General features: G+C 37.6%; 1 protein-coding gene and 1 non-coding gene across 2 annotated transcripts; both read right to left on the bottom strand.

Annotated features, from left to right (window-relative positions):
• Window positions 1-26,476: 26,476 nt before the first annotated feature.
• LOC118635481 (melanoma-associated antigen B16-like) lies at window positions 26,477-27,514 on the bottom strand. The gene is given in 1 exon segment (XM_036270146.1): window positions 26,477-27,514. A coding segment is annotated over 1 exon segment (1,038 nt).
• Window positions 27,515-50,089: 22,575 nt separating this feature from the next.
• Window positions 50,090-50,250, bottom strand: LOC118636879. Its single transcript, XR_004960837.1, has one exon. It is a non-coding gene; the product is annotated as a U1 spliceosomal RNA (small nuclear RNA).
• Window positions 50,251-72,089: the final 21,839 nt, after the last annotated feature.

Raw genomic sequence — 72,089 nt, 5'->3', positions numbered from 1 at the left:
TGAAAATTACTGATCTTGTCATATAAATCCTTAAGAAATTACTGCTGTGAAAATACAAGAAGCATCACTCAATCAGGGTGGAGTCACTTTCCATTTTATTTCCAGGGTGATAGGTAGTGAAGTCATTTTATAATTATCTATCCCAATGGATATGAGCAGATAAAAGTTCACAGAAAGAATTGGTGGCTCACAGAACAATAACAAAAAAGGACCTTGGGTTTAAGTATAATCTGGGTGATAAATATAGAAAACTAGACACATGTAAATAAAAGTAAAATATCAGCCCTGGCAGGTTTTGCTCAGTGATTAGAGCATCAGCCCATGGACCAAAGAGTCACAGGTTCGATTCCAGTCAAGGACACGTACCTCGGTTGTGGTTTGTCCCCGGCCTTGGTCAGGGTCGTGCATGAGGCAATCAATAAATGTGTCTCTCTCACATCGATGTTTCTCTCTCTTGCTCTCTCCCTTTCTCTCTCTCCTTTCCCTCCCTTCCTCCCATTCTATCTGAAAATCAATGGAAAAATATCCTCAGGTGAAGACTAAAAAAAAAGTAAAATATTGAAAGCACACAGTTAATCTCTAATGATCTATGAAATAAATAATGGAGACTGGCTATACATAATTTATATAATACATATTGTGCAATTATATCAATGTGCTGTTTAGGGACATTTATAGTTAAAAATTACCAGAATATTTTAAGCTCTTTGATAAAATGATTCACTACCTAGTAAACAATCTATTTCTGACATTACTCCTTGGTATTACTACTATAATCCAATATAGGCCAGATAAAGACCTCACATTTAATTTAATAATCAAGTAATTACCAAACAAATTGAATAAAGGGAAAATATCTACATCATCTATAACTTTCTGGACCATGAGCAGAAACTTCTGGGGGAAAAAAGACGTGCAAGAAATTTATATTTTTATGTTCTCACAGGCCTTGTTTTAAAAAGGTGAAAAATTTATATAATCTGAAGAGAAACCAGAGTATTCACAAGCCTTGTTTTCAATTGAAATTTTCTGCTTTAGATTTTTAATTTGGGAAAAAGAAAACAGTGTCTGAAGACAACACAAGCAATGTTACTGTTAAAATTCCAACAGAGTAATATCTAGGTTTTAATATAGCACTTTGATCAGATGACTTGGCAATATAAATTTTAAGCTTCATCTCTATGGAAACTATACAATCAATTATCTTCTAGAAATAAAAAAGAAATGTCTTGACATGTTTCTGAAACATCCTGAAAATAATTTAGTGGTTATAAAATATTTATATATGCTACATTTTTTTTTTTGAGATAAACCTGTTCAGAGATTTTATTCATTAATTAATAAGGGTAATAGTAATATGTTTGAACTGGTCCAGAGAGTATTTGAGAAGCAGTTATATACAAACAACCTAATAGAGTGCCCAGGTAGCTACAAAACTGGTTAATATCCAACAATGCCATAAACTCTAATCTCAGGGGATACTGATCACACTAGAAATAAATTATTTGCATCTCTACTCAACATAAATTTTCTTTTTTTTTAATTTATTTTTTATTGATTAATTTTTGTTACAGATGATTCTCCTTTTTTCCCCCACTGATCCCCCCTCCCCCTCCCCTCCCTGCCCCTTCCCCAGATTGTTGTCCATGTCCACTGTTCATGCATACATGCGTATAAGTTCTGTGATTCATCCCTCCCCCACCTCCCCACTCCTTCGGGGATTGTCAGTCTGTACCCCACTTCCGCGTCTCTGGGACTACCCCATTCCTCAAACTGTTATGTTCATTATATTCCACAAATCAGTGAGATCATATGAAATTTGTCTTTCTCTGTTTGGCTTGTTTCACTTAGGATGATACTTTCAAGGTCCCTCCATGTAGTCTCAAAGGATAAGAGATCTTTCTTTCTTACCGCTGCGTAGTACTCCATTGTGTATATGTACCACCGCTTTTTGATCCATTCGTCTACTGATGGGCACTTGGGCTGTTTCCAGATCTTAGCGATTGTAAATAGTGCTGCTACAAACATGGGGGTACATATATTCTTTCTTATTGGTGTTTTAAGCTTCTTAGGGTATATTCCTAGAAGTGGGATCGCTGGGTCAAATGGAAGTTCAATTTTTAATTTTTTGAGGTAACACCATATTGTTTTCCATAGTGGCTGCACCAGTCTGCATTCCCACCAGAAGTGCACTAGAGTCCCCTTTTCTCCACACCCTCGCCAACGCTTGTTTTTTGATGATTTGTTGATGGTGGCCATTCTGACAGGTGTGAGGTGATACCTCATTGTTGTTTTAATGTGCATCTCTCTGATGATTAGAGATGTTGAGCATTTTTTCATATGTCTCTTGGCCATTTGCATGTCCTGTTTGGAGAGGTGTCTCTTTAGGTCCTCTGCCCATTTTTAATTGGATTTTGTCTTCTTTTTGTTGAGTTGTATGAGTATTCCACATATTTTGGAAATTAACCCCTTATCTGATGTATTGTTGGCAATTATGCTCTCCCATATAGTGGGTTCCCTTTCCATTTTGATGGTTGTTTCTTTTGCTGTGCAGAAGCTTTTTAGTTTGATATAGTCCCATGTGTTTTTTTCCTTTGTTTCTCTTGCCTTAGGTGTTGTATCAATGAAAATTCTGCTGCGTGTAATGTCTGAAATTTTGTTGCCTACATTTTCTTCTAGGATTTTTATGGATTCATGAGTCACATTGAAGTCTTTTATCTATTTTGAGTTTATTCTTGTGTATGATGTAAGTTGGTGATCTAGCTTAATTTTTTTTTTTTTTTTTTTTTTGCATGTAGCTGTCCAATATTCCCAACACCATTTATTGAAGACACTGTCTTTACCTCACTGTATGCTGCCATCTTTGTTAAATATTAACTGAGCATAATGACATGGGTCAATTTCTGGGTTCTCTGTTCTGTTTCATTGATCTATTTGCCTGTTCTTGTGCCAGTACCAGACTGTTTTGATTACAATGGCTTTGTAGTATAACCTAATATCTGGTATTGTGATCCCTTCTACTTTCTTCTTCTTTTTCAAGATTGATGTGGCTATTCAGGGTCTTTTTTGGTTCCATATAAACTTTTGGATTATTTGTTCTAGTTCTGTGAAATAAGTTGTTGGTATTTTAATGGGGATTGCACTGAATCTATAGATTGCTTTGAATAGTATGGACATTTTAATGATGTTAATTCTTCCAATTCATGAACAAGGTATATACTTCCACTTTTTTATATCTTCCTCTATTTCTTTTTTCAATGACCTGTAGTTGTCTGCGAAGAGGCCCTTTACTTCTTTGGTTAAGTTTGTTCCCAGGTATCTTTTTTATTTTTTTCCACAATGGTAAATGGGATTTTTTTTGTTTCTCTTTCTGTGAGTTCACTGTTGATGTATAAGAATGCCATCAATTTCTTGATGTTAATTTTGTATCATGCTACTTTGCCAAATTTATTTATTAAATCTAATAGTTTTTTTTTTTTATCCTAACCCAAGGACATCTTTCCAGTTTTTGTTCAGATAGAGTGGGGGGGGAGAGAGAGAGAGAGAAAGAGAGAGAGACATCGACGTGAAAGGGACACATTGAGTGGTCACAACCCGCACAACCCAATCAGGGCTGGGAATAAACTGCAATCGAGGTATGTGCCCTTAGCGGGAACCAAACCCAGGTCTCTCTGGACTGTAGGCTGATGCTCTAACTGCTGAGTCAAACTGGCCAGGGCTAAATCTAGTAGATTTTTGATGTAGTCTTTAGGATTTTCTGTGTACAATATCATATCATCTGCAAATAATGACAGTTTCATTTCCTGACAGTCTAATGGGTGCTCCCTTGTAGGTAATTTTCTGTCTCTTGTTTCCTTTAAGATTCTTTCTTTGTCTTTAATGTTTGCCATTTTAATTATGATGTATCTAGCTGTGGGTCATTTTGGCTTCATCTTGCTGGGGACTCTCTGTGTTTCCTGGACTTGTGTGACTTTTTCCTTCAACAATTTACTAAAGTTTTCTGTCATTATTTCTTAAAACAGGTTCTCTATTCCTTTCTCTGATTCTTCTACCCCTATGATGTGAATGTTGTTACATTTTGTATTGTCCCTAAGCTCTCTTAAACTATCCAGCTTTTCAATTTTTTTTCCCATTTGCTGCTCTATTTGGGTGTTTTTCTCTACCTTGTCTTCTAACTTTCTGATTCGATCTTCAGCTTCTTCTCTTTTTTTTTTTTATCCTCACCCGAGGACATTTTTCCATTTTTTTGTCAGGTAGAGTGGGAGGGGGAGAGAGGAACAGAGAGAGAGAGAGAAACATCGATATGAAAGGAACACATCGAGTGGCTGCCACCCGCACAACCGACCAGGGCCGGGGACAAACTGCAAACGAGGTACATGCCCTTAGCAGGAACCGAACCCAGGTCTCTCAGGACCGCAGGCCGACGCTCTAACCGCTGAGCCAAACCAGCCAGGGCATTCAGCTTCTTCTAATCTACTATTGAATCCTTCTAAAGTATTTTGCATAACAGCTATGTCATTCATTATTTTCTCTTGATTTATATTCATAGCTTCTACCTCTTTTTTTAAGCTGATGTAGTTTCCATTGAGCTCTTCATAATTCTTGTTAAGTTGCTTGTAGTTCTCACTAAATTGTTTGAGCACCTTTAAAATCATTATATTGAATTCTTTATCTGACAAATTGCTTTCTTCCATTTCATGTAGTTCCTTTTCTGGTGATTCCTCCTTTTCTTTCATTTGGATATTTGTTTGTTTTTTTTGTCTCACCATTTTAGCAGTCTGGTAGTTCTAGGCCCAGTGAGGGATGTTGGAATGTGTAGACAGGTTGGTGTGTATCAAATAAGGCTGCGGTGCCTCCCAGACTGCTTTGATGTATGGCGCCTCTTGCCTGCTGTGGGTCCTGAAGGATTGACAACTGGTAGCTGCTATTGGTCTGTCATGTTAGGTGCTCTTGGGGTGCATGGGTCCAGCTGGTGCACTGCTAAAGTGCATGGGTCACACTGATGTTCTGCTGGGGTACATTGCTGCTTGGTGGGGCTCAGCTCCTGATCAGTAGTAGCTCCTGGGGGCAAGTGTCAGCTCCAGGTTGGTGCTGCTACTGCTGTTACTGTTGCCAGGGGGTGCTCTCAGCTCCCAATGCTCTGCTGCTATTGGGGGCTGAGAATGCTCAGCTCCCAGGACTTTGCTGCTGCTGGGGGAAGGGCTCCACTCAAAATCTGCTGCTGCAGTTTTCAGGGGCAGGTCTTGGCTGCCCGAGTCTTGCTGCTGCTTGGGCTGGGGCACCACTTCTGATCAGCCTCTACTGATGCTGCTGGGGATGTTTCTCAGCTACCTATCTGTTTTGCTGCTGCCTGGGGATGGATGTCCGCTACAGAACCTCTGCTGCTGGGGGTGTGTCTCAGCTCCCAAGCCTCAGCTGCTGTTGGGGATGGAGTTCCACTCCCACCTTGTCACTGCTGCTGTGGGGGAAGGTGCTGGGCTCAGATCAGGCTTCTGCTCTGGGGGATGGTGCTCAGCTCCTGGCCTGTTGCAGCTCCTGCAGCAGGCACCTTGATAGTGCTGCTACTGTGCACTGGTCTGTGTTGACACAGTGGGGTCCCCTGGTCCAGTGGTGCAAGGCACCCTGGTGGACTCAGGTCACTCAGCCCTAGCCACTTCCTGTTGCCTCCTCCCAGAGAAGTCCAGGGATCTTCCACAATAGTGGGGCCTCCCAGCCACACAGGAAGAAGCACCCTGACAAGCTGCTTACCTCGGTAGCCGGCTGCACCCTGTCCACAGCACAGGAACCCTCTGTCCCACGTTTCTGCACTGCTCAAAGTTGCTCATCCACACTCACGTCCACTCACACTCTTTCTCACACTTGCTCACACTCTCACACACTGACCCTCTTCCTGGTTCTGCCTGCCGCCATCTTCTCAGGTACTGCATATTTTTATTCTCTATTCTTATTGATATGCATCTCTCTCAAGAAACATCTGAGGAAATAGTTAACATTCAATTGTGTCCTGTATTCATGGATCATTGTTGTGGGTTTCTCTTCACCTATTTAATTATCTCCATGGGGGTATGGGTCAAAGAGAAGGCTCATCGATTCTCTAATTATCCCCATTTTATAATTGGAAAAATTGAGAAAGCACGATTAAAACACTTGCATGAAGTACTGAATCATGTAAGTTATAGTAAAAAGAGAATTTCTTAGAGATTATAAATAAAAGAGTATGAGGTTAACTAGAATATCTATATATTAGGCTTTTATCTTCCAATTTGTCTTCATAAGCTCTACATTTCCCATGAATCATTGCATACAATTAATAAAAAAGAACATATTTTCTAAAAAATAATACAACAGAAAATATTCTGTCTTTGATGAATTATATACATGCACTGAAATCTTGGTATAGACTTATAAGGCCCATTTGACTCTAAAACTATTCTTTCCACTTTTATGAACATTTTACTTGATTCTTGATTATTCATAGCAGAATAAGTAAGATTTTATGTTACTAATTTAAAGTCTATGAATTTTCTTGCAGAATTATGAAAGATTAATATAGCTGACTTCACATTTCAAAGGTCACAAGTACAAATCTGATTAAGTATATAGTTTATGAAAATTATCTTCTTGTTCTTTGTTATACTACAATAACAGATTGGTTTATTAAAACATTTTTTAACACAATACAGCAAGAGCTGATGCAAGTAAACCATGCATCTCAAAATAATCACGTTTAGGAAGTATCATTTAAACTCACAAAAGTTATTTTATCACTAAAACCATACTTTGAAACTTATGTAATCTAAGGAGACAAGATGTGTGTGTGTGTGTGTGTGTGTGTGTGTGTGTGTGTGTGAAGGTTATCCATTATTTTTACACCATGATTGTTTGTAATAGTAATGAGATAATCTAAAATATAAGTATAGATAGAGAAGATAAGATATGTAAAGATTGTGTCCTGGTATACTCCAACATTTCGAGGATATAAGAAGAGGAGGAATAAGGAAAAATACTAAAACTGTGGGAAGTGAGGCATAGTTTTAAAAACTAGGACAGTATTGTGTCTTGGAAAACAAGTGAAAAACTTCCTCAGAGTGGAAGAGGTGGTCAATCATCTGTAATGTGAGGTTAGATGGGAAGTATGATACAATAACTGAATTTGTCAACACAAGGATAGTAATGACCTTGACAATAGTAATTTTGATGAAATGTAATAATAAATCTTGAAATGAATTGGCTCAACAGGAAATAAGAAGTGAGAAATTGGAACTCTTGAGGCTGTGAATGAAGGGGGTAGGAAATGGGGAGTTATCTTGAAAGAGATGATGTGGGAATAAAAGTTTCTTTTTAAGATAAGAGAAGTCATAGCATTTTATATGAAAATAAGAATTGCTTAGAAGGAGAAAAAGATAAAGTTAGTGATAAAGAATTGCTGGAGCCAGTAGGAATGGTATCTAGTGAACAGGTAGAGAGAATGACCTGAACAAAAGTTCTGACAATTCCTCCACAACAAAAGAAGGAAACTAAGACCATATGGTTACAGGTACATGTGTCCAAGTTATTGAGATGGTAAAGGCTTTTGGAAGTTCTCATTTGTTTGCCTCTGTATTCTCAGTAAATTAGAATTATCAATCGTCACTTGAGATTGAGGATGTGGGAGGTGGTTTTGGCTGTATGAGAAGAGAGGAAAATATATGAAATGGGCAGATTGAGAAAGCTCAGGAATTGTGATATGATTTCAAGTTGTAATTTGGGATCCATTTAAGATTAATAGTCATGAATTTAAAGTGAGACCTTTCAGCATAATTGTATGCTTTTTTCTAGCCACTTTTATGTGAACAGAGAATTAGGCTTGGACGAACTCCCCATTTATAAGTACACCAAGTAAGTTGGGAGCAGAGAGGCAAGTAAGGAAGATGAGAGTTATTGTAATTATGGATCATAGAACTGATTACGTGAAGTGAGGACATCAGGAGGGAAAAATTTTGAAGAGTTTCTGGAACTGGAATATTAGAACGTAGTAGTAAAAAAATAAGATACTTGATATTGAGATCATAGAGGGATTTCAGCTACTGAGAATGAGTTGAACTAGGGCATAAAACCAGGAGTGAATAGCTGCGGTTGGGTCAAGAGCAAGATGATTGGGAACAATTACAGACAAGATATTGAAATCTCCAAGAATTGTACAAGAGTTGGAGTTGAGCCCTGGCCGGTTTGGTTCAGCGGTTAGAGTGTCCGCCTGCGGTCCTGAGAGACCCGGGTTCAGTTCCCGCTAAGGGCACGTACCTCGGTTGCAGTTTGTCCCTGGCCCTGGTCGGTTGTGCGGGTGGCAGCCACTTGATGTGTTCCTTTCACATCGATGTTTCTCTCTCTCTCTCTGTTCCTCTCTCTCCCTCCCACTCTACCTGAACAAAAAATGGAAAAATGTCCTCGGGTGAGGATAAAAAAAAAAAAGAGTTGGAGTTGAAACTAAGAAAACTTTCAAGGAAGGAGAGACTGAAGTAGAGTTGATAATTAGTTCATTTTAATAGGAGATTTTGTTTGATGGCCTAAGTTTCAAAGCTAAAGATTTTTAGGAGAGCCCTGGCCAGTCTTGCTCAGTGGTTAGAGTGTGGGTCCGCGGACCGGAGAGCCCTGGGTTCAGTTCCTGCTAAGGGAATGTACCTTGGTTGTGGTTTGTCCCAACCCCGGTTGGGGTCGTGTGGGTGGTAGCCACTTGATGTGTCTCTCTCACATCGATGTTTCTCTCTTTCTTCCTCCCTCTCTCCCTCCTGCTCTATCTAAAGATAAATGCAAAAAAATGTCTTCAGGTGAGGATAAAGAAAACAACAACAACAAAAAAGATTTTTAGGAGAAAAGGAAGGTATAGGAGAGAAAAGAACCACCACATGAAACAGCTGGGCAGGGGAAGCATTGTCCTCAAAGGGAAGAGCCAGGTTTCAAGTAGGGCAAGAGAGTACAGAGAACATTAGAGAAGTTGCTAAAAGGGACATAAATGGTTTTCCTGATGACAGATTAGAATTTCTAGAAGATGGTGTGATATGGTTTTAGAATTTGGAAATGGATGAGAATTATAGTCAGAAAAGTAGATATATACTGCCCTTGGTGATAACAGTTCAGAGAATGATCTGGTTTTCTTGTGGTGACAGAAAATGGGGATAAATGCATAATAAGATAGTTCCTGGTGGTAAAAAGATAGATGGTGATAGTAAGATCTTATACCCCCACTATATGGAGGGAGGTGAATCTTTGAGGTTGGGAAATACTGGAGAGCTTCGTAAATATAAATCACATATAAGGAACTAACAATGGTTAGAATGTAATCCAGCCATTATTTAATACACTTCAACTACCTAAACGTGTGTATGATATATATATAGATAGATACATTATATATCTTACACTATAATTATTATATGTTATATATAATTTCCTATATATGAGCTTATCAGTCTCAAAACTGAATCCTCACAAATAAATCAATGTCATATGGGGAGAGTTTGCGAATGTCCTAGAAATTAATTGCTTGGGTACAAGATGAATGTCTCACCATTTGTCCTCTTTCTCCTACCAGTTTCTCTTGTGATAGAATTTGTATTAAATATCAAAGCACCATTTACATGTGATAAAAAGATAAATTTAACTCAATAATGACTCTGTCTACTTCTATCAAGAAGGCAGGGGTCCCAATACCTGCCCAGTTGCTGTAGAAAATGTAACCATTTAGCTACAATCCAGGAAGAATAAACAACAAAAACTCAGGATTTGTGTGTCCAGCCAAATGAGGAAAGTCTGAGAATGATGGGTTGTTTTTTTTTACATAAAATGCATTTATCATTTCCCTTATAGAATATAACTGGAAAAATGTGAAACTAATTCATGCTGTTAAGATTAAATGTTGACTTACTCACAGAGCTGTTGATTACAAAGTTTATTATTTGTGTGGGGACTTAGATATGACACAAAAAGCTCAACCTCAACTATCTAAACCCAGCTAATGCACATATATGGGTTAGTGTAAAGTCATGTTCTAAATTACAGAATTTTAGGGTGGGTTTGTTTTTCAGCATATTTATAATAGCCAATGGAGACACTGGACCTGATCTTACAATTGGTATAACTACACTATTCTACACACAGTGCTTTTCTCTAGAGGTCTAATGACTAATTAAAAAGCAAAAGTTAGTTTTCACATTTAACTAACACCAATTATGATTCTGGGAATTACATTTCTAACACAAATAATGCCCTTAAATTGTACCCTGGCTACAGTGTTCCTTAATTAAACACTATTCATGTCCACTACATAAATATCTGAGAAATGTTACTCTTTTTATCTGATAATTTCATACATACATTACTGGCTGTATTTTTTGTTTTATTTAATAAACATTTATACTGACCTCATACGTTAGTGTTCTAAGCATCATAAAAATATTGATTTCATCCTCATAGAATTGTTTATAGTAGGTATTATTATTATTTTAATTTTAAAGATAATGAAACTGAGGATCCTAAGTTTAATCAGTTTGTCTAAAGTATTTGCACATTAAGTAGTGAGGCTTGGTTTGAATGCAGGCAGCCTGGCTTCAGGGTCTGGGCTCTTAACCCAATAAATAATACTGCTTTAAATAAACCATAACTGTGAAACATTGATAAATAATAAAATAAAATTTAAAACGTTTACCTGTATATCACTCAGAATTATCTTAAGTAATACAGTTCAATGTCAGAGAGCAGAGCATACATGAAAACAATTAGTTTCCAGGGATTTTATCAAGGAGTGCATTCAGGAGCAACGACTGTGGGGGAAGAGAATGGAGCAGGAGGAAGCAGAGGGTGGGCTGTGATTCAATCACAAAAAGGTCTTAGCTGACTCCATGTGAAGCTCTGAATCTAGAAAGGCTCTTCAAATCAGTCCTAACTTGAGGTGTCAGAATGCAGATTTTGTATCCCTTCAACAACCAGTCATTGAATGCAGTCTGCCTATGGAAAAAAGTCCTGACCTTGGCTCTCTTCTCTTCAGTGAAGGACAATTTTCCAAAAGGGCCAACAGATGCAAGCTCTCAATAGGTAGTATTTCCATTAGCTGGGCTTCAGTTTTGAAGGGATATCTGGGTAGCATATAATGGTCTCCACTATGACTTGCAAAAAAAAAAAAAAAATAGGAACTAGCCCTAGCTGGTTTGGCTTAGCAGTTAGAGCGTCAACCCACAGACCTGAGTCCCAGTTCAGTTCCTGCTAAGGGCATGCACCTCCGTTGCAGTTTGTCCCCGGCCCTGGTTGGGGTTGTGTGGGTGATAACTACTCAATGTCTCTCTCTCACATCGATGTTTCTCTCTCTCTCTCTTCCTCCCACTCTATCTGAAGATAAATGCAAAAATGTCCTGGGGTGAGGATAAAAAAAAAATAGGAACCATACTTTTGCTCCTTTACCCTCTATGGAAACACTGCTGAGCAATTTCAAATCTTAATGAGAACAGGTGAATGATTATTACTTAATAAAAACAATTTGTTTGAAAGCCAGCTCTTTCAGAACAAACACTAGGTGAGTGGAAGGAAAAAATCGAGATGAAGGAAGGTAGACTTGGTAGAAAAGGGCTTGTGAAATGCTACACTAAATTGTGCAGCATTTACATGTTTTATTTGAACTGTCATAATGTATATATGACATAAAGTTTGCCATTTTACTCATTTTAATATACAGTTCAGTGGCATTAAGTATATTCAGAATGTTGCATATCTATCAATATTATTTCCAAAGCATTTTCTTCACCTCAAATATAAATTATGTAATCATTAATCAATTATTTTGATTCTCCCCTTCACCCAGCCCTGGTAACCTCTAATCTATACTCTGATTTTATTATTTTGTTTTTCCATTTAAGATATTGTATATAAGTGGAATCATATAATATTTATCCTTTTGCATCTAGCTTATTTCACCTAGCAAAATATTTTCAATATTTATCCATGTTATAGCATGTATCAGAAATTCATTTATTTTAAGGCTGAATAATGTTCCATTGTATGTATATACCACATTTATTTATCCTTTAATCTGTAGATGGATACTTGGTGTTTTTCTATTGTTGGCTATTGTGGCTAATGTTACAGTGAACAATGACACACCACACGGTATCTGAGTGTTTTCAGTTATTTTCTGTACATACCTAAAAGTGGAATTTAGGAGTCATATAGTAATACTATATTTAACTTTTAAGTACTCAAGTTCTTCTTTAGTTAGGTTGTCTTTTTGTTTCTTAGTTGTAAGAATATGTATAAGCACACACATATATAAGTTCTAGATAGTAATCTTTATCCAATGCACGATTTACAAAAAATTTTCTCTCATTTTTTGGGTGGTAGATTTCACATCCATGATAATATCAACTTGAGGGACAGAGTTTTAAATTTAAGTGAAGTCCACTTATCACCTTTATCTTATTCATCATGAAAATTTCAAAAATAATTTAGCAGATGCAATGACTTTAGTTACCAATGCTGGTGGAATTCTGAAGTTGCACAGAACTAATAATGCTATGTTGTGCTTTTAATTAATGTTGAAATGATGACTCTTCCAATGCCAGCTTATTTTTATGGGCTCTAAGGACCTATGTCACTGTGAATCAGCATGATTGGTATACCATAATTAAGCACAAAACATGACAAATAACTGTCATTCATCTTTACAAGAATGTATTGTCCTGCGTACCACTGACCTCATAAATAGGAATACAATAAAAACCCCAGGTAAGACAATTACTGAAAAACATAAAGTGATAAAGTTACAATGAAAGTGTTAGCTAGTTTAAAAGTAATATCATGTACTCTGTACATTACATCTGTTAAAATTGGTTATAGAATTTAAGAAAATTGTTTTGACAGCATAGCTGAATGCTTATCTATCACACAAATGACTCAATGTGTAACTTCCTGGCCTTTTGTTAATTGCTGAGGTTAATAAAGTTTGTCAGTGATAATCATAAATAATATAAGTAGCACATTTTAGACATTAATAGCTAACTAGATTGTCAAAAATTATTGTACAATTATTATAAACAATGTTTTATGCTGTCTACCCTGTCAGGCCTTTAAAGAAGCACACATTTAGCCAGGTGTGGCTCAGTGGTTGAGCGTTGACCCATGCACCAAGAGGTCATTGGTTTGATTCCTGGTCAGGACACATGCCCAGGTTGTGGGCCCAATCCCCAGTAGGGGGCATGCAGGAGGCAGCCAATCGATGTTTCTCGTCGCTGTTTCTATCTTTCTCTTCCTCTCCCTTCCTCGCTCTCTAAAAATCAATAAAGAAAAATATTAAATAAGCACATATGTATTGCTTGATATATCCACCTCTCTCCCTACTAAGGACATACTTGAATAAATTGAGATAAAATGAGGTTCATGTACTTAAATAATTACACCTAGTGGTTATCTAAGAACAAGAAACTGAGTGTGTTCTGTCATACTTCAATGCCACAACCAGCATGCAAATGAAAAGTCCCCAAATAGATAATCAAGACAATAAGTATATGGTTATGACTTGTTGATGCATCTTTGAGTCTTCACCCAGCCACCCTATCCTATCCCATTCACATTTTATAGCTGGCAGGCATTAAGACTTGTATGGATCACTGAGACACAATGTTTGCTATACATTGCCTTGCATAATGCTCAACTGAAAGTTCCTTCAAGGGTTTGCTATGTTCCTATTGTTGTTGCCTGTAATGTTCTTACCTGGATATTTCTGGATGTTTCTGTTCCTAAACTGAGCAAAACAGGATAATCCAAAAGAGAGCCACAATCCACTATTATTGATTTACCATCATGTTTCAGATAGTTCTGCAGCAATCAAAAGCTTTGAAATAAACTATGGTGCTATGCCCTCATCTATTACAAAAACTTTTAAAGGTATCACAGAGATATAAAACACAAGAAAAGATAAATTACTAGTAATTTTTTAGAAAATGGGAACCAGATTAGGAACATCACCTGCAGTCGGTGATGAGATATAGAAAATATGGTCATGCTACTTCTTCGGATAAACCAAGATGCATTTCTAACAGACAGTGTATGGAGGAAAAGTAAAGAGTGACACAGTCATGCTCCATAGGATAAAAACTAATTGCTTAAGAGTCAACCACTCTTCTTGATACTATCATCTGAAAGCAATTTCTCCCAAAGTTTTCATAAAAAGACTGCAATGTAACAAGGAAGCCTTTGATAACATTCCTACCTACACATTATAATGAGTCCCTTAGAACATTTCTGTGTCATCTGATGTGGGTAGATGACATTACAACACAGTGAAATTCACTGAATGCAATCGAAGTGCGGTTAGGGGAAGATGTAGTAGATTTCGGGCACAAGGCTTTTGGTCATTTGATTTAATCCTTGAGTAGATTTTAGAGCACCTAAAGGAATACATAGACTGCAAGGCTTTTCTCTAATCATTTACTAGTATTACTTCTTCAGTGGATGTTTTAGGTTTTGTATATATCTAGGTAAGCAGTTGGTGAGAAAGTGTTCTGCCTGCTTAGAGATGCTGTGAGCAAAGTAATTCAGAGACCCAGATTTAAAGTGTTGTTTTTATACCAGCAACATCACTTAATAGCTCTGTGATCTTGAGCAAGTTGCAAAGTATCTCTATGCCTCAGTTTTCTCATTTTTAAAAATGGAAATAATGCCTATTTCAGAGGGCTCCTGCCCTGGATAGGCTATGAGGGCTCTGGCACCCAGAGAAAGCCCCTAGGAACAGAGCTGTGGTTATTGGCACATGGAAGATGGCCCAGATAAATTTCATATGGGAAACCAAAAATGTCCTGGGATAAAAACAAAGTGCCCTGTAGAGTGCCTATCATAAATCACATCTTAAATAGTAACTATTATGTATCACCTAAATTACAGCATTTAAGTTACAAGTAAACAATAAGCCATCATTAACAGTTGAGTTAAAGGTTGAGTTATCATCATGTGAAAACTGAGGAACATAACAAGGATTTATGCCTGAGTGGAAGGCAACCCACCCCACTCAGGAAGTTCCTATAAATGAAGCCAAAATTCTCCTAAGGAAGTAATTGTGAATCTGCTTTAATACACAAACGATTGTGTAACCAAGGCCTCCAATTTCTGCTCAAAATAGTACAGCTGGAAAAAATTGTAACTTGGGAATTTTTTTAAAATTGTGATAAAATCAACATAACATAGAATTAATGATGACTAAAGTGTACATTTGATTGGTATTTAGCACATTCACAATGTTGTGCAACCACCATCTCACTCTGGCTCCCGAAGTGTCATTTCTGCAAGAGGAAACCTTGTACCCATTAAGCAGTCATTCCCTAAGGCTATCTTCTCCAGCCTCTGGCAAGTACCCATATGCTTTCTTTACTATGGATTTACCTATCTGATCTTTTATGTCTGGCTTCTTTCATGTAATATTTCAAGGTTCATTTACATTGCACCACTTATTAGTACATCTTTCCTTTTATGGCTGCACAGTAATTTCCACAATTTGTTTATCTATCCATTGATGGGCATTTGGGCTGTTTCTACTTTTTGACTATTATGAATAGTGCTACAATAAACATTTGTATCAATAATTTGTTTGAGTAGCTTTTGTCAATTCTTTTGTATTTAAACCTAGAAGTACAATTGCTGGCCATGTGGAATTCTATGTTTAGCTTTATAAGAAACAGCTAAAATGTTTTCCAGAGGGGCTATTTTCCATTTTATATTTCCACCATCTATTTTCAAGGGTTCCAGTTTCTCCACATCCTCACCAATACTTATTTGCCATTTTTTAAATTATGTGAAGTGATACTCATTGTGGTTTAGATCTGCATTGCCCAGTGACAAATGGATCAATCATCTTTTCATGTGCTTCTTAGGCATTTGTCTGTCTTATCAGATATATGATTTGCAAATATTTTCTCCCATTCTATAGGTTCCTTTCCACTTTCTTGATAATATCCTGTGAGACATAATGTTTTAAAAATGTTGTTAAAGTCCAATTTATCTATTATTTTCTTTTATTGTTATGTTTTTGTGTCATATTGATGAATTCATTACCAAATCTATGTAATGTGCACTGGTTCTGGGAGAAAGCCACCCCTGGTTGCAATTATGGTTTGGAATATCTCTTCCTCATCTCTTACAGCCTCTTCATACCAGGAAGGAAGGGCCACGGGGACTATAGCATGGACCCTGGTAAACAATTCCAGGACTTTCTTATTGTTTTCGGCATGGGCGGTTGGACTCCACATCTATTCATAGCATGCAGGATCACTGTTGAGAATCCGACAGTGTCTCAGGTCTTCTCTTCAGTCATATCTCTGTCAATGAGCTTCATGGGCTCTCAACAGATTAAGTGATTCTTCTCAGCATATACCCCAGATTTCCTCCTCAGTGGCTCCATTGTATTTCCTAAAGATCATAACCAGGATAGTCATCAAATGGCAAGCCTAGGGCATATCTTGCTCATTACTCAGCTTCCCATCAAAGGTAAGGTCAGTTTTGCTGAAGCATGGAATTGCTTAGTGGAATCAACCTCCTCTATTATCAGTGGAAATGGAATCCTTGGGGTGCCTCGGGGAAAAGAATTTTCTGAGGACCCCATGGGAAGATGGAGTTTCATGCAAAGTTTTATTGATGATGTAAAATTAAGGGGGTTCCCACCCAAGGTCCCATCTCTGTCCATCTTTCCATGGAAGAAGTCCAATCTCGTCTTCAACAGGGCCAGAATTAAGGCCACTGCCAAGAATTTCTTTTGCATATTAAAGTCCAGTCCAGTCCAGCATCTGGCTAGATTAACTTGTGTTCCCAGCTGTAGTCCATTACATGTGGGGTCCACATCACCATGGGCAATGCAGCTGCTTAAGGCCACATGGCGGGCAAGTGAGAGTCATGGAACAAGAGAGAGTAAGGGGGAACCAAAAGACAAGAAAAAAGAACTCTGTCTGAGGATTTTAAAAAATATGTTTTTATTGATTTTTAGAGAGAGAGGAAGGAAGAGGGAGAGAGAGATAGAAACATCCACTGGCTGCCTCCTGCATGCCCCCTACTAGCGATTGAGCCTGAAACCTGGGCATGTGCCCTGGCTGGGAATTCAACTGGCGACCTCTTAGTGCATGGGTGGACACTCAACTACTGAGCCACACTGACCAGGCTGGGGATTTTAACCTTCCAAGATTTCATGCACTTGCAGAGGCTTCACCTTCCTAGCCAATTATCCCTTTTCCCAGGCTAGACTGACAGGAAAGCACCTTCCTACTTCACCCCAAGTTCACTGTGGATGTGCCTATCTTCCTCTTTGTTTGATCCCTTCCACCAGTGATCTGCAGGTAATGGACCAGTGGTTCCCTGGGGGAGTGTGAAGCTGCCCACATGACCATGCTTATAATGTCTGGCTTCCCCTTTGTTCTCTTCATATTATTAATATTAATAAGTTAGCTAATAATGACAATAACACTTCAAGTTGATGACAAAAACCAGCTCCATCTACTTAAAAACTCTCCTGATTTCAGGAAAGTGGTCCTGGTCAATTTATATGACATTTGTCAGCAAAAGTAGCTTTCTGATGGCCTGTTTAATTTTCTACTTGAACAACAAATATGATACCCAAAGAGTTACCTTTTCAGTGACAAGGTCTCTACACAAGCATTCATTGTACGGCAGGGCCTACAAGGTGCTTAAATGTTTCCTTCCTTGGCTCTGTTGACACCTCCAATAGTTCTTTTTTTTTTAATTATTTTTTTTTTAAACTAACAATTAAAAGTTTATTTAAAAAATACATACAAATAGGAACAAACTACTGAGATACACACAACATGAATGAGTCTCAAAACACCTTCATTTCTTCTTGTGCATGATACAGCAGCTACAGTAGTAAGGATGGTGGCTAGAGCTCTCTGAGGACCCTGGAGAGTGTTATGTGTCCCTGAAACAGGCATGTCTGGAAAACACTCTTGAAAAGAGGAGATAAAGAAGACTGGGACTCTTCTACAGCTACAATAGTGTCCTGAAACCCCTCAGCTTCTGCATCTCACTTCAGCTGTACCTGTCTACAGCCACTCTAGTCTCACAGCAGGGATACATCTCTTCTTCCCCCACCCATGTCCTGGGGCATGTGGTCTTTCAGATCTCTCTCATGGTGGTCTACATTTGTAATTGGAATTCTGGTTTCTTGATTATAAGCTCTCTGGATAATATTACCTGCCTGCATGCTCTGAGATATTTTGCCCAACCTTTATACAGCAGGTTTAGGGTCCCAGGTGCAATAGAGACGCTGCAGCACAAGACAGGAGCCCTAGGACATGGGTGGGCTGTCAAAGAAACAACACTGTGATCTCTTCCTTCCATTTACCCTATAGAATTAATCTCTTGAGGACCTTCTCTTCTTAAAGATGTACTTAATACAAAGAAGAGATGGATACCCAAAATTTTGTGAGCTCCTAAATTTTGACATTATCTATAATTGTATTGATCTAGCATAGTGCCTTTTACCCATCATTCATAATAAGAATATATATACACATATTATATATATATATATATATATCTCAACCAAGATTTTTTCTGTGTGTATGTATATATGTATTATGCCAAAAGTTTCATGAAAAAATACATAGCCTTACTAAGTGTGATTCACTCTGATATTCTTTCTTCTATTTCTAGCCCACTCTTTATATTCTATTAAACTAATAATAGTTAAAAGGCAGTTATCACCCATTAACAAGGTGTCAGGTGTTTATTATAGTCTTGGAGTCATACAGCTTCTGGAGTCATACTGCTTCAGGCAACTCAGACTTTCATGCCTTCCCAAAATGACCCCATAGATACTTGACGGCAGCTACAGTTTGAGCTGCACCCTCAGATTTCTCAGTGAAGCAATAGAAACAGATTGTACCAAGGTATGCATGGAATAACTAAGCAATGGATTTTCAAATGGTCCCTCCAAGTTATGTTGTCATATGCCTTCTATTGTAGACTACAACCCCATCACAACTTCATGGCATGCCCCACCCCTCCACTGTGAAAAGTTCTTACACCTGACATTAGATCCATAAAATCAAACACTTCTATACTAGACTTACTCAATATCAAAACATTTTTTGCATTGATAAGAAAAAGAAATTACAATACAAATACTGGGAGAAATATCTGCAAATCACATATCTGAAAATGAGCTTGTTCCCTAAATAAAAAATAAACTGTCTAAATGCAACAGTAATAAACAGAATCCAATTAGAAAATTGGTATAAGACGTGAGCACATGCTTTACCAAAGAGGATGACCTATAGATGCCATATGCAAGCAGATGAAAATATGTTAAACATCATTATCCTTTAAGAAACCATATATTACAAACTCTATGTGATGCCATTGCATATCTATTGAAATGGAAAAATAATAAACAATCAAATAACAACAACAACACAAAAAAATCTAAAAATACCAAGTCCTGGTGAGGATGTAGAGCAACCGAATCTTTCATCCATTGACTGTGGAAATGCAAAATGGTCCAGCCTCTCTGGAATATCACTCAGAAGTTTTGAATAAAGTTAACTTACACTTATGTTTAAATAGTCCCCTACTGCATATTTTTTCTAGCGAAATAAAAACTTCTGCTCACACAAAAGTACTGCATATGAATGTTTATAGACTTTATTTTTAATTACCAAAACCTGGAAGCAAACAAAATGTCCTTCAATGAGGAATGGATTAAAGACTGTGATCTGTCTGATGGAACACCATACCACAATAAAAAGAACAGACAAGTGACATGTTGGATCAATCTCAAGGTCATAATACTGAATTTTAAAAAGGCAGTGTTTAGGTTAATCTTATCTACTATACAATTTTAGTTACATAAAATTCTCTAAAGCACAAAATCGTATAGGTACGTGTGTTTGTGTGTTTGCCAGTCTTGCAATGCTAATTTAACTTTACTGTGTTTGAAATGTTGGTTAGTTCTTTGGAAACACATGTTGCAATAATTTAGATTTTACTTATGACATACAACTTCTACTTCTGGTGAAGATGGAGTAACTAGAAACAGACTTACCACTTGCTTGAAACAAGTATAAAAACAAATCAACTATATGACCACGATATTCAACACATTGGAAATCAGATCACAAAATACAGTGATCACTGAGAGAGGTAAAACAAAGAATGTGAGCCCATAATCTCCCCAACTTTCTGCCTGGAGCCCAGGTGGAGCCTGGGGTTTCTCTGAGTTGAGAAGATAAAGCTAAGAGACTGGGGAGGACTCAGCTGCTGGATTTCATAAGAGCACCAGAGAGGAGAGAGCTGCACAGAGATAGAACTGAGAAGCCCACACAAGGCTGCCAGTCATTCCTGGCAGAGTGATAAACCCTATCATTCACGGGGCATTGGGAGAGTACTCAGAAGTGTTTGTCAGTATTGTGGTAACATATGCCACAGTTAATGCTGCTCTGGTCCCATCTGACAAAGCTTGAAAGCAAGAACCAAACAGATTATTTTGTTTCTTTTTTCTTTTTATTGTTGAAATTATTATAGATGTCCCCCTTTTTTTTCACATTGACCTTCTCCTTCCTGCTCCCATCCCCCTCCTGCCTTCCCCAGCCTAGTGTCCATGTGGATTAGTTGTGCATATATGCTTGTTAATTCTCTGGTTTATCTCTTCCCTTCCCCTCCCACCCCCCATCCCTCTGAGGTTTGTCAGTCTGTTCCCTACTTCCTTGATTGTGGATCTCTTTTGGTTGACAGGTGATTTTGTTCATTATATTCCACAAATAAGGGAGATCATGTTCATTATGTTCCACAAATAAGGGAGATCATGTGGTACTTGTCTGACTGGCTTATTTCACGAACTGAGTAGCATGATAAAACAGAGCTTGAGAATATTGGTGTATTGAAAGTTTTAAAAATGTAAATTGTTCTGGACAAGTGTGAATGAGGTAAAATCATGATTTCATAGTGTCTAGCATCCATTCAAATATTACCAGGCATGCAAAGAAGCAGGGATATTTAGTCGATAATTAGGACAAAATTAATCAATCTAAACTGGCAATGATCTAGATGATACAATGAGTAGACGAACAGTTTTAACAGTATTTTATTTTATTAAAAAGATTTTTTTCTTCATTGATTTTAGAGAGAGAGGAAGGTAGAAGGAGGGATAGAAACATCGATGAGAGAGAACATCGATTGACCGCCTCCTGCATACTCCCACTGAGAATTTGGTTCACAACCTGGGCATGTGCCCTGACTGGGAATTGAACTGGAGACTTCTTGGTGCATGGGTCAATGCTCAACCACTGAGCCACACGAGCCGGGCAATAGTATTTTATTTTTTAAGAAATGACAGATTAAACTAGTTAGAAACAGAAAACATATAAAAAGACTCAAAGTTAACCTGAAGAGGTGAAAATACAAAGTCTGAGGTAAAAATATACATTAGTTTCAAATACTGAGAGAATAGAAAAGATTAGTGAACCCATGTATATGAAATATTTCTATATATATATATATATATATATATATATATATATATATATTCACATATATATTTTTATCCTCGCCTGAGGACATTTTTGCATTTATGTTCAGATAGAGCAGGAGGGAGAGAGAGAGGAAGAGAGAGAAAGATCAGTGTGAGAGAGACACATCGACTGGCTGCCACCCACACAACCCCAACCAGGCCTGGGGACAAACTGCAACCGAGGTATGTGCCCTTAGCGGGAATTAAACCTGGAACTCTCTGGTCCATGGGCCAACACTCTAACCGCTGAGCCAAACTGGCCAGGGCCACAATGCATTTTTATAGTATATCTATATACAAAAAAAAAAAACTATAATCAGCTTTAAAATAATATATACCCGATGTTCATTGTATTCAACATTGAGGAAGGGGCAGTATTTTTGAGTTGTAAAAGGGGGACAATCGTCAGTTCTCTGTACTGTTAGAATGTCTTGCAACAACTATATATGCACGATGATGTTAGTAATTCAAATATTTAAATAAGCCTAAAAACAGGAACAGGAGCTGTGTTTTAACCAGAAAAAGTTACTGCTGAATGATGTAACAGACAAAGCCTGAAATATGAACAGCTTAATATAATAAAAGTTTGTTTCTCCATGTGGCTTGGTAGACATTCTGTACTAATGGTTGACACAGGGGTCCTGGCTGCTTGCTTCTTGTAGGTTCACTCTATTATCACATGATTTTCATGTTTACTGATTGATGTGAGAAAAAAATACAAACAGTGTTAAACTGCATGTCTAATGTTTTGGCCTGGAAATGACAAATACTGCTTCTGCTCACAGACCAATGGCAAGGGCTGGCCCCAGGATCTTTTCTAACTACAAATTCACTTGGTACTATAGTTTCCCCATGGGCCCAGGAAGGAAAGGAAGACAGGGTGTGAAGGAACACTTGCAGTCTCCCCCATAAATTGTTATATATAGGTGCTCAATGGAGTATTGATGTTAGAATATTTGTGACAAACACTCTCTTTATGTCCTTGTACAGTTCCTGAGGAAGCCAAATTTCCTTGAGGTTCTCCAACTTTTTTGAGATACTATTATATGATAGTTATTTCCAAACACAGGCTCATGTCCAGTTTTCAAAAGGATCCTGTAAAATACCAGCTGGAGAGTTTGACCTTCTTCAATCCATAGTACCTTTCTGCATTGACCCAAGCAAAAACTTGTAAAATCTGAATAGAATAAGAAGTACCCTTCTTTTTGGTGCCTGGACAAAATCTATGAGTTTCAGCCACTTTCCAGATGACGAAACACGTGTATAGGTGCCTTTAGGCACAAGGAAAAATTAGGATTTCCACCTGGGTCATGTAATTAGACATGAGGTTGTAGAAGGTCAATGAATTATTTTTAATCTTGCTGACCAAAGATGGCATGTCTGTCAATAAGTGATTTTGTGTGTGTGTGTTCCGGGAAAGGTACCAGAGATTTTAGGAAATAGCTCCTTAGTAGATGTTTCCCAAGCAATGATTTCATTGTTCTTGGATCCTTCCTCAACTTGGTCATTAACCATATAGGTAATCTCATAGGTGTATGCTCAGTGGCCAGTCTCAAAAAAACAAAACAGCTCCTTAAATTTTAATGCAAAGTATCAGGGTGTTTTCAAAACTCCCTCTCCAACTTCAGTTTTATATCCCGGAAATTAGTAAGTTCTATGATGTATCAGACTACAGTCACTAGCTCTTAGGGAAAACACCTTGAGAATGTGGTGGAAATGGCAAGTGAGTGGTCAGGTTTAAATTTCAATATCAAAGTTACCTTTTATGTAAAACAGGATGTTGCTATCACAGGGGTAGATGGTGAAGGTTGGGGCCACTAGGGAGTTGGAATGCTCTAAGTCAGAAAGAGGAAAGGTGATTTGGGGCCTGTTTCTTCCACAGCAAGGTGCAGCTTTCAGAGGAAGAGTAAAGAGTTAGTGGCCAGATCAGGTTCCAGTTTGGACAAGAGGGCACACTGGGGAAGAGCTAGGAATAGGGTGCTATAATGCAGAGAGCTGGAGCTAGACAAAAATGCCTGTCTTTAGGTAGAGTCAGTTCTCAAGGAACCCTGGGACTTAGGGGTAGACATCCCTACTTAAATGAAGCCCACAGACAATGGCTAAATTGTGTTTCTTCTTTCAACCTTCCTTCTTTCAACGAGGCATTCACGAATAGTGAGAAGGGAAATAAATGAGGAGACTGAAGGTCTGACTCAAGCTCAGAAGAATGAACAGAATGGGCTCTAGAAAAATTCAGAGAATAGGTCTAGTTCCAGCTCTGACACATACTAGACATGTGAAATTGGGGACAAGCACAAGCTCTTTGAGCCTGATAATCTTCATATGTGAATTTTGTGTGATAAGCCCTGTCTTTCTAGGACTGTTAAATGTGTTGAAGTTTATGAGGCACATGACACAAGTGCCTGACATGTTTTAAAAGTTCAATGAATGAGAATTTTTATTATGATTATGTTGATCCCCGACCCCACCACCCTCATCTGTGTATATGTGTGTGAGTGTTTTCTACATCTAGGTTTTCTTAGAAAACATAAGTGCTATAGGGCATTGGTATTCCAAACACAATCCTCAGCAAGTAAAACTGTAAAATCTTCCACTCAGAGTTTATGTTCTTTAATTTGAGTGTGGGAATGTCCTCCCCAGCAGCATGGAACTGAAATCTCCTATAATTTGTGTTAAGGATCAACTCTTCACCTCCCTCCAAGCTGCCCTTTGTAAGGGATCAGAATATATCCCCCCCTCCAATATGTCACTTTGTCATATTGTTTATTTTGTATTAAAGGTACCTAAGAAACAGCTGGTGCAAGAGGGACACTCTTACCCTTCTTTGTACTCCTGAAAGCAAGAAATAAATCTCCCATGTGAAAGTTGCCCTCCCTATTCCAAAAAGATAGAAGTTATCCCTATCAGTGGAGAGAGGGGATTTAAAACCTAGATGGTTATATAAACAAGCCTTATTTCATCTTCACCAATTTACTACCCTAATCCCAAACCCCTGTACCTATCAATTCTTCACAAATTTATTATTTGCCTAAAATATATAAGCATTTCCTGCTTTAGTCACTTCTTTGAGTCTCGTATTTTTGTGTGACTCCCATACCTACATAATGATATTTATTTCTCTCTTATTAATTTTTTTATACAATGGGGATTTATAGCCAAGATACTAGGATAGAGGTAAAATTATTTTTCCTATATCTCCCATTACAACTTTCCAGGGTTTTTTAAAAAAAACCCTCTCCCAAAGATTGATTTTAGAGAGGAGGAGGAAGAGGAGAAGGAGGAGAGAGAGAGAGATTGATTTCCTCTTGCATATGCCCCAAATGGGGACCGAATCCACAACCTAGGTATGTGTTCTGACCAGGAATAGCACCTGAAACCTTTCAGGTGTAAGAGATGACACTCCAACCAACTGAGTCACACTGGCCAGGGCATAGCATCCCCCTCTTTCATTCTTTTTACCCCTACTAAAAATTTAGCCTTTGTTAATTGTTTGCCAAATTACAATGAATAAAGCTTACTTAAATTTTCCTTGGAATGAAGAGGACACTGACTACTAGGCCATGGCAGAGTGCCAGGCCGGTGGTTTCTGGGTGTTTAATCTTCAGGGAGTATCATCTCTATTTCTCAGAAACTCCTTACAGATGATGTATATCAATGAAACAACTACTTTGTGCACTGAATCCCACTGCACCAGCACAGAAATGCAGGGTACCTTCTATTCCAGTACCAGGTGAGAATTTGCCTCTGGTTTACTTGGGATCCAAAAATAAATAAGAGTTAACAGCAGTTTTACACTATAGGCTTTGGGTTTCAACTTTGAGACACACTGTCTAGATTGCTCCCTGCTCATTATGCCCTCAGCCAGTTTAATGTAAAATTAACTACCACTGAAGGACTTGAAGTTTCCTAAGGCTCCAAACTGCCATGCCTAACAGCATTAACACTTAGACAGTCTCATATGAACTTTCCACCTATCTATTCACAGCTTCATTTTACTTCTCCTTTGGATATTAGAAGATCGCATGTCCTTAAAAGATTATTGCTTCTCTATGTTATAATTCCTTAAATCCTACCATTCCCAGTACTGGTGCAGTGCTTGCTAAAAGGCAGGTGTTTAATGAAGTTTCTGAGGGGAAAATGAGCTAGAGAACATGAGGTCTAATTAAGATTTATTTCTTCTACATTTTTGAATGAACTTGGAAAATACATGTATGTATCACTAAATTTTACACAGCAAGAACTAAAAAGTCAAGATTTGAATATCATTTAGATTTCCTTCTCTATTGATCCCTTCTTTTTTTTTTATCCTCACCTGACAATACTTTTCTATTTATTTTCAGATACAGTGCGAGAGAGACAGAGAGGGAGAGAGAGAAACATCGATGTGAGAGGGAAACATCGACTGGTTGCCACCCACACGACCCCAACCAGGGCCAGGGACAAACCACAACTGAGGTATGTGACCTTGACCGGAATTGAACCCACAACTCATCGGTCCATGGGCCAACACTCTACCTGCTGAGCCAAACTGGCCAGGGCAATCCAAACTTCTTAAAGCTCATTTATTTTACATTTCCAGGGACATGGCTATAGCAATGCCAAGTTGCCTTTTTCCACATGACAACATAAGATGGATGGTTGATTTCACATTTTGTTTTCCAAAACAACAAAAATTCTTACAACAAAAGCTCCTTAGAACATTACATGGGTAACCAACTATCATTAATGAATTTAGAGATTTTGAAGCTAATTAAATATATACTAAAAATATATATATATATTTGAGTAATACATATGTCAACAAATAAAAGAATAAATTTTCAAGTTACACATATCAAAGAGGAACACAGACATATATACTGTATTCCTTTCAGCCCCATGCAGACCTAAATTCTATGAACACAAACTGCTTCTTCAAACAAAGTAAGAATAAACTAACTATCCCTGACTTCCCTAGGTATGGGAGGAGCTGCCAGGATTGGCCTTAGAACTGGCAGTGGCCACAGAAGTTGAGATATCCCTGGCTGAAATTCTGGCTCAGATGCTCTCTTCTTAATCTTGCAATGCATCTTCATACTGAGATGGGAAACAACTTGGGTCAGTCCCATGAACCTTGGCCATGAATTCTAGGACTTGCATCTTAGTGGTTTCGGCATGGGCTTTCGGGCCCCACAGAAATTCGAATTTTGCAGGATCACTGTTGGCCACCTGCTGGTACATCAGGTATTCTTCCTTCACAAAATATTTAGTGATGAGCTTCCTGGGCTCTCCAAAGATGTAGTGCTTCTTCCCAGGATATAAACTCATCGCACTCAGAACTTCCCAGATTTCCTCTTCAGTGGCACGGTTGCCTTTCATGAAGATCACACCCAGGATAAGTATCAGGATGCCAGTCTTAGGCACACCAAATTCACCATGCAGCATCCCATCATAGGTAAGGCCTAGTTTGATGAAGACGGCATAGCAGTGGTTAGTGGGATCCACTTCCTTCACATCAAAGCCAAAGATTATCTCCATGCATATAGAGGCTCTCAGGAAGATCTCAATGAAGTGGTCTTGGTACTTTTTGGTGATAATCTTCAATATGTCAGCCTTGGTTATTGGCTCTTTCATTTGATACTTGAACAGCAAAAAATTCACCAATGAAGCCACATTTTCATCTAGAGCATCTGTGGACACATTCATGGGGTCTGGAACTGCCACTGAGGTGCCACTCTCTTCCTTTTGGCTACTGGAGCTCTCAGAGGATTCACTTGATGAGGTGACTGTGGTGACAACTAAGGTGGAGCAGAAACTCTGAGGACTCTCAGAGGAACTTGGGATACCAGCATCAAGAGCCTCCTTCAAATTGCCAGGCATTGGAGGATGGGAGAAGAGACAGGCCTCCTCCACAACCTCAGATTCCTGTGCAACCTCCAGGCCCTGGTTTTCACTGTGGGTCTGAAGGGGTTGATCAGGTGAGCACTGTGGATTCTTCTTTTGAAAAGACATGACGACTCTTGGAGGTGACCGTAATCAGGAGTTTCAACAGGAATGCAATAGAAAATCACTGCCTAAGGGAAAGAAGGAAGATGTGAGTGGCCACAGCTGCTAAGCTCAACTGTGGTGGCTCTGATAAAAGCTGCCTCCAATGGACCTCTGCTGACAACAGTGCTACAGGACCTCACAGATCACCTGAACTCCTGGTTGCTGTGTCCCCCAGGGGCATGAAAGAAACACTCAATGTTCCTCAGGGTACAGCTGGTTAAGCCAGGCTAGAATTCTCAGGGATGACATCAGGAAGGTTTGGCTGGGCTCTGTAGAGCCATTTGTATTCTGAGGACTGTGGCCCTCACTCAGGTTCAATACCAAGGTATTCCATAGGGCCAGTGTCATCTCCCTCATGCTAAATATGCTTTCCCCTAAGACCAACACACATCTCCTTTCAGTCCTTATTCTGTGTCTCCCTAAGGAATCCTGCACTGCCTATTCACTCTGTCCACTGCTGATCTCAACTTGGCCCCTTCAGACCTAAACTGCCATCTCCCCAGACCCTAGTGTTTGAAGAGAGGTGTTAAGACTACCAGTCATCCACACAAACAAATAAAACAGAAACAGACTTACAGGTACAGGTAAAGGACTGATGGTTACCAGTGGGGAAGGAGGTTTGGGAACAGGGTGAAAAGGTGAAGAAATTGAGAAGTACAGATTGGTAGTTAGAAATGATCACAGGGTTGCAACAGCAAAGGAAAAAGAGTCAATAATATTCCAATATCTATGTATGGCGCCAGGTGGGTACTGTAAATTTCAGGGAGAGGGAACACTCTGTAAAGTATATGATTGTCTAACTGCTATGCTTTACACCTGAAACTAATACACAAAATACTGAATGTAAAGCATAATTAAAATAAATAAATAAGCATGCTGGGGGATTCACAGTGAGAAATGAGAGCAATGTGATGATGGAACCAGATATTAATGATGCTGCCACAAGCCAGGGGATGCCAGCAGCTATTGGAAGCTGGAAATGACAAGTAACCGATTCTCTCCTGGAGCCTCCAGAACAAACCAGCCCTGTAGACATCTTGATATGAGCCTGTGAGACTCATTTCAGACTTTGGCTTCTATAAGCCACCAAGTTTGTGTTGATTAGTTATAGCAGCAATATGAACTTTCTTACCATTGTTAAAAATTACTTCTGAAAAATTGAAAAATCTTTACTGTCATACAGATATAACAGTAAACACAAGCTAGAGATTTTATTTAACTCATGAGAAAAACAAGCTGATGTTTTAACTGGTTCAAAAAAAAGAAGTTGCATAATACAAATTTATACAGAATAAAGAATGTTGAAAGGAACCTACAAAAGAAGCCCAATTTTTTTTTTTTTTTCATTCCACTGAGGGAGTAAGGAAAGTCATCCAGCTTCTAACAGATGGGACAAATTTCCATGTCTATCAGGTTCCATGTAGGGTGTTAGTGTTGAAAAATATCTGCCAGGGGACTCAGGCCTAAGCTGGTTTGTAGAGAGAGCTCACTGCACAGAAGTTCTCAACCTGTGGGTCGCGACCCCTGTGGGGGTCGAATGACCCTTTCACAGGGGTCGCCTAAGACCATCAGAAAACATATTCCCGATGGTCTTCGGAACTGAGACACCGCTCCTCTGTCTCCAGGCGGGTCCACCCACATGCAGATACGCCCACATACAACATGAGGAACTGTATTAAAGGTTCCCGGCATTAGGAAAGTTGAGAACCACTAAGGGCCAGTCTAAGAATAGCTAGGAATTGGGATTTCACTGTAGACTGCTGTGGGCCAGAGCTGGTCCACAGGAAGTGGCCCATTGAACGGCAGAGAAACTTCCCAGAGAATGAGTACCCTGGACCACTCACAAGCTAATCTGACAATTGCACATACACCCATATATAAGTAACAAAAATGAGGTGAAATGGTGAGGAAAATGCTTAAGCTTTGATTTGCTATTTATTGTTCTACAACTTGCTTTTCTCACTTAACAATATACCTCTGTTGTTGTCGATGGGTATAAATCTACCTCTTCCTCTTAGTAGTTGCAAAGTATTCCACTATACAGATGTGGTACAATTTCATTTACTATTTGCTTACTGATGGACAATTAGGTTGTTTCATAATTTTCACTACAATAAAAAAATATAATGTCATATGTCAATTATACTTCAATAAAAGACTTGTAGTATGCATTCTTTTAATTTATTTATAAACAATATAGAGGGGATAAATAGTGATGAAAATATAAAATCAAATTAAATTAAAAATTTTTTAATTAGCCTTGGCCGGTTTGGCTCAGCGGTTAGAGCGTCGGCCTGCGGTCCTGAGAGACCCGGGTTCGGTTCCCGCTAAGGGCGTGTACCTTGGTTGCAGTTTATCCCCAGCCCTGGTTGGTCGTGCGGGTGGCGGCCACTCGATATGTCCCTTTCACGTCGATGTTTCTCTCTCTCTTCCTCTCTCCCCCTCCCACTCTACCTGAACAAAAAATAGAAAAATGTCCTCAGGTGAGGATAAAAAAAAAAAAAAATTAATTAAAAAAATAAAAAAAATGTATATGCATAGAGAAAATTTTGGAAGGGTATATAGCAAAGTATTTATTCTAGTTGTCTTTGGAGATGGGTATTTTGGAGAATGTTCTCTTTCTACATTATTCATAGCTACACTTTTAAATTGTTTTTTATAAGCATGTATCATTTTTTTATAATCAGGAAATACAAAAAAATTTTGATATTGAAAACAAGTACAACTTAATTAAAATTGTAAATGGCAAAAAAAGAAAAAAGAAAAAGACTACTAGTCATGCTTGTCTCAAACCTTCCGGGGGTGACTACAGGGGCAGCATAGGTTCCATGGCGTCCCATCTTTACTGAAGTGGACCGTCAGGTCTTTGCCCAAACAAGGTCTACACCTTGAAACTTGACAGTATATGAGACTCCTCCCCTCTGCTAACCTGATGTCCCTCTCACACACTAAGAAGTTTTGTCCCTGTGACCACTGAGGATGAATTAAGGGGCTGTCACATCCAGTTTCCCAAGAGTGACAGCAGGACGGGCCTCTGTTGAGAACATTCTGTTCTAGAGTGGGTGTCCCCATCAGCCTCACTTAGGGTCCTTCCCATGACTAATCATAGGTACTGAGATCAGACATCACTTCCACAGAACACTCATCTTCAACCATAGTTCAAAGAGCAGGATGTAAGGAGATATTTCAGCCTTGCAGCTCTGCCCAGAGATGACAGCAGAGCTCAGCGGACTTATTTTGGCTCCTGACTTATGGGATGGATGGTTTTCTCAGCTCTGCTCAAGGTCTTTACTTTAGCTACTGGTCAGTCCTCAACCCCCAGCTTCTGAAACCTAAAGCCGCCTCTGTTGGAAAAGGCTTATTCTTGTTGGGTCACTGAGAAGAAAGAAATGAGGTGATCTTGTCTTGGGGGCTTCTCTTGGAAGTCTGGCATGGCCTGGGGTTTCTCCTTTTGTCCCCAGGTTGCCCATCCCACTAAGGCCTCCCTTCCCAGAGTGACTGGTTGTCTCACCTGACTATAAAGGCTGGGACCTCCTAGGTGTTCCCTGGGACCAGTGGAACAAACACCCTTTTGTGTGGTGAGTTAGCCCTTCCAACATAACTCAGTGACACCCGCCAGGGTGCAGGCCTCCTTCTGCTGAATAATCTGTTCAGAACAAACTCTTCACCCTCTGAGACCCAGAGGAGCGAGGGAAGGGTGAACTCGGGCTGCCATCCCCTCCCTGGGCCATCCAGGGCTGACAGCAGGGGAGGGCCGCCGTGGAGGCCGCTGCCACGGGCTGGGTAGTCCCAGTCCTCGTGTGCGCTCCTCAGATGGACACAGGGTGACAGGATGGCCAGGTGCCCACTGTCCTTTATGACCTCGGGCTCCACCTTCCACTCGAGGCCTGGTCTCTCTGAGAGTAGAATCGAGGGGACACTGCACGCGCAGGACAACCAGGGCTGAAAAACGGGACTCTACACCCGTCACACCCTCCGCCCGGGTTGGTGGAACCCTGAGAATTTCTGAGGTTCCCCCCAGAGCTCCCACAGGGCCTGAGGCTCCCTCCTTGCTGACCTGACATCGCCCAGCTCCGCCCAAAGCCGCACATTCGTCAGACTCCGGAGGCCAAAATCAGGCAGCCTAGGTAGGGGCCCAGCCTCAGGGAGGCCGCCAATGTGCGGGGAGGGTCGTCCCCTAACTCTATGTCCTCACTCAAGGGCCTTTTCATGATCACTGCTGGTCCATCTCACCCTCACCTCAACCCAATACCAAAGCCCACACCATCTCCTCTACCCCTCCCTCTCCTCCCCCACCCAACCCCAACTCCGTGCACCCTCAACTGCCGCCCCCTCAGCCAGTTCATCAATGATGCAGTGTGACGTAGGCCATCTCACAGCCCCGTAACGGTACTGCCAAGGAAGGTTTGGGGCTCCTGTCTGGTGCTTTCCCTCTTTTCTGTGATGGGAGTTGCTCTTAGCCCTCATTTCAAATCTCACCTGATACCGGCAACACTGGGGCTCTCCCCTCAGCTGTGCGGAATCCGCTGCCCTCAAATCAAAGTCCTGCCAGCCCCCAAGTCTGAAGGAGGAAGTCAAGGGGCGGGACATCCGGTAGCCCTGCCTGAGACATCAGGACTCAACCGTAGGGGCGGGGCTTTGCACCTACCTTAACCCCCCTCCCCCCACCCCGCGCTTTCTGCTCGGCGTCATAATGGAGGTGCTTGCTGGTCCCTGCTCACAGTCCTCCCTGTGAGGTCTCCCAGGCCCTGGAATTCCTCCCTCTGCCGAGCCAGTGTCGTGCCCCTGGTGCCAGCGTCCTCAGGTCCCCAGGATTCCTGAGGAGTCCCAGAGGGGAGGCCTTAGACTAGAGCTCTGCCTGGGCCTCTTAGGGCTGAAAGAGGGCGCTGGCCCATCTCTGTGTGACCCCCTCCTTCATTCTCCGGTGTTGGTCTCCGCTGTCCTCACTCATGGGCTTCTTTCTTTTTGGCTCCTTTCCCCTGACTTAAGGCTTCTTGGGAAATGCCACATCCCAGCGACCTCTTGATGAGTTTACTGACGCAATCCTTGCAGATTTTGGAGTAAGTCATGCCCCAGCCTTCGTGTCAAAGGATGAAGTCAGGGCACATGGAGGGCAGGGCTCAGGGCAGCTGGTCAGCTGTGGGACAAAAATCATGCCGACCTGTTCCTTCTCGTCAACATTCAGACTTAGTCTCATATACATTCTTGTCTAAAAAATTTTACTTTCTACAGGGAGGAACGGAGCTCATTTGAAAGCGGCTTGTTTTTAGAATATTAGACATTCCATATGTAGAAATTATATAGGCATTACAAATATATCTTTGCATTTTTCACAGTTCTCATTTTTTATTATTGCTCTGGCTATATTTTTCAGTTCAGTTTTGAATGGTGTAGTGGGCTAGGCTCAAATAGTCTTTTCTTGGGTCTTCTCATCTATCTAGTGTTTGTACCAAGGAAAGCTTGCTCATTAAAATGTGTGAAGTAATATCAAGTCTTTGTGATTTGGAAAAGCTTACCTAAGATGCTGATTAGTTTTTGCCTGATTATATGGTACAACTGGTTTCCAAACCGGATCTGATCAGGGAGCTTTTGGACTTAACTTTCACTTTTTTTTTTTTTTCTCTTTTTTTTTTTTTACCCTCACCGGAGGACATTTTTCTATTTTTTGTTCAGGTAGAGTGGGAGGGGGAGAGAGGAAGAGAGAGAGAAACATCGATGTGAAAGGGACACATCGAGTGGCTGCCACCCACACGACCAACCAGGGCCGGGGACAAACTGCAACCGAGGTACGTGCCCTTAGCGGGAACCGAACCCGGGTCTCTCGGGACCGCAGGCCGACGCTCTAACCGCTGAGCCAAACCGGCCAGGGCAACTTTCACTTTTTAATTGTCGATTACACTTTTCGATTTCCAATGGTCTGCCTTTGAAATTTATATTTTGTTAAAAAAAAAAATAGCATTTCACTTGGGTGTTTAAATTTGAAGGTATGATATTTATAATAAATCATTTTTATAGAAACTTTCAGACATATTCTCAGTCATATACTTTGAAATTGTGAGACATACACTATGTTTTCACAAATAGTACAGTGCACCCTATTTACCTGACACTCATTATAAGGGTTATCGATAGTTATAAGTAGAATCAGATAAAATCTGATATTTATGATGATTATCTGTTCTCAGTTATGGGTTGTGGATAGTAATTCTCTCATTTGATTTTAATTTATTTCTTGAAATTTTTCCATAGGTAGAAATATTTCCTTTTCTGTCCACTGCTTTATCCTGTTATTGTTGTAACATATTTCTTGTGTTCTCTTATATTTAAATCTCCTCTGCACCTATATTTTACACAAAAATATTTAACTAATATCATTTATTTCTGTTTCTTCATTTTGTAGTTGATAATACTTATAGAATTATTTGTCATATAGATCTTTTGTAGGAACTGGCTTTTGTTATTTAGTTCTACTGTCTTCTAATTTACATTTATCTTCATTATTTCTGATCTTTTTTGAACTTAAATTTCCATTCCTTCGCTCACATTTTTTTAAATGTTTGGATATTTTAAATATGTCCTTTGCTTTATAAGTCTGTTTAAAGCAGTTCTCAACCTGGAGGTCGAACGAGGGGTCGCCTAAGACATAACAGTAGCAAAATTACAGTTATGGAGTAGCAATGAAAATAATTTTATGGTTGGGGGTCAACACAACATGAGGAAGGTTGAGAACCACTGAAAGGCTATAAATGTATCTATGAATACCTTTTGATCTGGTTCATGTAACTGGTCCTGTAAAGCATATTTACTTATACATTTAAATTTTTACAATATATGTAAACACCACTGAGTGGAGAAAATTATCTTCCATAAGCTGTGAGGAGGAGGAAAATTATATATTTTTAGATGCAGTTCAAGGTCCAGGGGTGTTTTGCTGTTTTGTTTTTCTTGTTTGTTTTGTTACAAAATAAAGAGCCCAGGATTTTCACAGGAGGACCAGGATATATATGTGCAGTTGTCAGGTTTGTGTGGGTTTCACTGTGGCCACCATGGACTCATTCCTTCATACTGGCATTAGATGTGGTCATTTGAAATTTGTACTGTGGGGTTTTCTTTGAGACTAGTTTACAAACTACACAAGATAATCAATGTTAAGTCTTGTTTAGAAAAATATATTGTACAGCCCTGGCCGGGGTGGCTCAGTGGATAAAGCACTGGCATGTGTGGGAGGCAACCAATTGATGTGTCTCTCTCACATCAGTCTTTCTTTCTCTCTCTCCCTCCCTCTCTCCCTTCACTCTTTCGAAACAATTCAATGGAAAAAATATCCTTGGGTGAGGATTAACAAAAAAAATTATTGTACAGAAAAATGTAAGATTACCATTTCCTCACTTAGAGGCTTCTTCAGAGCCTTTTAAAAGACTGTATCAGCCCTGGCCGGTTTGGCTCAGCGGTTAGAGCGTCAGCCTGCGGTCCACAGAGACCGGGGTTCGGTTCCCGCTAAGGGCATGTACTTGGCTGCAGTTTGTCCCCGGCCCTGGTTGGGTTGGGTCATGTGGGTGGTGGCCACTCGATGTGTCCCTTTCACATCGATGTTTCTCTCTCTTCCTCTCTCTCCTTCCCGCTCGCTCCATCTGAGCAAAAAATGGAAAAATGTCCTCAGGTGAGGATAAAAAAAAAAAAAAAAAAAGACTGTATCATGCCCTGGCCGGTTTGGCTCAGTGGTTAGAGCGTTGGCCTGCGGTCTGGAGAGACCCGGGTTCGGTTCCCGCTAAGGGCACGTACCTCGGTTGCAGTTTGTCCCCGGCCCTGGTTGGATCGTGTGGGTGGCGACCACTCAATGTGTCCCTTCCACATCGATGTTTCTCTCTCTCTCTACCCCTCCCACTCTATCTGAACAAAATATCAAGAAATGTCCTCGGGTGAGGATTAAAAAAAAAAAAAAAGACCGTATCACATTTTCATAGTGGACATGCACCTTTTCTGTGGTGCACACAGCATGACTACACTTTTAAGGAGTTAATAACAGCTCTATTTTTTATTTGTTTTCAGGACACTGCATAGTTTTCAGTTCTTTGAGAAGGAGTGGACTCTTTGAAACCTCATACTCCTCCATCCTCTGGAGGGTGGTATGCATTAAAACTGTGGCTGAGGATCTGGGTTCTAGAAACATCTGGGCTCTCATCAAAGGGTTCTTGCCATGCCTGGGACCTGGGCCCCAGTTTGTTCCAAAGCAGGAGTGATGTGTTTTTCATTGGATGAAGGTGACCTTATGGTTTGTTCCCTCAACTTCCAGCTCTTTCCATAGTCTTCCCTTACATGTTATATAGTCCTACTATATATTCGTAGCTTTGATCAGCAAGTTTCAGGAGACCTCCTTCATCTGCATGACCACATACTGTGTTGTGGCACACTGGGGAGTGGAGCAGTTTGCTATTTTGTTTTGGTTGTTAACAATAGAAAATATATGAATACTAATGACAGAAAATGCTAGTGACAAGGTTGAGTTTTCTTTAAGAATTGAAAGACAATTTAAAAATAAAAATCAGGCCCTGGCCGGTTTGGCTCAGCGGTTAGAGCGTCGGCCTGCGGTCCTGAGAGACCCGGGTTCGGTTCCCGCTAAGGGCGCGTACCTCGGTTGCAGTTTGTCCCCGGCCCTGGTTGGTTGTGCGGGTGGCGGCCACTCGATGTGTTCCTTTCATGTCGATGTTTCTCTCTCTCTCTCTCTGTTCCTCTCTCTCCCTCCCACTCTACCTGAACAAAAAAATGGAAAAATGTCCTCGGGTGAGGATAAAAAAATAAATAAAAAATAAATAAAAAAAATAAAAATCAGTAGCCCTGGCTGGTTTGGCTCAGCGGTTAAAGCGTTGGCCCGCAGACCGGAGAGTCCCGAGTTCGGTTCCCGCTAAGGGCATGTACCTTGGTTGCAGTTTGTCCCCGGCCCCGGTTGGGGTTGTGAGGGTAGCAACCAGTCGATGGATCTCTCTCACATTTATGTTTCTCTCTCTCTTTCCTCCCGCTCTCTCTTCTGCTCTATCTGAAGATAAATGCAAAAAATGTCCTTGGGTGAGGATAGAAATAAATAATAATAATAAAATGAATAAATAAATAAAATAAAAATAAAAATCAGTAAATACAATTGGCCAACTGTAACAATTAGGGATTATCCAATGAGTTTAAATATATAAATCTAAGGCATTTAATGCAGGAAATTGGTTATGTAAGTGATGCAGAAACAAAAAGGGAAGAACCAGAAAAATCAACATTTAGCAACTTGTAAAAGTCACTGCCACATCTAAACCAATGGGGCAATTAGAGGAGAGGGTGCTATTGGAACCTAGAAGTTAAGGTGGACAGGATCTGAAACCATTGTGGGCTAATCTGATGGGGGCTAGAATTAAGGAAAGATGTAGCAATTGAAGCAGAAGCCACCTGACAGAGAGAGGGAGAAAAATTCTGGAAACTCCCATTCTTCTGGGGTCTAATTTCCTACTGAAGTGTCCTTTTGATTTAACTGGGTTGACATTCCAATGTTGGAAACCCCCTGAACTGGGTTTAAGACACTATGTCGAAGAGTACAGAGAATAGCTAGGATGAAGAATAAATCTGAGGACAAATAGGTCAAGGACTGGCATGTCACATCAACAAACTGAATGAAAAAAATCATCTAAACTGGCCCTGGCCAGTTTTGCTCAGCGGTTAGAGCATCGGTCTGCAGTCTAGAGAGACCCGGGTTCAGTTCCCACTAAGAGCACATACCTCAGTTGCAGTTTGTCCCCGGCCCTGGTTGGGTCGTGTGGGTGGCAGCTACTCGATGTGTCCCTTTCACATCGATGATTCTCTCTCTCTCCCTCCCACTCTATCTGAACAAAATATCAAAAAATGTCCTCGAGTGAGGATTAAAAAAAAATAATCTAAATTGATTGATAAGTGTTTCATAGAGTTGATCATCATTCATTCATGATAAAAGATAGGCTCTCAAAGTAGATAATGGGTATCTGCAAAAAAACAAACAAAAAAACCCTAGAATAAAAATCATTCTTCATGGGAAAACCTTGAAAGCTTTACTTTAATATTGAGAAGTAGACAAAAATGCCTGCTGTTACAATTCCTATTTTACATTTTAATAAAGATACTATATAGGAAAGTAGTTGGAAACAGAAGTAATCAAAGAGATATAAATCAGAAAATAAGAAACAATGTATAATTAAACGAATAAAGTGTATATGAGGAAAATTTAATAAGAAAAACTATTAAATCAATAAAAAACAATTTTAAATAAATTTCCTGGGAATGAGATCAATACACAAAAATTCAATTTTTCTGTAGCAACAGACAGTATGAAGATGAAAAATAAAAATAAACTTGTAAATTACCATAATAAATACCTGATTCTCAAAAATAAATACAATAAAATGTATAAGAACTTTATGGAAAATATTATACAGTTATTTTTTAATTGGAATTAATGAAGACCTAATTAAACAGAGAAATATTATGTTTTTAGGTAGAAGATTTAATATTGTAAACATGTTAATTCTCCCCAAATATAATTTATTAATGACTGTAATCTCTCCTCCTCAGTAAAGCCACATAATTTTTGTGAATATTTATGTATATGTGTATGTTTGTGTGACTCTTGACAAGGTAATTCTAAGAAAACACTATAGCAATAAAAGTTTATAGTATAGACATAGGCATAGACAAATAGACCAAAAGAACTGAATAACATGTTCCACAACAGATCAACTACACATAGTCTCCTGATTCATTAAACTTGTGATACTGCAAAGAAGTGGGAGGAAGAAAAGTTTTTAGTAAGAAATTACAGTGGAACTTTTTTTTTTCATCTTATTTTTTTCCCATCAACACACCCTCTTTCACCTCCACCCACCCCCTCCACCCCCGAAATCACCACACTGTTGTCCATGTCCATCAGTTATTTCTCTTTCTTTCTTTTTGGCTCAATCCCTCCATCCCCTCTCTAACCCCTGCCTCCCACCAGAGCTGTCTGCCTGCTGTCTATCTCTGCTCTATCTCTATTTTGCTTGTTAGTCTAGTTTGTTCATGAGATTCCACATATGAGTGAAATCATATGGTACTTGTTTTTCTTTGGCTTATTTCACTTAGCATAATGTTCTACAGGTTCATCCATGTTGTTGCAAAGCGTAGAATTTTCTTCCTTTTAACAGCCAAGTAGTATTCCATTATGTAAATATACTATAGCTGTTTTATCCATTCATCTATTGATGGACACTTGGGCTGCTCCCAAATCTTGGCTATTGTAAATAATGCTGCAATGAACAAAGGGCTGCATATATTCTTTCGAATTAGTGTTTCAAATTTCTTGGGACAAATTTCCAGAAGTGGAATTGCTGGGTCATAAGGCAGTTCCATCTCTAATTTTTTGAAGAACCTTCATACTGTTTTCCACAGTGGCTACATCAGTCTGCATTCCCACCAACAGTGCACGAGGGTTCCCTTTTCTCCACATCCCTGCCAACACTTATTTGCTGATTTATTGATGAGTTATTCCGACAGATATGAGGTGATATCTCATTGTGTTTTTAATTTGCATTTATCTGATGATCACTGACATTGAGCATCTTTTCATATGTCTGTATGTCCTTTTTGGAGAAGTGTCTACATTTTGATGTCCATATTAAACACAAAATGTAACTAAAACCCTCCCTCACACTTAACACAAATTCCAATTCCAAGTGGTTAGAAATCTACCTTTAATTTTTTTTTTTAATCCTCACCTGAGGACATTCCTCCATTGTTTGCTCAGATAGAGTGGGAGGGAGAGAGATAGAGAGAAACATCGACATGAAAGGGACACATCGAGTGGTTGCCACCCACATGACCCAACCAGGGCGGGGGACAAACTGCAACCAAGGCACGTGACTTTAGTAGGAACCAAACCCAGGTCTCTCTGGACTGCAGGCCGACGCTCCAACCGCTGAGCCAAACCGGCCAGGACTTAAATTTTTTACTTTAAAATGTTTCATACTTACATAAAAGAAGGGGATATTACTTTACTAGATTAAATTTTAAAAAATCACACCTACATTATGAAACTGGTTTATAAAAAATCAGCATTCATGCATGTTAAAAAGATATGTTATCAAACTAGATAAAAGATATTTACAAAAACCCGTCAGTAAACATTAAACTTAATATTGAATCACTGAGAGGTTGTACTTTAAAATTGGGAAGGAGAGGAGGCTGGCTGCTATCATCATTTCTATTCAATACTTTAATAAAGGTACTGCAGAGGGAAGTAATGGAAACATTAAAATCATAGGGACTGGGATTGGAAAATAAGAAACATAGCTAGTATCATTAACAGATTATTAGAACGCATATGAAGAAAATCTAATGATAATTTATCAAATCAGTAGAAGTATTTATAAAGGTTGCTAGGTATAATATGAATGTGTAAAAATATATTTTGTATCTGTGGCATCTACTTCTTGATGCTACAAGTGGCACTTATTAGATCAACACTAAGGCTGTTTGCATCAAAATGATATTTAAATATTGGGTTGAATGAACCACATGAAATTGCCAAGTTATATAAATGGCAATTTAATTTGATTCAGCTAATACATCTGTATGATGAACACACACACACAGACTTGCACGCACACATAAATACCATATTCCTCTCCACAGGCACAGGCACACATTACTGTCCTAATTCTATTTTCCATTTCTTCCAATTGCCAGATTGTAGGAAAGGAATCACATTCTGCTATAAAAGGAAAAGGCAAACATTTATTTTAATTAAAAAAAAACCATGAACATAAATCACTAAAAAAATTTTAAATTCACATTATCGAATAACCAATACAATGCAAATGACAGTTTTAAGCACCATAATTTCAAAGCTGAATGACATGGTGCATATATATAGCACATTAGAGAAAGTGTGTAAAGTCTCACCATTTATCCACCTCAGTCATTAATTGGTTAATAATAACTCAAATCTCACATATATCTTTCCCATCATTATTTAAGATAAGTGATCCTTATCCTTGTCTCTGAAATTATGTTAGAGTTTAAATTTTGAAGCTTTATAGTAAATATATGTGTTAAAGGGCTATTCAATGACAGTATTTAATTGCTTTCCAACACAGTATGAATTACTATAATGGCCTATTGAAATATGCTATGTACCATAAGATTGTGATATTATTTATATCATTTTGCTCTTAAGGATGGTTCTCTTCTTATATGCATCATGAAAGACAGATCTTGTGTTCAAAAAGGAGTTCAATTGAACATGGTTTCAATTCATAGAAACAGGGTCATGGCAAGAAGTAGGGCCAAGGCTCCAGAATGTGGTTGCTAGGAGCAGGTCTTTCTAAATGTTTTTTTAAATGTGTTTTTATTGATTTTTTTAAGAGAGAGGAAGGGAGAGAGATAGAAACATCGATGTCAGAGAGAAACATTGATTGGCAGCCTTCTGCACAGGGATCGAGCTTGCAACCCGGGCATGGGCATGGGCCCTGACCAGGAATTGAACCAGGACTTCGTAGTCCACTGGATGACACTCAATCCACTGAGCAACTCGGCCGGGCTAGGAGCAGGTCTTTATAGTCTTAAATGGTTTGTGTGTCTAAACTTTCTCCACAAGGCATCTAACCAAAAATTACATGTTGACATAACTGGCAGCTGGCTATGAAAGGTTAATGAAGAGTTCACTGCTAACAGTGCTGGATTCTTACACCACAAGTCTTTCTTTAAAATTTTTAAACATCTTATGTTAACCAATGACACCAGAAGTCTTTTTATTGGGATAAATAAGCCCAGGAATAAGAGAAGGAAAAGAAAACATGCTGGGTCAACACTTTGAAAATGCTTTATATTTTGAAATCCACTACCACCACCATCACCATTCAAAACAAATGCTTATTACTATCCATCTACTATTTAAGTAAAAATATAAAATCAGTAGAATCATTTTGAATAACTATGCTTGCTTCAGAGAAAATGGTTACAGAAAACAAACTTTGTTTAGCAAACACTTTAAAGCATATTGTACTATCCATATCTACTCAAAATATTTCTCAATTTAATAACTGGTAGCAAAAATATTCACATGAAAACTTACACACAAAGGATTAATTAATGTTTATTTAAATATGCAGTGCTGCCTGGCTGGTGTGGCTCAGTGGTTGAGCATCGATCCATGCACCAAGAGGTCGCCGGTTCAATTCCCGGTCAGGGCACATGCCCAGGTTGTGGGCCCAATCCCCGGTGGGGCGCATGCAGGAGGCAGCCAATTGATGTACTCTCTCATTGATGTTTCTATCTCTCTCTCTCTCTCTCTTCTTTCCTCTCTCTAAAAAACAAAAGTAAATAAAGAAAAAATATTAGAAAAAAAGAATATGCAGTGCTTACTGTAGATCGTGTATCTATGTTAGTTAGGACAATTGATGGGATAAGTGAAATTTAATTCTGGTGTGGTAATGTATGTTTATAATGGTAGGGTTTATCCATGGTGTTGTAAAACAAGACTGTCTCTTTCACAAGTCATTTGTTATGAGAAATTAAGTTCCAGAGTTTTAATTTTTTCATCTACATTATTTTCAAGAATCAAAGCAGGTGTAAATACAGGGTTCGGCAAAAGTAGGTTTACAGTTCTGAGTATATGAAACAAAGTTTATTCTTATATTATTTATTAATTATTGAATTAATGTCCATACAAACAACTGTAAACCTACTTTTGCTCCACCCTGTATTTTTGAGGATAATGTGACTCTCATTTATCTTTTAACATCCTTTTATTAGAGGGGATAAACGAGTAGACTTACAGCTACTTATTCTTCTAGGTGTTGTAGTAACTTAGATGATATGTTATCTATAGTTCATAACATCACTGTTATTTATGAAAATTAATAATTCTAGCAACTATATAGTAAATAATTTTATGCCTTAAAATAGGCTTTGGTTTAAGCTAAAACTACCTTAAATCTACAAAAATATGTTGCACATGTGAATGTCTCCCATTGATTTGCATCACAGCAGAGTAAGAGCAGAGAATTCTTTTTCAGATCACAGAAGAGATGTGTAGATATTCATCAGGTATAGAAATGTATATCCATTTAGCAATAACTTAAATTTATTTGTTATTTTCACATGAATAATTTCACTTGCTAGATACACAATAATCTGGTAAGATAAGAAGAAACTGAAACTTTTATAAAGCATTTAAGAAATCTGACCAATCTCTCTTAGAGCTTAAGTACTTAAAAACATTCCTTTTGATTAATATCTACCAAGATATATTTTCTTTTTAAGAGAGTGTTGCTAGAGGAAAATACTATAATCTATTGTTAACTAATTTCAAAATGTGGTTTCTAGGAATGAATTGTGGCAAAAAAAAAAGAAATTGCCAATCCCTACACATATATAAATTTATAAACATTTTTTTGCCTTTACAAAGATATATGAAAGTGACTATCATTACAAAGAGATACAAAGGCAAAATTTAAACTTTAAGTACTCACAAAAATATACAAGAGTACTAAATAGCACTGTCTTAATGTCCAAAGAGTAGAAATGTGATACATGGTAGATTGCTCTAGTACATGATTAGCTTTAAAATACCTAATAAAGCTGAATCTAAAAATTATTTGTAAACTATATGATATAAAGCTTTTCTTCTGTTTGCATCCTTACATCTTTAATGCTTAAACGCAAAGAATTTTGAGCAGAGGCAAAAGCCATTAACTATGTTATGTGAATCAACAGCTGCATCCTGCTGGTAACCAAAAGCTAAAACTCCCATTGTGATGGCATAAATTCATATGAACACAGTAAGCTCAGTTCCATTAAACTATTCCTTCAAATTTTTAATGTACTTTATTTTAAAGCAGCCATAATCTAAAACATAGACTAGGTAATATTTATAAGTTATTTCCATTTTATCTCAGAAGATTTTAGAATTTTTAAATGAACATAAAAAGAAGTCATAGTTATGCTTGAAATACCTCATATCAAACTATTTTATTCAGGAGGCTTTTATAAACAGACAGTAACACAGGTTAAGATCAGAGCTGGCCTTGCAATTTATTAAAGGAGGTCATCAATACTGTGTCATGATGGAACTCCTCTGATAGAAACCTTTATTAAAATGTATTTCCCCAACCATCTAGTCAGATGCCTGAAATCCCACCAAGAAAAGTATATTCTCCTTGATTAGAACAACACTAAAGAAGAATTTTTCTGATTATAAATTTGTAGCTTGAAGATTAAATTTTGATATCTAAACACGCGAACAGATATTAGAGATCAACTAGGCTATAATGAAATCACAATAGCAACTTGGGAAGCCAGAAGATGGTCTGGCATCACTTTCGGTAGGAATATGGTGGTAGAGGGTGAGATCACCTGGGCACTCCTGACCATACAGGAGTGGCTCAGAAGGAAGTAAAAAACAAAATTAACGAGAAATTATGATGTACTAAATCACAGAAGGTAGCCTTATCTCATTTAATTTTTCAAAGATAGATGCCTTTTTCAGAATATCCCCATTGGTGATTAGTCCAATGATAGGAAAATAGACAAACTTTGTATTACATTGTGTTGTTCTTTTCCAATAAGAGATCAGTGAAATTGATCTGAAATATCTCTGATCAGTGTCAATAAGACTTGCAATCGTAAAATGACCAACAAGTTTCCATCATCTTTGAAAATAGTTCCTGATCTCTGGGCTGCAGATACCCGAGGGGCATCAGAAACCTAGGAAGAGTTTAGGTTCTGTATTGCCTTATGTAAATCAAACAGTTTGACAAAAAATTTGCCTGCTGCTGTTTTAAAGACAATCTTAGGGATGTCAATGCATGCTCTAATAGTTAATAAAAAAGTTTTTCACATTAAAAAGTTGTTGAAGCCCGGCTGGTGTGGCTCAGTGGTTGAGCATCGACCCATTCACCAAGAGGTCACTGGTTAGATTCCTGGTCAGGGCACATGCCCAGGTTGTGGGCCCAATCCCCAGTGGAGGGCATGTAGGAGGTGGCCAATCGATGTTCTCTCTCATCAATGTTTCTATCTCTCTCTCCTTCTCCTTTCCCCCTCTCTAAAATCAATGAAGAAAAAAAAAATAAGAAAGTTGTAGAATTAATTTAGAGTAACTTTTGGTCATGTTTTCTCAAAAAGTAATAAAATGTAAGTACTCTCATGTAGAGGGTCTGGTACATGGTCTGAAGTTAGTTAAAAGAGTTTGCAATACTTGAAAAAGTATGAAATCACTGCTCTTCGGTTTGAATGTCATTTAGAATAGAGCACATCAGGAACCCATTAGTTTATGCAAGACTGAGATGAAGATTATTTAAAATGCATGGAAAACAGGTGTAGCATCAAGCCCAAAAGTAGAATTCTGTACTTTTTTTTTTTTTTTTTTTTTTTTTTGCATTTCAGCAGGGGAGAAATGAATTTAACTTCCTGTGGTTGATGCTTCTTTTTGTAGACTTTTCTCATAGTAACAAGAAATCACTATGTCTAGCAAATCACTGGAAAAGGTCAGATTTGAATGTTTACAAACATCCATGTGATAGCTACAAAATCCAGTTGGAGACTGACTTAGTTACAGGGAATAAAGTAGTCCCCTCCTCACACAGTCTACGACCCCCTGTGGATGCCTGAAACCTTAGATAGTACCAAACCACATATACTGCATACTATGTTTTTCCTGTACATACATATATATGATAACGTTTAATTTATAAATTTTGCAATTTCACAGATGTAAGATTGACTCTTACCTTAGCAATCTCAGGATATGATTTCTTTTTTCTCATTAAGTTGAGAACTTTCACTTTTTCACTTAAAGGGGACACTTTACGGCTTCTCTCTGGCATATCTGAATTGCCAGCATCACTACCCTTGTGCTTTGGGGCCAGTATTATGTAAAATAAGGGTGACTTGAATACAAGCACTGCAATACTGTGGCAGTCAATCTGGTAACAGACAGCTACCACGTGACTAATGGGCAGGAGTATATACAGCGTGAAGAGGCTGGACAAAAGGATGATTCATGTCCTGCATGGGATGGAGGTGGATGGAGAGATTTCATTATGATACTCAGAATGACACGCAATTTAGAACTTATGAATTGTTCATTTCTGAAATTCTCCATTTAATATTTTCACACCACAGTTGACCATGGGTAACTGAAACCATGGGAAGTAAAATTGTGGATAAGGCAGCTCTGTGGTGACTAGACTACACCTTATTTCAATTATAAAACAGAATTTAAGCTGTAATAATAGAGTCTATAGTAATAGTAATAATAATAACAACGTCATACATATAAAAAGCACTTACTACATACCAGGTCATATATTAAGCATTTTATATACTATAATCATCTCACTTAGTTTTTTCATTAATACTCCATATCTCCATATTACAAATGCAAAAATTGAGTCCAGCCGGTGTGGCTCAGTGGTTGAGCATCTACCCATGCACCACGAGGTCGCTGGTTTGATTACCAGTCAGGACACATACCCAGGTTGTGGGCCCGATTCCCAGTGGGGGGCATGTAGGAGGCAATCAATCGATGTTCTCTCTCATCGATGTTTCTATCTCTTCCTCTCACTTCCTCTCTAAAAATCAATAAAGGAAAAAAATGCAAAAATCCAGGTTTGAGGAGTTTTTAAGTAACCACCCCATAGTCATGCAGCTGGAAAGTGTTAGGGTCTGGATTTTGGGCCTAGTAGTCTGATTCCAGGGACAGTCCTCTATGGATGCACAGTAGAATATCCTAGGCAACTTTGAAAACATCTCCCTCCCACTTCCAGAGATTCATATTTAATTGTTCTGGAGTGGGGCCTGGATGTGTTATTATTTTAAGTTCTCTAGGGCATTTTAATGTGCAGAAAGAATTGAGAACTACTATAAAATAATGACTGTATTGTAATGTCTAAGATTATATAGTAGAACAATTCGTTTCAAATATATTATTTAGTGAGATTAAAAAAATAAATAAATAACTGAGCTGCCTTTCTGGGAAAAAGAAAGCCTTCAGTGCAAACTCAGATTTTTATATGAAAAATATCGGTACTGATTAAGTAGCGACAGCTATGTACACATTTTTTCAAGAGAGAGTAATTTAAGTGCATCATCTGTCCTCCTTCCCACCAGGACCTTGGTCAGCCTCAGAAGGCCAATGACCACTTTGACACTACTGCTCTCCACAGGGCCTGTCATCAACCTTTGCTCATACTTCAGATCTAACATCTGTTGCTGTGCTGCTAAAGCCAAAGCCCTTGCCTTGGCTTCATTAGTCAGTGGCAATTTGAGCTCCACATCCAGTACCTAAAGGAGCTCACACTGCAAATACAGAACTAGGTTTTCCTTCTTTAAATACTAAGGGAAGCAAAAGCATTGTCAACTGCACTGGTCATTTATGTCCTTGTCCTTATTATCCAGGATGGATTTGGGAGACATGAGACATAAAGCTGTAGTTATGGACTTCACTAAACAGAGTAAAATAAATGGGCAACACATTCCTAGTAGTTCAAATTTAGTGACTCAAGAGAATTAGAAAAAAGGCATTTCACTGATAATGTCAAATATGCATTGCAGTCAAATGGTTCTCTCAAAGAAACATCATCAATATGCTCAAAAACTTTAGTCACCATTATGCTTCTATTGCACATTAGAAGGCAAGGCAAGTAGAAATAAATGTAAGGAAACGTACCAAAGTCAGAGATTTTAACAATTATATATATAAAAAAATCTGGACTTAGATAAGGAGAAACTTTATTCAAAACAGTATTGAAATAGGGAAAATGCAATGACTTTAGGATCTGAACACTTCTCACAAACTTAAAAATGTCTTTCTTGTATAAGGGATAAGCTAGGCTAGCAGGAGCTATTGAAGGGAAACTGGGCAAATGAGTGGGAGGGAACAGATAGCACGATCCAGGCTGTCTGTTTCTTACTCTGGTTAGCTAATTCTCAGGGTGAGATATTAAGGAGGCATGTTCTGCATTTTAATGTTTAATCAAACTTGAAGGCAAGCCAAAATTCAGAGAAAATCTGTCTAAAGGTTAGTTAAGCAAAGGCAGAGGATAGGTAATGGGCAATAGTGAATACTTGGTCACAGCTTTACCATTTAATACTTCTTTTTTTTTTTTTTTTTTTTTATCCTCACCCGAGGACATTTTTCCATTTTCTGTTCAGGTAGAGTGGGAGGGAGAGAGAAGAACAGAGAGAGAGAGAAACACCAACGTGAAAGGAACACATCGAGTGGCTGCCACCCGCACAACCGACCAGGGCCGGGGACAAACTGCAACCGAGGTACGTGCCCTTAGCGGGAACCAAACCCGGGTTTCTCAGGACCGCAGGCCGACGCTCTAACCGCTGAGCCAAACCGGCCAGGGCTAATACTTAATTCTTTAGGGGTTAATGATCAAAACAATGGAACGCAGGATAAAATTCCAGGTTATATTGTAATACATAGCTTTTGGGAGTGTAGTGGTTTCCAAATCATCTGAGAAATGGAAAGTTTTGCTGAGTAAATATTTTGCATACCAAATTTTGATATTATTTTCAGACTGAAAGTTAAAGTTTTAAAAGAAGAGCATAACCTACATTTTAATTGGTAACATGTTACTGTATTACATGCATACAGATATAATAAAGTTAAAAAGATGCCTTCCAAAATTAAATTTCATACTGGAAAAGTTTGCTATTGGGATGATTAGGTGACTATATGAAGAACAGTCCCTTTCTACAGCATTCTAAATGAAATATAATGTTAACAAACAGACTTATTCTGGAATACTGATGTAGTTAAGTAGATTTAAATAATTTATTGGAAGGAAGACAAAGGGAATCATACTTGTTCCTTGGACAATATACATTAATCCTGCAATATATAACATAACTAGACAATAATATTTTTAAAGTTCAGAACAACTGTGATAAATCATAAAATAAAACTGTTTCCTATTGAAAGCAGAACTAAATGGTTGCCAAAGATGACATGGCATACTGCAATAATATCCATACATAGTGCAAAATATGTCCTATATGGGTGGGAAAAGGTAAGCCATAAACATAGCCCCATCACAGTGTGGAGGAAAGTTTGCATACAAGCAGCATGATCAAGAGGGTGAACTCAGAAAGTCCTAGGATGGCACCAACAGCAATTGATCTTTATAGCTACACATTAACCTTTGAAAGAACGTGAGCTTAAAATGAATGAACAATCAAGAAAGCTGCCCTGGCTGGTTTGGCTCAGCGGTTAGAGCGTCGGCCTGCAGTCTGGAGAGACCGGGGTTCGGTTCCCGCTAAGGGCACGTACCTCGGTTGCAGTTTGTCCCCGGCCCTGGTTGGTCGTGCGGGTGGCAGCCACTCGATGTGTCCCTTCACATCGATGTTTCTCTCCTCTCTCTCTGTTCCTCTCTCTCCCTCCCACTCTACCTGAACAAAAAATGGAAAAATGTCCTCGGGTGAGGATAAAAAAAATAAATTAAAAAAAAAAAAAAAGAAAGCTAACAAAAAACTGTTTTTTCTCATTCTGTAACTTACTGTTGGAGGGTAGTGACATCATTGGGGATGTGTCTGATTTCCCAAACATCTAGAGTTTAAATCGTCAGCTTTCCAAATGGACATGTGTGGATATGAAAAGTCTTTTAGAATGAATAAGAAGGCAAGAAGTCAGTGAGCTAAACGAGAATGACGAAATAAACTGAGGACAATGTAAGGGCAGTAACATGACATAGAGAAGACTCAATGGAGGTGGACAAGCTGGGTGTCTGTTCTAGTATTGCCATTGACTAGCTACTTAGATTCAGGCAAATTTACTTAATTTATTTACTTAATATCAGTTCCAATTTCCTCCTACGAAAAGTGAAATAAACAATGCCTTCTGACAAGAAAAATAAATTCTGAGGTTTTCTAAACTAAAATTACAGCAGCCAGAGAATGAAAGAAAGAGAAAGAACAGAGCCTGTTGAAAGCTGTGGACCAGCTCTGACAAAAGACTGCTCACATTCCTGTGTATCTGCTGGGATTTAAGATTCATTTCTAGTTGGCTATTTCCATGATTATCCAAAAGAGAGAACAGTCAGGTGCCTTAGAACCAGGAGCCTCTGCTTATTCACACACAAACTTCCCAATATGCTGCCCACAGCTGATCCACGGGGAGGACACTTCTTCCTTGCAGTCTGCTTCCCCGATCCCAGAACTGGCCCATCCCCTGTCTCTATAGCTAATGCAAATCCTTTCAGAGGGGCTTACATATTTCTTTCCTAGTCTACTTGATATATAAAAAAACACTTGCAAAAGTCTGGGGCCATTGGCATGTTGTCTTTTCTACCCAGCCACACTGCTAGGGGTTTAGACTTCATGCCCAAGACCGATCTTATTTCTTTTGCTAGCAATGGCCTAATAACACCTTGTAAATAATCATGAAAAATGTTTGGCCATACACTGTTGAAACTGGATAAAGGAACAGGGGAGGTGTATTGTTAGTTTTATCTATATAATTGTGTGTGTGTGTGTGTGTGTGTGTTTTCTGGGGGAAGAGTGTGAATGCAGTCCCCCACTACCACAAATTGTGCAGTTGAGTTTATTTGGGGGAAATCGCAGGGGTCAGCACATCCAGAGTGCAGTGCATAAGCCTCACTCTGGGAAAACTGCCTTTGTGATTGTGGTATCTCCTCTTCCAGGTTAAGTATAATTGTATATATTTTATACTTTCTATAATAAAATATTTTTAATCCCTGTATCTTAAGAAGCAGAATGATAATAAAGATATGGTGAAGATTACATGAGGTAACACATATTAGGAACCTAACCCTTTGCCTGGTACTTACCAGACACTTAAGACATCCATTTAAATGAAGTGGGACCATTCTTGGGAGGCAGGCTTCCCAAACTTCCATGAGCATACAAGTCACCTGGGAACCTTGTGAAATGCAGAGTCTGACAAAAAAGGTCTAGAAGGACCAAGACTTGAGAGCACCAATGAAAACAAAGGCTGAAAACTTGGGCTTGGGCCTACAGTGGAGAATTTGGCAACTGAATGGGCATGTGACAGGTATAGATATTGTACTAGAAAACCAAAAGGTACGAATTTTGCTTATTTTTCCTTTTTTAAAAAATGTTTTTTAAATTATAGTTGACATACAGTATAATAATAGTTTCAGATGTACAAAATAGTGATTAGACATTTATATAACTTACAAAGTGATCAACTCGATAAGTCTAGTACCCACCTGGCATCACACATAGTTATTATAATATTATTGACTATGTTCCTTATACTGTACTTTACATCCCTGAGACTGTTTTGTAACTGCCAATCTGTACTTCTTAATCCCTTTGCCCTTTTCACCATCTCCCTACCCCCTCCCACCTGGCAACCATGAGTTTGTTTTTGCTTTGTTTTGTTGGTTCATTTATTTTGTTTTTTAGATTCTCAAATCCAGCTTTGAAGAGGGATTGTAACTTGTTTTAGTGTCCTGCAATCTTAAAACAATATTAAAATGGCACGCTTGAGAGATTATTCTGGAGATATCTTTAAGCAGGCAGTCTATTTATAAATAGGTCATGTGAAAAATATTCCAAAAGGATATAAGTATCTTAGATAAGAAATGAAATGTTGGAAAATAAAAATTAAATAGAAAATAATATAGAAATAATTTATGTTTCCAAGGTCACATTACTCCTAGCTTCATTACCTTCTTCCTGAATTGATATTGGTTAGTAATATAATTCATTTGGCTTCCTAGAATTTCATTAATTATGATACACAGTTATCTTCAGTTCAGTTACTCCAGGAAATAAATAATGTTTTAATATAATTTGCATATAGTACATTTCCTAAGCAGCAATGTGTTTTGCAGGGAACAAGACATTTTTTTAAGTACAAATACAGCTGAGTGATCAATGCTAATAATGGAACATTTTCTACAGTAATTAGAGTAGTGGACAAATGCATCAGCTCAACAAAGCAGAGGCTTAAGAAAATAATAAATCATTATTTTAGGTTTATTTGAATGGTCTTGGGATCCTTATTTTAATTAAAATTTTAGTTATTTTCTCCAAAAATATAATATTTATTAAAAATTAGACTTAGTGATGATAAAATTATCATAATTTTCAGTGTTTCTGTGTGTGGCTAAATGAAACCTGAATTGGATGATACCCATCATGCCCATGCAAATGAGTATCAAACCATGAGAGTCTACTTAAAAGGAGCAAACTGTTATGTGCCAAAATATCCTTCTTTAATATAAATTGCAAACAGTATGCCAGCCATTGATTCACCAAATTTTATTAGGATATCAATAAATTAGTCTCCATTCAATTCCATCTATTTCTACATCTTACACAAAAGGTGTATCATTACCATTTCCTTAAAAATTACTTTATCTAACCCATTCATTTTCAACATGTTCTCTTATTTTATAAGAACACTTAAAACTAATTCTGGTTTTGTTTATGGAAAAAAAGTTATTCGGGAGACTATAATCTGTAGTTTAATGTAATTGTTTTTCTCTACTTTTCTTGAAATAAAATCAGACAAGGAAAGAATGCAAATGCAATAAAGGACTATTGTAGGTTTTAAGATGAATAAGTTCTGGGGATGTAATATACAACCTAGTGACTACAGTTAACAATACTTTAGTGTATATTTGAAAGTTGCTAGGAGAATTGGTGTTAAATGTTCTCAGCATACACACACACACACACACACATACAACACACACACATACACACAATGTTAGATGTGGCAGCTAACTTACTGTGGTAATTATTTCACAATATATACATATATCAAGTCATCACACTGTACACCTTAAATATACACAATGATATATATCAGTTATATCTCAGTCAAGCTGGAAAAAAGAAAGTCCTTAATTTCCAAGTCTAGATATTGTGACAAGAGAAATAAAATTTTCTAAAACATCGCAGACACTTGTTATTGTGAGCTGTCCTTATAGTCACCTGTACCAGTTCTTTCTCGTTCTTAATTTCATTTATTTATTATTTTTTTAAATTAATTTTTCTACCATATTTTTAGTATACATGATTAACTGTAATTATATTTTCCTAGGAGAAACTATGAAACACTCACAGAAAATATTTTGTTTCTTTTGTGTATTCTGTTAATTTCATTCCTCAAATAGTACAGTTACATGCAACTTTTTAAGACCAACTATTAATGACCCAGAAAAGAGGGACACAAAACTGAATTGGCAAGAAAGGTCTAATCCTCACTCTGTAACTAATTAGCTGGGTAACCTTGGACATGTCATGGATGCCCTCTAGATACAAATAAACTCAATCTTCGAGATAATGACCTAGATGGACAATATCCATATTGTCTTACGGATCTTAAATTCTACTTATTCTCTTATCTGGAGCCCACATCCTGCCAAGTTTTTAATTTATTTGTTTGAACTGTGTGGGCAAATTATATGACTTTGAAGACTAGCTAGACAAATGAGAACTAAACTGAAACTATAAAATGTTAAACTGCATATACTAGAAAGAGGCCATTAAGCATTCAAGATGATTACTTGACTTCTTAAAAAATTATACTATTATATGATCAGGGAAGAATAATTGTTATTATGTTAAAAAATAATTTAGCCCTGGCCAGTGGTTGAGCGTCGGCCTGCAGACCAGAGAGTCCCAGGTTCAGTTCCCGCTAGGGGCATGCACCAAAAAAAAAAAAAAAAAAAATTAAATCGAATAATTAATAATAATTAGGTCATAGAGATATGCTGGAAGACACAGTGAGGTTGAAAGACTCAGAAAGACTTGTATGCTTGCACTAAAAAAATGCAGTCATATTAACACAATCTTAATGCCTAAGAGACTGATTATTCAACAGACATTTTGGGAAGGTAATAAATACTTAAATGGAATAACATACAAATGGATTGCTTAATGAAAATATAGCGTGTGCTGTATGACACTATCTCAGTAAATACCCAGAAGCCATGCTTAGACTCTAAAATACACTGTGGCAATGAAATTAATACTTTTCCTCCTCACCATTACCACATTTCTTGGAAAAAGAGTTTCTATTCAAAAATTTGCCACCAATTTGTTCTGGAGGTAAATTAAAATTTGCTTTCTTTCAAGTGTGAATATCACCCAAACCTTCAAGACTGATGTTTACAACCAAATTCATCTTAACAGTTCTCCTGTGTCTCCCTTGTCCTTCTTATTCCTTCCCTCAAGTGCAATATTGTCATCTGTTTTCACTTTTGCTTCTTACATTGTTCTTTCTCTTTCTACCACTAGTAATCAAATATTGGAACTGATATTAAGTAAATAAATTAAGTAAATTAGCCTGAATCTAAGTAGCTAGTCAATGGCAATACCAGAATATAAGCCCAGCCTGTCCACCTCCATTGATTCTTCTCTATGTCATGTTACTGTCCTTACATTGTCCCCAGTTTTATTTCTTTATTCTCGTTTGGCACACAGATTTCTTTCTTTCTTTTTTTTTTTTTAATCCTCACCTGAGGATCTTTTTCTATTTATCTTCAGATAGAGTGGGAGGGAGGGAGGGAGAGAGAGAGAGACATTGATGTGAGAGGGACACATCAACTGGTTGCCTCCCGCACGATATGTACCTTGACCATTTATCTATGGTAAACTGATTTTTTACAATTGTTCCAAGACAATTCAATGTGGAAAGAATATTTTCTTCAACAAATGATGCTAGGATAATTGGATATCAACATACAAACGTATAAAGTTGAACCCTTACTTCCAATTATATACAGAAATGAACTCAAAACGAATCAGAGACTAAATTAAGAGTTAAAATTATAAAATGCACAGGAATAAATTTCATGACTTCTTATGTATAACACAAAAGCACAGGCAAAAAATAGAAAGTAGATTAATTGGATTTCATCAAAATTAAACTTTGGGGCTTTTGTGGGTTTTCTCTAATATTTGAATTTCTACAAATTTCAGTGGGAGTTTACTTACAAAGAGCTTTTCTATAACTCATTTTATTTTTATTTGAAAGTCAAAATAGAATAGCTGAAGTGAAACAAATGGCCTTTCCTTCATAGCTGTGTTAGTAGAAATGTTTCTGTTGTACATATGTAAAGCCATCAAACAGAGGCCTAATTACATGTGGTTCTTAATACACAAAGAAGTTAATGCACTACATTTAATTGGAACAAGAACCAACTAGGTGGGCTTAGAGGTTGATTTGATTACATATTTAAGTGGATAGCTGCATTTTTCAATATACCTACCAATATAATTAAATGCATAAATTAATAGATTCATTTCCATATAAGTATTTGTAATTCAATTGAGAGCAGTATTTCTTTTGACAGCAATATACATTAATTTCATGACTGTTATTTTTTCCTAATATTTTTCTCTAGCAAGACAAAATATATGCAGTAAAAAGTCATATTTTAACAAATTTAGATGTCAAATTAAGTGCAATTATATTTTGATTGACTGATACAACAGCGTGGAATAAAATACTAATATTCCACCCACCCATGTGGCTCAATGGTTGAGAGTCGACCCATGCACTAAGAGGTTCGTCGGTTCGATTCCCGGTCAGGCCGATCCCTAGTGTGGGGCGGGCAGGAGGCAGCTGATCAATGTTTCTATCTTTCCCTCTCCTTTCCTCTCTCTCTAAGATCAATTAAAAAAAAATAGAACAGGCCTCGCCAAGATATGCTACTTTGGCATGTGAATTATTTTGAGCTGAAAGCAACTGAGACTTTCAGGGCTCATGAGAAACTTCTACCTCTCCCTTAAAGAATTTAAATTAGGGGACTTGCTCATAATAAGATTTATCACCAGAAATAACTGGTGACCTAACTCTAGGACAGGGCATACTTCTAAACTTCTAATTACTGTTTATCTGCTCTTCTTATCATCTTGTGAATAAACCTCCTTCCCTCTGAAGCCCCAAGGTGCTTTACCTCGAAATGTCATATATGCCTCTCTGTACCTGAACCTCTCACGTATCTGCGGTCTGACTCTCTCATATATGTGTGTTCCCTAGATGTATGTAGGTAACTAAATTTGCCTGTTTTTCTCTTGTTAATCTGTCTTACATCCATATAATTATCAAACCAGCCAGAAGAACCTAGAAGGGTAGAGGAGGGTTTCTTCCCTCCCTGACATTGCCTTCCTTACTAGTCTAAATGCAACTCGAGGATTGAGATTACCTTTAATTCTAAAGCCTCACACCGTGCCTGACACATAGTAGGCACTCAGAAATGCTTGGGATTCTTAATGAGGCCATCATGGCACTAAAGTGATAGAAAGGTGCTAGAAAAAAAACTGTTTACAAAAATTGTAAGACTTGCCCTGGCCGATTTGGTTCAGCGGTTAGAGCATCAGCCCGTGAACTAATGAGTCACGGGTTCGATTCTCGTTAAGGGCACATACCTCGGTTGTAGTTCATCTCCGGCCCTGGTTGCCTCATGCAGAAGGCAACCAGTCAATGTGTCTCTCTCACATCGCTGTTTCTCTCTTTCCTTCTCTCTCTTTCTCTCTCCCTCCCTCCCACTCTATCTGATGATACATAGTAAAATATCCTCGGATAAGGAGTAAAAAAAAAAGGGATAAGACTTAGTTTTTTAAAGAATGGTTAAGTCACCCTTTGCTATCTTTGAATTTGAGGCTTGTCAAGCTGAAAAATCCAACATCATTAATATGTTAGATTTCAAAACAATAAATAATCATATAATCACAATTGAAAATTAGCTTCATTGTTTTTTCAATATTTCCCTAGGGTGAGAATAGTGGAGGGATATAAATAAATTATATATATACATATATATATATATCTTCATGATAATCTATGAGGCAAATACAACTACCCGGGACTATAAAATAATTTCTCAACAGAGAAAGAGAGATAGAGACCTACATCCCATGTTAACAGAATTGGTTTCACTATATTTTAGGTTCACACAATGATGAGAGCAAGCAGAAAAAATATATTTTGAGCACACAGTCTAAACCCACTGGTAACTGAGTGATTCACTATCACCTTTCCAAAAGAAAAGAGTATCCTATATAAAGTTCTTAAAAGGCTAGCAAATTGCTTTCTTCAAATCAAAAGTTACCTCTGTTCTCAGTACATGTAAAAGAAATGTTGGCTATACAATGGGATTCTTAATTGTTAAAAAGCTATGGATGTTGATTACACATTTAAAAAAAAAGTCTCTGCACAGCCAAAGATACAATCCTCAAAATGGAAAGGCAACCCACTGTATGGGAGAGCATAATTGCCAATGATATAGCAGATAAGGGGTTAATTTCCAATATATAGAGAGTGCTCATACAGCTCAACAAAAGGAAGACAAAGAACCCAATTAAAAAATGGGCAGAGGAAATAGACACCTCTCCAAACAGGACATACAAATGGCTAAGAGACATATGAAGAAATGCTCAACATCACTAATCATCAGAGAGATGCAAATTAAAACAACAATGAGGTATCACTTCACACCTGTCAGAATGGCCACCATCAACAAATCATCAAACAAGCGCAAGGAGTGGAGAAAAGGGTACTCTAGTACACTGCTGGTAGGAATGCAGAGCTGTATAGCCACTATAAAAGACAGTATGCAGTTAGCTAAAACAATTTAAAATGGAACTGCTATTTGACCCAGGATCCCATTTCTAGGAATATATCCTAAGAAGCCTGAAACAACAATCAGAAAGAATATATGCACCCTTATATTCACAGTGTCCATCAGTAGATGAGTGGATAAAAAAGCTGTGGTACATTTACACAACAGAATACTATGCAGCTGTAAAAAAGAAGGATCTCTTAGCCTTTGAGGCAGCATGGAGGAAACTGGAGAGCATTATGCCAAGTGAAATAAGCCAGTCAGAGAAAGATAAGTATCACATGAACTCACTTATGTGTGAAATCTAAAGAACAATATAAACTGATAAACAAAACAGATCTAGATACATGGAAGCATGGAACAGACTGACAAATATCAGAGTGAAGGGAGGAGGTGGAAAGAGATTAACCAAAGAACTTACATGCATATATGTATAACCAGTGAACAGACAACAGTGCAGTAAAGGCCTAGGGGTGATAGGAGTGGGGAGGAGGGAGTCAATGGGGGGAAAAGGGGATACATCTGTAATACCTTCAACACTAAAGATAACTTTTTTTAAAAAAAGAACCTATGTTCAGGAAAAAAAAAAAAAAGAGAGAGAGAGAAGTATTTAGTTCATAGGTACCCGGCCAAGTTCAAAAATTGAAATAAGGATGTTAAAATCATCTCCTTGGTTGAATTGCATCTTAGACATAAAAATAACAGGTTTCTAGCAGAAAAAATATTTAAAAAATATAGAAGTATAGAACTTCAACTATTTTTACATAATAACTGAAAGCTTTTAGTGATATTTTTAATAAACTAATTTTGCAATGGTATATTATAAAAATATTCAAGAGTGTGGCACCTCAGATGAAAAAGTACTCAACACCATTTCTGGAAAGCATCCAAGACATTTTTGGTTCCAGAGAAAACCAAGTCTTCAAATTTTAGGTGTAAAGCAGTGCTGGTTTGTGAAGTTAAAACATATGTAAAGGTTCTGGTCACCAAATTTCCAATGTATGAGGGATGCTTCCCACACTGACAATTCTTGGACACCAGCTGGGTGTTGTCCTACAATTTAACTAAATTCTGACACTATCTACCCAGAGACAGCATCAGATCCCATAGGATGACTGTCTTATAAGACTACCCTTCATTTCAGACACCAGTCATAAGGCCAGGTTGTCACCTGTGCTTCTAACCACTGTCTATAGATTGGAGGTTCTCAAGGCACCTCCTTGGGTTGGATTAATTTGCTAGAATGGCTACAAATACTCAAGAAATCTGTTTACTCACTAGATTATCAGTTTATTACAAAGGGTATTAAAGGATCCAAATCAACAGCCAGATGAAGAGAAACATAGGCCAAGGTCCTAAACAAAGAAGCTTCTGTCCTCATGGAGTTTGGGGCCCAGCATGGTGGCAAGTGGAATCATTCTGGTTCCTCAACATGGAAGCTCTCCATACTTTTGAGGTTTTATGGAGGCTTCATTACATAAGTATGAATTATTAAACCATTTGCCATTGGTAACTGATTCAACCTCCATCCCTTCTCAGGAAATCAGGGGATGGGACTGAAGGTCTGCCCCTCTATTCAACCCCCTGGCAACCAGCCCCCATCCTTAGGTGCTTTCCAAAAGTCACCTCATTAACATAAAAACAGTCCTTATAGAAAGGGGCTTGTTATGAATAATGACACACATTTCACCTGTATTGTTCTGAAGCAATTTTAGAAACAGGACAAGAAACCAAATATTTTAACAAAAAAATTGCTCCATTTCTCTTATTGCTGAGGAAATTCCAAGGGTTTGGGGATCTGTGGGCCCTGAATATATTTCTTATTAAATAATATTACAACATGAAATGGTTATATTCTGTCATTATGCTTTTTTTCCCTTCACAACAAATGAGATTCATGGGACTTGTATAGATTTATAAAGGTTACCCATTTGTCTCCTTCACATTCATTCAAGAAATCATCTCATCCCATGGAGATCCTAGACTGATTTGGAAACTAAGATTCAACTGAGGAGTAATTTACATTATTTAAATCCCCCATTCCCTACAAAATAATATTTGAGATATTTATTTAGTATTTAGATGGTTTCACTTAAAAATTTTGTTTTCTTTATTCATTTTAGAGAGAGAGGAAGGGAGAGGGAGAGAGAGAGAGATACATCGATGAGAGAGAACATCAATTGGCCGCCTCCTGCATGCCCCCCACTAGGGATTTGGCCCACAACTTGGGCGTGTGCCCTGACTGGGAATCGAACTGGTGACCTCTTGGTGCATGGGTCAATGCTCAACCACTAAGCCACACCGACCAGGCAGATGGTTTCACTTTTTGCTGGAATCTCTATATAGTGATACCTTCTGTAATTGAGAATAGCTTTTATTCATTCATCCTGCCTTGTCTTTTATATATCAAATAATTCTGTCTTCCCCAAGACAAATTTTCTCTTATTCATTCCAAGCTTTCTATATACTTGCACTATATTTGTAATCACTTGCACAACAAAAAGGGAAATCGAAACTGAAACTTTAGAGTTACAAGTAATCTACTCCTTCTGCTACTCTTTACTCATTTTGATAATTATTAGTGAAATATTTGTACTCCATGGTACTCAGTAGAAAGAGGAATTTTGAAATATTGAATTTTGTTTCCACTGCCATATGATAATGCATGTTTAAAGTGGTTCAAATAAAAATATAGGTTATGCCCTGGCCAGATTGGCTCAGCGGTTGGAGCGTTGGCCTGCGGACCAGAGAGTCCTGGGTTCAGTTCCCATTAGGGGCACGTACCAAAAAAAAAAAAAAATATATATATATATATATATATATGTTATAATGAACAAACAAAACAGAAACAGACTCCCAGATGCAGACTACAGACTGATGGTGTCAGAGGGGAGGAGTGTTGGAAGGCTGGGTGAGAAAGGTGAAGGGATTGAGAAGTACAGATTGGTAGTGACAAAATAGTCACAGGGATGTAAAGTACAGCATGGGGAATATATAGTCAATAATATTGTGATAACTATGTATGGTGCCAGGTGGGTACTGGAAATATTGGGTAGAACACTTTGTAAAGTATATGACTATCTAACTACTATGCTGTATACCCGAAACTAATACAAAATAATATTAAATGTAAACTGTAATTGAAAAAATTAAAATAAGGCTACAGTTCATAGCTACATATAAAATCTTACATATATCATTTATGGTATTAAGCTTCTGCGATTTTACAGTTTCAGAAATTGCAATGTATTTGTTCTACTTAGTTTATTTTCATATACATATACATGCATACCTTTATATAATTTTTAATAAGGTATAAATATTCTCTGTAATTATTCACTGAATTTCTGAAAGATTTATATTTAGAAGAGAAAACTAACTCCTTTTTATCTCACCTCTTTTTTGAAACATGCACATTCCCTATGAGAAATGCAAAACAAATTTTGGCAAAGACCTTTACAATGGCCTGGGTTTTGCAGCACAGTTCACATTTTTGGTAAGAGCCATTTTTATACAGATTTGTTATTGCAAATCACTAAAATATTAAAACTTGAAATAAGATTTCTATAGACTGATTCTTTTTAGCATATACATTTTGATCAAATGTCAGAATTTGAATTTCTAGCAATATTTTCTTATTTATTATTGCATTTTTCATTTAATGTACTAATATGGCCTAAATGTTAACCCTTAAATATTTTTTTGTTGAACTACAAAGAAAGCTAATGAAGTAGCAACCTCTTTCTATTACCAAAAGAATTGAATATTGTGTTTCCCAGACTCTCATTTTATAGATACGTGCACAAGCTTGAATTGCTCTAACCAGTATCTACACAACTGCGTGAATGTTGTGATTGCTTAATGTGGAATATATACACATACATGTAACCCAACTGTAAACAATAAGGAAGCCATTCTGTTGAAAGGTCCAGGTGTTAAAACACATGAATGAAGTCTAAGAGTTTTATTAATATTATCAGAACTCTATGAACTTAAGGAGCAGAGCTGTATGCATATAGATTTTAAAAAATTCATTTTATGCCTGGCCAGTGTGGCTCAGTGGTTGAGTGCCAACCTATGCACCAAGAGGTCGCTGGTTCAATTCCCAGCCAGGGCACATGCCCAGGTTGTGGGCCAAATCCCCAGTAAGGGAGCATGCAGGAAGTGGCTAATCGATGTTCTCTCTTATCCATGTTTCTATCTCTCCCTCTTCCTTCCTCTCTCTCTAAAATCAATAAAGAAAAAAAATTAATATTTTAAATAATTTTCTAATTCAGTAGCAAAATAAAAATATCACTTTTCTCACTTTTATTTTTAACTACATTACATATGTGATGATCTCTATCGTAATACTATATTACATTTTATTTGGACTCTGAGTTATAATTCAATTTGAGTTTTCACATCTAATCTACAATTGTGATCATCTAAAATATTTTATATACTTACTGCATTTTGAATCCTTTGATATTTTACTTTGGTTTAATGCACTGATATAATAAGCCATTCCTTTGAGGAATATCAAACTCATTGTCTGTTAGAATGGTTATTATCAACAAGACAGGTAATAACAAGTGTTGGAGAGGTTGTGGAGAAAAGACCCCGCATTCACTGCTGGTAGGCATGTAACTGGTACAGCCACTGTGGAAAACAGTATGGTGGTTCCTCAAAAACGAAAACTAGAGTTACCATATAATACAGTAATCCCTCTTCTGGGTATCTACCCAAAAAACTCTAAAACATTTATTCTGAAAGATTTATGCACCCCTATACTCATTGCAGCATTATTCATGATAGCTTAGACATGGAGACAACCAAAGTGCCCTTCAATAGAGGACTGGGCTTTTATTGAAAATCTCTTGCCATCCTTTCTTCATTGTTTAATACTTTGCCCACTTGTCATGTGTATTATATTATTTTGTAAGACAAGGATAGCGTCTGTCACTTTAGTTGTTTCTAGAGTCTAGTATTCTAAGCTCTGACGTTATTAAAATCTTTCAGGCTGTGAGGTCAGTGTTGTACAAAGGATACAACTCATTTATCTTTTAGTAATTCTAATTAATCTTTTAACATGGAGTGCAAGCTCTTCTAATTTACTTTAAATTTTCCTGTTTGCTGTTTCTTCATGTCAGCGCTATCAACCATCAATAACTTTTTAAAAATAATGCAATGATTACTCTATCTTCTAAATTTATATTTTTCTTCCTTGAAAGTGGGTCATATTTGTGAGTCAAATCTAATACCAATGCTTGTACTTTCTGTCTACATGTATAAATTATTCCTAATGGATCTCCCAAAGAAGGTACTGTCCTTTCATTGTATTCTACAGAAAACTGCTGAAACATGCATGGGTACCTTTGAGACCAAAATATGTGTGAGTTAAGCACCTAAATTGGGTTTTACATATTTCTTTCATAAACCCAAATAAACAGCAATTATTAATATCATTAGTTTATTAAAATTGAGTGACGTAGCAAATACGCTCCTTGTAGGCCCATGATTTATAAGAATGAAATAAACATTTTACACTTAATAACAGAAAACATTTACAATGAATCACAGTCCTTTCTTATTCAGGAAAGTAATGGAGGTTGGGGAGGTGGACAATGAGAGTTATGTACTTTTGAAGGTCCAAACCTTCCAGGCTACTTGAGATTCCTTTCATGTATGAAATGATTGGCATTCTAAGGAGAATCTAGTGATATGAATGTGTCCAGCTTTTCTTGAAATGTTTACACAACAAGATGGATTTTTTTTCAAATGAGGATATAGAAAGGGAAGTAAAAATGAAAATTCTCCTGACCAGAGTCACCTAATTCCCACTAAAGGTTTTTGTATATGGTGGAAACTATAAGTTTAACTTATATTTATAAGTGTAACTATATATTTATCGATTTGCAGAAGAAATTGAAAATGGAATTTCTGAGTCTGGTGCTGATAACATTTCTATATAACTAAGTCAATGCTTGCAAGTGTCATCTTCAGTGAGGGAAATATCTTGTCTCTATTTTTGTCTATATCTTGTTTCTATATTTCATCAGGGTACATTGAACTCTTTTTTTAAGTTATTTGTTCTTTATTAGCTCTTAGGAAATATTTTCTAGCATGTAATTTTAAACTGCTTATATTTAAATCCCTTATATTTATGTAAGACTACCCCTTTCTACTAGTTTTTATAATGTCTTTGTTGGGGCCTAGGACAGGTAGGCCCAAAATATCTCACAATGACATACTGATCATTTAGAATGAAAGTTTTCTTGAGAAGCAGCAGGAGCAGAAGGAACTCTCTGAAACTCTGACTCTCTAAATGCAAGAAATAAATCTCCATGTGAAAGGTGCCCTCCCTGCTATAAAAGGGCTAACCAGAAATCAAACAAATGAAGAGACAGCCTTTTCACCAGAGATAAAGAATACAGAGCTGAGAAGCCTATATAAACAAACACTAGTTAATTTACTAATACTTCCTTAAGCCTCTATTCTACTTAAAATCCTTATTAACTACATACCCTCAACCTATGTTCCTATGTCTAGTCAAATCTCTACAAATTTATTGTTTCTTTATGTAAAGGATATATAAACATCCTGCTCCACTTCTTTCAGAGAATTATTCTTAGTTCTCCTGTGTACACATAATAAAAATTGGGATTTTCTCCTGTTACTCTGCCTTGTACCAATTTTATTAATAGTCCAGCCACAATAACTCAAGAAACATAGAAGGGGGAATTCCATCTCCCCAATGAAGGGGTTCAGAACAGACCTCCCCAAGCTCTGCTCTTTTGGCATAGGGATTATTTTGAGCTGAAGGCAATTGAGACCCTTAAGGCTCAGGAGAAACTTTTGTCTCTCTTTTGCAGAATTTAAATTAGGGAACTTGCCCATAATAAAAGTTATTACCAGAGATAACATTTTATGACCTATCTATAGGGCAGGGCAAACTTCTAATTACTAAACATCTGCTCTTCTTATCATCCTACAAATTACCCTCCTCTCCTTTGAAGCCCCAGGCTTCTTACTTAATTCCTTACCTCAGGATGTCACAGATATCTCATTTTACCTTTCTATCTTTCAACCTCTCATGTATGTGAGGTGTCTGACTCTCTCATGATGTGGGGTCCCCATATATCCATATGTAATTAAATTTGTTATTTTCTCTTATTAATCTATCATGTTAATTTAATTATTTGACCAATGGAAAGAACCTACAAGGATAGAGAAGAATTTTTCCTCCCCCACACTAACATCTTCAACCAGATTTATCTGTGTATGTTTTTCTTCTCAGACCACTATGGGCTGACATAATCTTATTTTGTATAATTAGTGTTTTACCATCTTGATCTGATTCATTTTAGTTTATTTTCTTCAGACTGCTCTATGTATTCTTATTCATATTATTAGAATAAAAAGTATATTCTTATGTTGAAAACTTGTTCATATTGATCTTCAAAAGTATGTTCTAGTGACCTTTAAGTTGTTATTATCATCACCTTGAGAAAATAACTGTAGTCTGTAAGAGGGTATGATTGATGCTTGATAAGGATTCAGTTATAAAATGAAAAAAGAAACAAACTCTTATCTCAAAGGATAAAGGGCTCAGATAAGAGAAAGAAAAGCATCTCCTTTCCCATTTTTTTGCTAACAAATATTGAGATGTGTTCTCTTGCATTTAGTTTTATTTATTTCTGTTTTTGTTAGAAGAGATAAAACTTATAAGAAAATTTCTTAACCATTATTTACTATGATAATTCCCTAAGTGCAATGACATTAAAGGGCTGTGGCTGCTAGCTGGCTTAGAGCTGTAATTACATTGCAGTGGCTCTTGACTTCAAGATAAAGTTTCAGAGGCATAAGAAGTTATGCCAGATAATATTTAAATACAAAATTTAATTAGAAGGTAAAAGTCAAATTGAAACATATTTAATTGGAAACATATTTTATTGATTTACTTAGCCTTTAATTAGAAATGATGTTTGGTCCTAAAGAATATAGATAAGATTATAGGGACAATACTTTTCATACTCATGCTTTAGCAGTACACCATTTGTGGAAAAAAGAAAATTATATAAATTAACATCAGTGTAATATTTACAATGAAAAGTCTTGCTTATTTATTAGATTTATAGTTTCCAATTTAACATACTCCTTTTTGTTATTATCAGATATTACAATTTATTTGTTTTTTCTTTGAGAAGTCAGAAAATTCAAAACTCCACAATAGAAAAAAATCACTGTGAATGTCAAAATCCCTTTCAAACTACTGAGGACTCATGTAATTATCTTGGTATGAATTCACTGCAATTAGCATTCTTCACTTTTAAGAGAAATATATAATTTTCTTCAGCTCTCTAACATGAACTGTTTTGAAGTTATATGTATTTACAATCCTATAAACTTAGAAGCATCCTCAGATAAAATGAATAAATAATGACAGTACATCAATTTTCCTTGAAATGTTGTTTGATCTGTACAAAGCTAAAACTACTCCAACAAGATTTATAAATCTTGTCATTCTGTCATTGAGGTTCAATGCTCTTTCAATATTTTAAAATTTATAATTAATGGCCTTCTTAAGTACTAGTTTTATTTTGTCTGTTAAATATCAAAACTGAAATACTGATTTATACAGAAAACGAGCTTTTACTTAGGTCATCACAATCAGTTAATACTGTGAACTCAATATACACGAGCCTGTCTTAAGATTAACCACAATAAAAAAGAAAAAAAATTGAGATAAAAAAATAAAATGCCTGAATACTATTCATAGACACAATAGGAAAAATAACTTCTCTGTTCTTATTTAATTTGTTAAAATCCCTAAAATTGTATGTTGAGGAATAAGATGGACTATATAAGTGAAAATACCAAATGAGCCCTGGCAGGTTTGGCTCAGCGATTAGGGCACCCACCGGCCCTTGGACAAAAGGGTCTCAGGTTCCGCCCAGTCAAGGGCATGTACCTGGGTTGCTGGTTCAATTCCCGAACCCGTTTGCGGTAGTGCGGGAGGCAACCCTCAGATGTGTCTCTCTCACATGATGTTTCTCTCTATCTCTCTCCCTTCATTCCACTCTATCTAAAAATATCCTTGGGTGAGGATTAACAAACACACACACACACACAAAAATACGGAATGATACCTTAATGTTTATACTATGAACTGTTTCTCTCAGCTCTGGAAATCAGATTCTCAAGTTAATACTTGTATTGAGAGTTGGATGTTACAAATATGTCTAATAATTAGTTTTTGATACCTTCCAGTTTTTAAATCACCGAAGATCTAGACTTTGATAGTTGCTTGTTAGCAAAATCAATCATTGTTCACAAAATAAAAACACTTGTTGAAATGGTTAATTGTGAATTTATGGGAAATGCATGTGAGAGAACTGTAATTTTATTAAATTTATCAGAATGTAAGGACCAGGAAAATGTCAGAATATGTGGTATCGATGCAGTATTAAAATCTGCCCTTAAATGAACCAGATGTCTGGCTGCAGTCTTTTAGAACTAAACAAACAAACAGATTCAAATAGTGTAATCTTGCATTCCAGGGTTAAACTGAAAAGAAGTCTAAAATTTCCAGAAGTTGGGTGATTATTATAATGATATATTTATCAAAATATTGTAATATTTTATTGTGGCTTTAAAGTTTAACTCAGACTGAGGGATGCATTTTGTTTTGACAGAGGATGAGATTAATTAGGAGATTTTGACTCTGTTCCCCCTTGAATGAATGTGATCTACAAACTTTGGCAATGAGATCATTTAACTCCAAAACTTTGAAATAAATATAAAAATATGCAAAATAAATATTTTATTATGTGCAGGTATTACTTTTGCAATTTAAAAAGGAACAGATTTAATAAGAAAGGAATTTGAACATCAATTAATATATAAATTATATTTAATTTATAACCAATATTATAACTGACCTAATTTTTTTAATGTCAGAAATTTGGTTACTAGTAATAATCTCATCTATGAAATATGTGAAAGTAAAATAAAAATCTCCATATATATTCCTAATAATTGTATGCAGCACAGACCAGATTTGCTCACTTTATCAAATTTTAAACATTACTGTAACAAATAAGGCAACCCAGGTCAGATTTAGCAAAGCCAAATTAGCTGGCCAGTTTATTGACTCCCAAGAACCCTGTCCAGATCAGTGGTCCTTAAAATATTTTTTTGGAGAAAGTCGATGCTCCTTGAGCTGTTTCGATGTTTTCTTGTTAATAGAGAAGAACATCTGTCTTCCACAGCTTAGGAAAAAAATCTTAATGTTTGGAATTTTTCCTCATTTTATATTCTTCTCTTGAGTACATGTTTTTCTAAAAACATGACATTTGAGAATCCTGTAGTGAGGAGGTTAGGATTTTCCTTCTGACTTCTACATGTTGCAGTATTCTTTCATGTTTTCTACCCCTTCCTCCTTGCTTACTGTTTTCTGGGAGAGTTTCTTAATGTTGTTGTACCCCTCAGGTGCCTAGTTATTTGGGCCTGTGAACTCATGTAAGCACAGATATGAGAATCAGCCATCTTGTCTGGTCTGGTGTACTAGAGAAGGGCCTAATGTTTTGCCTGCTCTGTATAGTTTCAGGGAATTTAAGGAAAAGGAAGAGGTCATGCACCAGGGTACAAAGCCTCAGGAACAGCATAAACTACTGTTAGTCACTGCAGTTTGCTGTCCATTTATCAGGTAACTCCTTGGTTCAAAGCTTTTTCTCAAATCCTTAGAGATTAGCAGTAGTGCAAAACCCTCAAGTTATAATCCACCAGCCCTGGGGACCTAGAAGGAGTGGATGAGAGTAATTGCCTGAGGAGTCAATTTGCCCCTTTTTGCATCACCTCCTCACCCAAATTTGTGGACTCAGGCATCCAAAGGTGCATCCTGTTGATTTTTTTTCTGCAATGCAGGGAGGTGGTGGCTGTTCCTAGACAATTCAGGGGAGAAGTGAAGAAAAGAAATTCTCCAGCCTCTCCTCTCATGGACTCTGCTTTGAAACCTGCAGCCACTCACCTGACCCTCTGTCCCCAAGCAGTCCTCAACAGCCTTCCCTCACTCCAGGTTCATTGTGGTTGTCGTGTAAGTTTCCAAAATTCTTGTTTCCTCTCACTTTATAGTTCTTTCAGGGTTGATATTGTCTAAGGAAGTTAGCAGGAACACTTTTTTACAAACTTATTACTACTCACAAAATTTATGTACATTAACATTTGCTGAAGTCTTTGGTATTGCATAAAATTATGTACTTAACAAAACTTAGCATTTGTATGTCATGGATTTCTGAAAGAAATCATTAATTTTATTGACCCAGCCAAAAGAATGTGTTTGAGAGTTTTAAGTCATCCTGGTGCAATTCAAGGATTAGACAAGAAGCTGAGAGTTCCTTCTCTACCCTACACAGAATACAGTCAGCATTAAGTCTGTTTGTTGTCATCAAGTGGTTGACATTGAATTCTATCAAATGTTGAATCCATTTATTAACATAAGACAAAAACAGAAATAATAATGTTAGAAAGAAAGAAGGCACTTGAGAAAAGTTAGAAATCTGCTAACCAAACTTTTATGACTTCAGAATCGTCTGTCATGTTTTGCCGGGCAAATTCTCTACTAGTAGCACCAAAAATAAAATTCCCCACCTGTTGCAGCATTTGTCCAGGTGTTATGAAACTCAATGTTGTGCTTCATCACAACCATTCTAACTAGCTTCAGCGGAAAAAGAGCCATTATCTTTTTTTTTTAATGAAATTTTTTTTTTTATTGATTTAAATTTTTTTTTTTATCCTCACCTGAGGATATTTTTTCATTTATCTTTAGACAGATTAGGAGGGAGGGAGGGAGGGAGGGAGGGAGAGAGAGAGAGAGAGAGAGAGAGAGAGACAAAGAGAAGCGTCAATGCACGAGAGACACATCAACTGGTTGCCTCCCCCGCGACCCCAACCAGGGCCCGGGATGAGCCACAACCAAGGCACATGCCCTTGGCAGGAATCGAACCTGGGTTTCATTGGTCTATGGGCCAAAGCTCTAAGCACTGAACAAAACCAGCCAGGGCATCTTTATTGATTTTAGAGAGAGAGGAAGGGAGAGGGAGAGAGAAACATCTATGAGAGAGTACATCGACCGGCCGCCTCCTGCATGCCCCGCACTGGGGATCGGGCCCACAACATGGGCACGTGCCCTGACTGGGAATCAAACCGGCGACCTCTTGGTACATGGATCGATGCTCAACCACTGAGCACACTGGCCAGGCAAGAACCATTATCTTTGAATGACTCTCACTGAAGGTTATTTTCCATCCAATTAATAGTGGAACTTATTTTTTACCCAATTATGTCCAAACCCATAAAACATTAGAGTCCTCTCTAAAGTGATAATTTTCCAACCTTAATTAGCATAATAAAGTGACCCCCTTTCTAGCTAAAAAACCCAGAATCACTCCTGCTCCAAGGGCTTCTCAGTTAATTTACTTACTGGTAAGAAATGTTACTTTGTCGTAGGTCATTTCATTTCATTTCTGAGGGTCTTGGTTTATGTATAACAAATGTTTAGGTTTTAGAACCTTGCTTCTCAAAGAGAGGTCCATGGAGCAAAAGCATTGATCTTACCCAGGGGCATGTTAGCATCCCTTCCCCAAGAACTACTGAATCAGAACTTGCATTTTAACATCCCCAGGAGATCACTATGTACAATAAAATTAGAAAATGGCAAGTCTAGGACAGGATTTATCGAGGGTGAATCCATGGACAATCTACATCTAAAGCACCTGGATAGCTTTTTCAAAATGCAGGGTCCCAGGACCCAAGTCAGATCTACCTAATCAGAATCCCTGCAGGTAAAACTATGAGAATCTGAATTTTAAACCAGCACCCCAGGTGATTATAATGTACACTGAAATGTGAGAAACACTGCTTTAGAAATTGTAGCCATCAAGTAGGGTTTTTCTTTTTTTAATCAGGCAGTTTGTATCTCATTCTTGCAATTAATTTTTCCATCTATTTAGAGGAATATGTATTTACAGAAATTATGCAGGGCCTTATGAAACAGAAGCCACAGGAATGCTATTTTATCTCAAGATAGTACATGTACAGTGTAAAAACAATCACATATTTATTATATTGGCTTAATCTTTTGATCTGTGTGTTGAAATGTCTTACCCTTGTGGCTTAGTAATAGCCACAACTTTTGTATCGCCAAAATAAATTGCCCCAATGATTCACCTTAGATTTATAAAAGTATAAAGAAACACTGGAGTCTTTTCCCCCTTGTAATTTTATGAAATTTAAATAAGAATTCAGCCTCACCAGTGTGGCTCAGTGGATTGAGCATCATCCCATGGATTGAGAGGTCCTGGTTCGTTTCCCAGTCAGGGTACATGCCCAGACTGCAGGCTCAATCCCTGGTAGAGGGCATGCAGGAGGCAGTTGATGTATGTTTCTCTCTCACATCAATGTTCCTATCTTTCTCTCCCTCTTCCCCTCTCTCTAAAAAATCAATAAAAACACATTTTTTAAAAATCACAAAAATACAAACGATTAAATGAAAATTCAGTGCCTGGTTTTCAATTTAAATTACTTTCTGAAGAGGAACACTTCCTTATATATTTACCTAACTATAACTTTACAGTAATATAGGTACATCTGAAAGTCTGTCATGTGTCTTACATAATTCATACATTATATTTTACTATGACTAATCTATATGTTGAATATTTTTTATTATATCATGCTGGTACAGCTTACAATTCAAATAGGAAAGCATTAGAAACATCAGATTAAGCCTGGACTGTGTGGCTCAGTGGTTGATCGTCTTCCCATGCAGCAAGTGGTCACTGGTTCGATTCCTAGTCAGGGCATATGCCAGGGTTGCAGGATCAATCCCCACCAGGGGGCATGCAGGAGGCAGCCAACTGATGTTGATGTTTCTTTCTCATCAATGTTTCTATCTCTCTCTCCTTCTGCCTTGCTCTCTCTCAAATCAATTTTAAAAATGTTAAAAAAAAGAAACATCAGGTTAAAACAAAAGAAGAGAACCTGATGTTACTTTTCAAGTGCCAGGATGTTTTTTAAAAAGTACAGTTGTAGCCCTGGCTGGTTTGGCTCAGCGGTTAGAGTGTCGGCCTCCAGTCCAGAGAGACCCGGGTTCGGTTCCCGCTAAGGGCACGTACCTAGGTTGCAGTTTGTCCCCGGCCCTGGTTGGTTGTGTGGGTGGCAGCCACTCGATGTGTCCTTTTCACATCGATGTTTCTCTCTCTCTTTCTCTCTCCCTCCCACTCTATCTGAACAAAAAATGGAAAAATGTCCTCAGGTGAGGATAAAAAAAAAAAAAAAAAAAGTACAGTTGTATATGTATGGGTATGGGTATGCATAAGCATATGTGTGCCAGCAAGTGTAAAACATTATTTTATTATTCTTAGTACTGGCTTGTTTTTTACTGATTTAATTTTTCTACATTCAGAAGTAGCCCTATATTGCTTGTTCTAAATGTTTGTTAGTACAGCTAAAGAATAATACCCAATATAAACTGTTGATATGAATAATAAAATATTTAAATGCTTGGCATACAGATGATAAAAACAGAAGATATATAGCACAACATCATGTGTACGTGTCACTGCTTTTCCTTCCTCCTTTTTTCATTTTTCTTTGCATATTGATTTGAGAGATAGTGAAATTATTATGAAAAACGTTGCTGTAGGGAGCAAACTTGTCCACTTACCCTAAAATCTTTGCTCTGGTAGAAGTGGACAAGGCAACTGTGAGGCATGATTGGCAGATACAGAGAGGAGGTCTTTGGCATAAGGGTAAAACATAAGGACAGCTTGTCTTTGGAATTCTGTGTCAGGTAGATTATGGGCTTTCCAAAAACCTCCTCCTTAAGGTAGCTCATTTTTTCTCACCTTTCTCTGATAAGGCTATTTTAGGACATTTATTTT

The sequence above is a fragment of the Molossus molossus genome, unplaced genomic scaffold (genome assembly GCF_014108415.1).
Source record: "Molossus molossus isolate mMolMol1 unplaced genomic scaffold, mMolMol1.p scaffold_m16_p_2, whole genome shotgun sequence".
Lineage (NCBI taxonomy): Eukaryota > Metazoa > Chordata > Mammalia > Chiroptera > Molossidae > Molossus > Molossus molossus.
The sequence above is the reverse complement of the archived record's forward strand: the minus strand, read 5'-3'. Positions and strand labels throughout refer to the sequence as shown.